The sequence below is a fragment of the Elephas maximus genome, chromosome 23 (genome assembly GCF_024166365.1).
Source record: "Elephas maximus indicus isolate mEleMax1 chromosome 23, mEleMax1 primary haplotype, whole genome shotgun sequence".
Classification (NCBI taxonomy): Eukaryota; Metazoa; Chordata; class Mammalia; order Proboscidea; family Elephantidae; genus Elephas; species Elephas maximus.
In genome coordinates this window covers 9,467,685-9,539,773 of record NC_064841.1, presented here as the reverse complement: position 1 = coordinate 9,539,773, position 72,089 = coordinate 9,467,685, and the positions used below count along the sequence as shown (strand labels likewise).

The 72,089-nt window shown below is 39.5% G+C and overlaps 1 protein-coding gene across 1 annotated transcript; it reads left to right on the top strand.

The window, feature by feature from the left end:
• The first annotated feature begins 11,894 nt into the window (after positions 1–11,894).
• TSC22D2 (TSC22 domain family member 2) lies at positions 11,895–53,833 on the top strand. Its single transcript, XM_049867096.1, has 4 exons — positions 11,895–13,434; positions 26,096–26,167; positions 50,988–51,039; positions 52,126–53,833. The coding sequence occupies exons 1-4, from the start codon at positions 11,984–11,986 to the stop codon at positions 52,384–52,386; spliced, it is 1,836 nt and encodes a 611-aa protein (XP_049723053.1). The 5' UTR covers positions 11,895–11,983; the 3' UTR covers positions 52,387–53,833.
• The last annotated feature ends 18,256 nt before the right edge of the window (positions 53,834–72,089 follow it).

The following is a 72,089-nucleotide window of genomic DNA, read 5'->3' as shown; positions in this document are numbered from 1 at the left end:
CGGCATATGGCAAGAGTGTGATAACTGCATAGGGCTACACATGTGGAAGGTATGGCCACAGATGTGAACAGATGTGTGATGATTTCTTACCATTATTGGCTGCTGTTTTTAATACTTTTTTCCTGGACTTTCTGGCCATAATGAAAACCATAGCTGCCACCAACAACTTTCATAGAGACACAGTGAGGAATAATGGGAAGTTAGGGGAAGCACACAGAACTTCTTAGAAATGCGATGCCACCTTATTTTATATTAATAGTGACTCTAGTTTTGAAAGAGCCTGTAAGACTCTTTTATTTATTTATTTTCTGAAGAACAAACCAGTGAAGTTTGGGATTCTGACCAAATTCTAACTTGGGGATTGACTTTTAATACTTCTGAGCCGCTCTTGCTACATCTACTCAATTTCCTACTTGGCTAGAGAATTACCGAGAAATCTTGCAGTAGTGCGTTTTACCTACTTGCTCCACGATGCTCTCTACAGAGCCCCAGATGATCAGCCAAACTTAAGTATTTTACTCCTTGACCCTCAGAACTCTTTCAGGGTATAATGAGCTGCTTCAAAGGGTCTGAGGGCTTCCAAGGAAAGGTGTTTAGAACGTGCCAAATCCCATGGTTGCTATGAAAATTATCAACCAACTAGAAACATTAGCTATTTTATGCCAAATAGACAGTGTTTTACCAATGATTCATTTTTTGGTCATTAGCTTATTATTCTGCGTTCTCAGCGTCCTGAAACTACACTGGCACCAAGGAAAAATATGTTTTCTAATTTGGCTTCTTTTATGTGATGGCTCCACCCCTCATGTAAAAAAAAAAAAAAAAAACATGTACCAACCATAAATTCTTTGCCTCTGGAACTGCAAATGCTTCAGGATGTAATGGAAAGTTAGTATCACATGGCAAGACATTTGTTCCCATTGCTGAGTGAGGCCAGCTCTGAAATTCAAACCCTAATGAGAACAAGTATGTAAATGAGAGCAGCCAAATCAAACAGATGAATAAACAAAGCACAAGGAGTCTATAAAAGACATTTTTTTAAACCTAGCTATTCATTAATCCAGAGCGTTTAGACTCTGTGTATTCAACATAGAGCCTTTTCCCCAATAGTTTGTTACTATAGTAACGTATCTATAGACATATATTTAAAAAACTAAATGATAAGACTTTTTCCCCTAGAGTGGCTCTGGTTATTAAAATTTCCTATGTAAAAGCAATGTTATTTAAACTACGCTCTTACAGCAAATATTTAAAATAGCTCAATGTGCCTTGTATGAGGTATGATGAAGAATGGCTAAAGTAATGTGTATTCTTGATCAAAATTTCAATCTCTGCTTTCTACAGAGGGCTAAAGGTGTCGTATTCTCCAGAACTTCTGCATACGATCCAAAATACAGCTTTCAAATCGTCGGAAATTTTTTTCTTTTGCAAAGAGTGGAATTGCTTCAATAAAAAAGGTAAAGAAATCACTTCTGTGTAATATTTAAAACGATCTTTCTTTTTCTTTTAAAGACACTTGTTGACAAAAGTACCTCTCTTCATGGGGAATTTCCCCCTGTACCAATGTTTCAAGATTTTGAGCATGCTTCTTGCTTTAATTTTGTAACATTGAATGAAAATCTTGTAGGATGTTGTAAAAATGAAAAATTCATTTATTTACGCAATATTTATTGAGAACCTACTATATGCCAGGCTCCACTGTAAACCTGGAAGATAAAACAGTGAACAAAACAGATGAAACCTCTTTCTCTGCTACAGCAATACATTTTAGTGTGGGAAAATAGACAGCAAACAAGAAAGTCAATGATATAGTATACTAGAAGGTGGTAAGTGTTGCAGAGAAAAAAATCAGGGAAGGGGAATAAGAAGGGTGGGAGACTTGCAGTTTTAAATAGTGGAGTCAGGGTAGGCCTCACGGAAAATGTGACATATAAGCAAAGACTTGAAGGAGGTGAGGGATCAGCTATGCGAATATCTCAGGGAATAAGCAGAAGGTATAGCAAGTGCAAAGGAGCCCTGGTGGCATAGTGGTTAAGAGCTATAGCTGCTAACTAAAAGGTCAGCAATTGGAATCTACCATCTGCTCTTCGGAAACCCTATGGGGGCAGTTCTGCTCTATGATGTAGGGTCACTATGAGTCAGAATCGACTCAACAGCAATGGGTATAGCAAGTGAAAAGGTCCTGAGGCAGGCAGGTACCTTGATGTGCTGGAAAAATAGCAAGGAAGCCATTGTGGCTGGCGCGGAGTGAGTATAGCACGGATCGTGTAGCTTTTCATCAGGACTTCAGCTCTTATGCTGAGGGAGATGGAAAACCCTGAATTTGAGCAAAGTTGTGAAAAGCAGAAAAAAAAATTAAATCTTTTGCATGTATTCATTCCACCCTGGCAGGAAGCTGAAGGTACCATTCGAAGGGGATTTTGAGGGCAAACTATTGAAAGGAATAATTACAGAAACGTGGGGAGAGTTTCTTAGCCAGACCCAACAAGGAATGTTGAGGCATTCAAGGGCTGGTACTCTGGGAAGCTGTTACCACACTTGGATCCAAAGGAGCCCAAGGAGTGTTGGAGCCTTGAAAGAGGTGCCAATAGGAGCTACAGTAGAAGGATGCTGTCAGTACCAGAATCTCAGGACAGCGATGATGGGGGATGGGGAAGAAATACTCCAACCTCTCTCTTGTCCTGTTATCCGATCTCCTGCCAGTGCCTCTCATTGGCTGAACCCAACTGGAAGCCAGAGGACAAAGGATCCCTGGTGATGAAGTCCATAGCACCTCATCCCTGGAACATGGAGGAGGGCAAAGAAGAGCAGAGAAAGGGTTGAGGGAAGTGGAGAAAGGGGTGGGCATAGAAGCAGGTCAATAACCACCACACTTCAGTGTTAGCAAAGCTGAATTGAAGCACAGACGTTTTGTGGACCCATCTCTATGCTGGCTGTCACACATTAAACCAAGAATCCAAGCTTGTCCTTTGGAAATCTAGAGTCACAAAACCTTAGCACTAAAATGTCATCCTAACAGTCAACCCTCGTATTTTACAGAAGAGGAAACTAAGACCCAGAGAGGTTATGACCTATTCAAGGACACACAGCCAGATAGTAGACTACAGAGCCTGTAACAGAATAAAGGCTTCCTGAAATCCCATTTTATTCCAACTTTTCTTCTCACATTTTAATTATATTTTTTGTCCTTTATGCCCTTCTAATTCCTTTTTAAACCCCTCCTTTATTTCATGAATTAACTCTTAAAAGTGTCTTTGCATTAATTTGATTCGAATGGAAAAGCTCTAATCCTTCCAAATACTATCTTTTGATGGCACTGAAATATGTACTATTCCTGAGGGGAAATTTATCTCTGAATAGCAACTATAAAGTGTCATCTATCACATCTCAATAACTAAAACTATAGTTTCCTCTGTTGTTATACATTTACTTTCGGTTTATGCTGGAGTTCACGGGTACATTTTTTTTCTATAAAAGTAACATGCAGATAAAAATTATACGTGATCATTGTAGAAAATACATACACACACACACACACACATATATATATATATATATATATATATATATATATATATATATATATATATATATATATATATAAAGCCCTGGTGGCACAGTGGTTAAGAGCTTGGCTCCTAACCAAAAGGTCAGCAGTTGAAATCTACCAGCCGCTCCTTGGGAACCCTATGGGACAGTTCTATTCTATCCTCTAGGGTTGCTATGAGTCTACTCTATCCTCTAGGGTTGCTATGAGTTAGAATTGAGTTGCCAACACTGGGTTTGGTTTTTAAAAAATTTTTGTCTCATTGGAAAAATGAGGCTCATCCCTAAGCTCTACTTGTTAAAAGGACAATATTTCTCTTTCTCGGGTGGTTCTATCATACTAATCTAATAATTACATGTAAACAAAATGATTTTTTTCCCACTGTTGCTCAGAATTAAAAAAAAAAAAAAAAGTGGGGCATTTTAAGGTTCTTATGAGTAAACAAAATCACCGTCATTACATTAGAGTTACCATTTCATTGAGGAAAAGATTTCTCTCTTACAGGTACGTAATTAGTTGTTTTTCTAAAACGTCGTTGAATTTTGTATAAAAAATAAGGCATATGGATTGTTAGCAGGGACGTATTATCCAATGAGCAAGGTAAGCATGGGCTCCTCGGCTTCCCATTATATTAAAAAAAAAAAATTTTCTTCTTTTGATCTGCAAGATCCATATAATATGGCCCCTGCTTCCCTCTCAAATGCCCCCACCTTACTTCCACACTGTGTATTGGTTTCCACCGCGGGTCCATTGTCCCTGCCTGCCTCACTTCCCAGAATGCTCCACCTCTGGCTCTAGACAAGCTTGGCCTTGATTCAAAGAGACCTCCTCAAACAGACCTGCTTCTTACTGACCTGGAGTGCCCCACTCCCTCCCACATTGTTGTTGTCTTTCTTAACACGCATTACTATTTAACATTGCCGTATTTATTTATCTGATGTCCGTTTTCCCCTTAGAACAGGAAACCTCCTTTTCTTGTCTTCCTTAAAATTGTTTTCCCTGAGTCTAGCAATAAGTCAGTACATAGTAAAAAAAAAAAAAAAAAAATTTTTTTTTTTTAAGCAGGCCTCTAAATGTCCATTAAATGGAGAAGTAGAGTCAGTATCATCATATGTGGAGATGTTTATGCAAAATATCAGCTTGATGCTACCAGAAGAATTGTTTCTTTCTTACACCAAAATAAAATAGTTTAAATAAAATGTCTATAAATAAAATTATTTTCAATTTTCAGCTAGCTTAAAGAAATTCAATGGTAAATTCTTGGAAAATGTGAATGAATCATCACCACACAATTTATCTTTTTTGAAAATAGGCATTTTTTGTGGCAGAGGTTGATATTTCTTTTTCCTTGGAGGGTTGAACAATTCCATCAATGGACTACCTATGAAACAAGTAATAATACAATATTTAGAAGCAAAGACTCTAGAATTAGGTCAGTCCTTGAGTAAGAAATCCGGAAAAAAAGTAGATGAAAAATGGATAAATCATTCTAAATTTTTCAGGATAAAAATATATTTGGATCTAGTCAATTTTAGTTTAAAAAATAGTTAAAGGCTATAGAATGTGTGTCCTACTCATGCTGTTATTACTGCCTTAGGGATTTGATGGTTAAATTTGGAATGACCCTGCGGTTAACATTTCACCTTGATTTTGCATTCCCTCCCCACCCCCCCATGTCTTTATTTCTTACTAGCTTCCTTCTCTTCCAAAGACCCCAGTACAGCAGTAGGAGGTGGGAGAAACTCATTACATGGCCATTTTAAGTAGTACCCAAGTCCTCCTGCAAACTTGGGTCTGTGTGGATCATTTAGTGAGTATGAATGCCTTCAGAGCAGGATTTCAAGTATCCTAAAGTTCAATGCTAAAAGCGTTTTGTTTCCAGTGACTAAAGAGCTAGTTATTTTGGAATTAAAACATCAGTGGGAATACAAGGTAGTCAAGATTCTATCTGTGCGTTTCAACCTTTGAGTCTTATGAATTAAAAGCAGTCTAATCGTTGTTAAGAGCTCAGCTGCTAACCCAAAGGTCAGCAGCTCGAATTCACCAGCCGTTCCTTGGAAACCCTATGGGGCAGTTCTACTCTATACAGAGTCGCTGTGAGTCGGAATCAACTGGATGGCAACGGGTTTTGTTTTGTTTTGCTTTGGTTTAATCAGCCAGGTTAGAATGACCTTCAGATCATCAGTCGAGAACATTTAGTCCATTTTCATGTCTAAATCCAGTTTATACAAGCTTATACACTCAAACACATTTTTTTAAAACTTTATAAGCTGGTAATAATAACACGCAGAGAAAACTATAACCCCAAAGTCCAGAAATTGGCAACGTCTTTCAATTCTCTTTGGGAGTATTAAAATTACAACTTAAAATTACAGGTACATTACTACATAAAACTACACATAATCATACTTGTGCACACACCAAATTCATACATACAAGAAAGACATAATAGATAGTAACAATTCCCCTTACCGAAGGATTTGCCATTGAATGCTCGTGAATAACTAGCTCCTGTTTGAGGTTAAAATAATTCTTCTTATAAATAGCTCATTTACTTGTGACTTTCCGGGAACATACCTGCTTCTTAAATTCAAGTAGATCTAAGGGCTGTTTTCCTTTTTATCAACAAATAGTATTAAAAATATTACTGCCATTAACATCACATTGAGTTGCTATCCTTTCTTCCAAAGATGCCAAAGCACTACCAACATGTTACGTTTCTCCAGGTACTCTTTCAGTGGGTTGTTGTGGTTGTTGTTAGTTGTACAAACACGGGTATTCATGTTGCCCTGCAAGTTGCATTATTTAAGCTAGGTTTTAGACCTATGGAAACCTTGGTGGCTTAGTGGTTAAGAGCTACGGCTGATAACCAAAAAGGCCAGCAATTCGAATCCACCAGGTGCTCCTTGGAAACACTATGGGGCAGTTCTACTCTGTCCTTTAGGGTCGCTATGAGTTGGAATTGACTTGACGGCAACAGGTTTTGTTTGTTTTTGGTTTTTAGACCTACAGAACTTATTTTTTAGATTCCAAATTAAATTTCATAATGAAGTAGAACAGGCCTTAATATGACATTGTACTTATTAGCTCAAAATGCACCCTTTTCTTCCACCGCATTGCTATGTTTTGTCTGAACTTCAAGTCTTTGGGACTCAAGGAAATCTTCACCATTAAAAATATGTCATTGTTTCATAGCATCTCAAACTCTAAAAGATTATCTGATAAAGTTTTCTTTGATGTGGGAATCTTAAACACCTTGTTCTCAAGTGTTTATGCATTCAAATCAGATTATGTTTGTCTTAATAAAAGTATTCATGGAATTTCATCAGCTTTAGCCCTCTTCGCACTGCAATTTGTCCCGCTTTTTGGATGGTAGCACACCGTGGTCTCCCTGCAAGGAGTTACTAATGTGATATTGTTCCAGAAACGTAATCTCAAGAAAATCATAATAATAAATCAAATACTACTTATTCAGACAATGGATATTTATTTCTAAAACCATTTCTGCATTTCGTATGTTTAAAACAATTTGGCGATAAAAACAGAAAATAAACATAAGCTACTTCGAAATCCCAGACAAACTTATTAGCTGGGGTTCAAGTTTCCTAATATACATGGGGACTGACTGATAGTGTTAATTCTGAAAGGTTCGTTCTCTTAGCTTAGGCAATTGCTTGATTTCTACAGAAAGTCTGATTCTCTTTGCTTGTATCCCAGAATGTTTAAATTAATGTATCTTTATTATTTTAAATATTAATATGCATTCCTGGGGGATGAGGGGGTGGATCCTGTTTTTTTTTTTTTGGCGGGGGGAGGCGGTTTCTGCAGTTCAACTTCCAGTATCTTGTGACTATGAAACTACCACCTGGTACTGCTGCCATTAAATAATAATAACCCAGTAGAATTTGGGGTAAATGCTTACAAATGATGAAAGGATCTTGCTACAGCAGCTTTTTCCATCAGTGAAAATAATCCTTAGTTGCTAAGTTTTTTTTTTTTTTTCTTTTTCTGCATTGTTCTACCTAAATGTACTTACCATACATTGCTACAATTTGAAATCTTTGAGGGAAATACCAAGCGTAGGACAAACAGTCAAACTGGGGCCCTGAGAGCAGTCATTGAGGGTTCCACAGTCCCTACCTTTGGTTTCTGGGTACAGGTATGGAGCCACGATAACTGCATTAAGACCCTTAGCTTTGAGACTTGGGTCTCCAGGGATCTCTCCCGTTCTAGGGAGTTGAGCTATTAACTCTAGGCTACCATTTTGCGTATCATCAACTCATCACACACTGAGCTTACGCATTTGCACATATATCCCGTCTTCAATCACTTTAGCTATTTGAAGGCTTTTAATCCTTTGTGAATCAACTATGAGTAAACACAGATTTTGTAGTTTGATGATAGTTATATTGTACTTGGAGCCCTGGTGGTGTAGTGGTTAAGGGCTATGGCTGCTAACCAAAAGGTTGGCAGTTTGGATCTACCAGCAGCGCCTTGGAAAACCTATGGGGCAGTTCTACTCTGTCCTAAGGGTTGCTATAGGTCAGAATCAACTCAACAGCCATGGGTTATGTCATATTTGTCCTCTGTACAATGATTTCAAATTTTTTTGCAACAACCAACATTCTAATCATCTTAGCAGTTTTATACAATAAATTCTCTATATTCTTTTAAGGGCAAATGTATAAAATGCAGCTAAGGCGTTTAAAACTGTTGGAGAACATTGTCAAGGCTAAGCACATATACACACAAATCTTTATAATCTAAATGAAACGCTTTAATTTTATGAATCTTATTTTTCCCCCCTAAGATGTTTTTAACACCTTTAACCCTGTCCTTACAAGGAATATAGCCTACTTCTTGATCTCTTCTAAATGATCTTTATCCACACTTTAATTTCATAATAAATCCTTTGTGTCTAAGGAGAAAGTCTTTTTTTTTTTTTTTTAATTTTTATTGTGCTTTAAGTGAAAGTTTACAAATCAAGGCAGTCTTTCACACAAAAATTTATATACTCCTTGCTATATACTCCTAATTGCTCTCACCCGAATGAAATAGCCCGCTCCTTCCCTCCACTCTCTTTTTGTGTCCATTCCACCAGCTTCTAACCCCCTCTGCCCTCTCATCTCCCCTCCAGATAGGAGATGACAACATAGTCTCATGTGTCTACTTGATCCAAGAAGCTCATTCTTCACCAACGTCTTTTTCTATCCCGTTGTTTAGTCCAATCCCTGTCTGAAGAGTTGGCTTTGGGAATGGTTCCTGTCCTGGGCTAACAGAAGGTCTGGGGGACATTACCACCAGGGTCCTTCTAGTCTCAGTCAGACTATTAAGTCTGGTCTTTTTACTAGAATTTGGGGTCTGCATCCCACTGGTCTCCTGCTCCCTCAGGGGTTCTCCGTTGTGTACCCTGTCAGGGCAGTCATCGGTTGTGGCCCAGCACCATTTAGTTCTTCTGAGGAGAAACAGTCTTATAGATTATTTGAAGATTTTCCCTTAAATGTGTGATTGCAGATTAACATCACAAGTATTCAAGAAGTTATGTAACAAGTTCATGTCATGAGACAAGCAGACTTAAGATATTTTTCCAAAAGCCCTAGGCTCAATACCACCCATTGATAACTATTTTTCATAATCTAATAAATCGATCCAAAGTTAAATTAAGCTTTTATAAGTTCATATTAGATTTAACCAGTTGAACTAACTTATTGATGGAGAACTGTCTCTTACAATGACTGAAATGACGGATTTAGAAACGAAACATTCCATGAGCTATCTCTGCCACAAGAGCAGCATAATGTTACACTTGGTTCCTTTACTCCCTCCCACCCCCTTAAGAAACAGGGATGTTATTATGTGGTCTTATTTTACATCTTGACCTCAGTCACTAGGATTTGGAGGACATGGTTTCTACTAAGGCTAAAAGATGTGGTCTTGGCAAAGAATATTGAATATACCATGGACAGCCAAAAGAACGAACAAATCTGTCTTAGAAGAAGTACAACTGGAATGCTCCTTAGAAGCAAGGATGGCGAGACTGCATCTTACATACTTTGGACATGTGGTCAGGAGGGATCAGTCCCTGGAGAAAGACATCATGCTTGGCAGAGTACAGGGTCAGCAGAAAGGAGGAAGGCCCTCAATGAGGTGGATTAACACAGTGGCTGCAACAATGAGCTCAAGCGTAACAAGGATTGTAAGGATGGCGCAGGACCGGGCAGTGTTTTGTTCCGTTGCCCGTAGGGTCGCTATGAGTTGGAATCGACTCGACGGCACCTAACAACAACAACAGCAAAGCTAAAAGACATATCTCTAGAACTTATTTACAACCAAGGACCTAAAAAAAAAAAATCTTTATAAATTTTAATTCTCAAAACATCCTGTGGGAGAAAGAGTATTTCTATTCTTCAAAGATTAGAGAACTGCATGTAACAATTTTATGAATTTTTTAGCTGTTGATGTAAATCATGATGGGACTGCTGAAGATGTAACAAATATAAAATCTTGATTTCTTGCAAGACTTCTTATATTTTATCTAAATGATGGCTGCATTAGTAGGTCAAAGTTCAAGACCTCTGCTTCCCTCAGCCCTCATTTTTTAACTGTGCAAAATAATGGCCTTACCATTTTCTTCCTTTACCAGAAAGTAGCTAAAAGAAGATAAAAATCGCCAGTAATTTCATAGCTGTTCTCCCTACTGGGATAGGAAAGAGTGCTCTCTGACTCGTTGTGGCTGTTCATAGCCCAATCCAAATCATACAACACTCTGTATCCAGCTAAGGGTTTTAGAATAAACAAAAGGAAGAACTCTTAACTATTTAACGCAGTAGGTTCTGCATTTATGGAGCCCATAAGCTGATTTCGTGCTGCAAGTAAAAACAGTCTCAAGAGTTTAAGTGTGGTCTCCAATGTTGAAATCACAGGAAATTCAGGAATATTGGGAATATGTTGGTAACCCCTAGCCTTTTTTTAAACTGACCTCACCCTGGGCAAGTTAACTATTCCCTGATGCCATTGTTGGAGACAGAACTTTTGGCTGAAAGACGATTTTTCTGACTCAGTTTGGCTTGCAATTTTTAGCTAATCCTCCCCACGTCTCTCGACATATCACTTCTGACTATAGTGTCCACATTTATCTTCAGCACAGATTTAAGTGACTCGATTCCTCCAGCCGTCCTCCTCTTTATCTCCACTAAATCCCAACCCCCGTCCCTATCGCCCTCCTTTCAGGGAGATTTTGCTAAGTATTATAGACACAGCCCATGACCTCGCATCTTCCAGTGTCTCGGCACGAACCGATACAAAGACGTTCCATTAACGGAACTGTAAGCTTCTCTAAGGCCTGCTATTTCTAGGAGCGCCCACTCTTCAACTCTTAAAGGACCTCCAGCCCCAAATTTAAATTTTAAAAATTTAAAATAAGGAAACCGCTCCCCCTTTTCACCCTTAGCCCCGCCCCCCCCGCCCGGCCTCCACGCGAAACTCCGCAGGAAACCGGAGGGGGCGGGGCGGTGACGTCACGACGTCGGTGCGTCAGGGAACGGCGGCGGCTGCGGAGCCGGCGGTGGCTGCGGCAGCCGCGGCATTTTAGTCGGCGGCAGCAGCGGCGGCGGCGGCGGTGGCGGCGGGGCTGCTGCTGCTCCTCCCAGCATCCTCGGCGCGGCCATCTCAGCCCCATCTTGGCCGAGGAGAGGGAGCTGCAGCCGCCGCTTGAGCAGTTTTGAATCTGAGTTTCTCCAGAGTCCGCGCACCGAGAGCGCACCGAGGGGAGGCCGGAGAAGACGCCGCCGCTCCCTCCCACGGCCCGAGCGCCTCCGCTCGCCGGCCAGCGCTCCCGCCGCCGCCGCCCCTCTCTCCAGAGCCGCGAGGGGAGGCCGAGACCGCCGCCCGCCCGCCTGCCCGCCCGCGGGGCGGCTCCCCCCTAAGGGGAGGACCGAGCCGGCTCTCCCCTCCCCCGGAGCGGGCTTCCGCCAGGGACGGTCGACATGTCCCCGCGGCCGAGCTCCGGCTAGAGCCGGGGAGGGAGGGCCGCCGGCCGGGCGGAGCCAGCCACCCGGCCCGGCCCCGCGCCCCTCCGCCTGCGCCCCTCAGCGTCCGAGAGCGGAGCCGGCGCCGCCCCTCACGCCGCCCCTCCTCGCCTCGCGCGCCCGCCGGCCGAGGCCTGCTGACCGCGGGGCCGGGGCCGGGAGGAAGCCGCCGGCCCGCCCCTGCGCGCGCCCTCGCCGCCGCTGAGGGCGCCGAATCGAGGCGCCGCGGCTGCGGGCGGCGCAGAGGAAGGAGGAGCCGCGCGAGGCCCAGGCAGCGACTGCGGAGGAAGCGCGCGGAGGATGCGGCCCCGAGCGGCCGGGGGCAGAGCCTGAGCGGCGGCGCGGCGGCCCCAGAGCCCGGCCCTTCCCGGTTCCCGGCGGCTCCGTCGCGGGCCGCAGCCGCCTCACCATGTCCAAGATGCCGGCCAAGAAGAAGAGCTGCTTCCAGATCACCAGTGTCACCACGGCCCAGGTGGCCACGAGCATCACCGAGGACACCGAGAGCCTGGACGACCCGGACGAGTCCCGCACCGAAGACGTCTCCTCCGAGATCTTCGACGTCTCCCGGGCCACGGACTACGGCCCCGAGGAGGTCTGCGAGCGCAGCTCCTCGGAGGAGACGCTCAACAACGTCGGCGACGCCGAGACGCCCGGGACCGTCTCCCCGAACCTCCTGCTGGACGGGCAGCTGGCGGCCGCCGCGGTGGCGCCCGCCAACGGAGGGGCGGCCCGGAGCGCGCTCGGGGCGCCGGCCACCCCCGCGCCTCCCGCCCCGGCCGCCGCAGCGCCGCCGCCGCCGCCGCCTGGCGCCGCCGCGTGCAGCTCGCGCTTCCGCGTGATCAAGCTGGACCACGGCAGCGGCGAGCCCTACCGGCGCGGCCGATGGACGTGCGTGGAGTACTACGAGCGCGACTCGGACAGCAGCGTGCTCACGCGCTCCGGGGACTGCATCCGCCACAGCAGCACCTTGGAGCCCACGGCCGAGCGCGACAGCGGCCTGGGCGCCACCGCGGGGTCGGTGGTGGTGGTGGTGGCCTCCGTGCAGGGGGCGCCCGGGCCCGAGGCGGCCGCTGACAGCTCGGTGCCCGCGGTCACCCAGCCGCCGCCGCCGCCCGAGAAGCCCAGCCAGCCGGGCCCGCCGCCGCCGCCTCTGCCCGGCCCGACCCCGGGGCCCGGCCCGACCCCGGGGCCCGGGGCGCCCGGCCTGGCGCCGCCGTTCGCCTACGCCGCGCCGCCGCCAACGGCGCACCTGCTGCCCGGCCTGCCCGCCGGCCCCGGCGACTACCTGCCGCCGCCCGGCCCCGCCGCGCCGGCCCCCGGGCCGCCCGCCGCCCAGGCCGCAGACGCCCCGGGCCCGCCGGCCGCCGCCGCCCAGGCCGCCGCGGGAGGCGTGGTGCCGCCGGGCCTGGGCCTGCCCGCGCCCCCGCCGCAGATGGGGGGCCCCGGGCCGGCGGCGGTCGTGCCTGCCGGGCCCCACGCCCTGGTGCCCGGGGTGCCCGCCGTGCCCGCGGCCGCGCCCGCCCCCAGCGTGCCTAGTGCGCCCAGCACTTCTGCTCCTATGCCAAATGTCCCCGCGCACGGCGCGCTGCCCCTCGTGCCCGGCGCCCCCGGCAGCCTGCCGCAGGCCGACCTCAGCCAGTTCCAGGCGCAGGGCCCGCCGGCCGCCGGGCCGGTGGACGAGGCCAGAAGGAAGTCGGAACCCCTACCTCAAGCGCCGCTCGCTCTCCTCGCTGAAAACAAGCCTGTCGGCAAGCCCCCCGGGCCCGAGGCCCCGGCGCACGCCCTCCAGTTGACACCCATGAACAGCCTGGCCACCTCTGTCTTCAGCATAGCGATTCCTGTGGACGGCGACGAGGACAGGTATGGAGCAGTCCCTTCTGCGTGTTTGCTAGACTGCTTGCCGAGCACTGCCGCTTAGCACCCCGCTTGGGCGGGTGTCTGTTTCCAGTGGGAACCCCGGGCTTTTTGGTTTATTTATTCGTTTATTTATTTTTGATACCAAGTGGTTTGTGTTTAGCAAAGTCGCCTCACCAGTCCCCGGGAGGAGATTGGGTTTAGGTGGCCCACGTAAAGCTGCGTCATGGCGCATTGGCCGGCCGAGTCGTTCCGAGCACTGAAACGGGCAGAGCGCAGCATTGCTGATTCAGTGTAGGGGAGTAGCCGGCTACGCTCTCTAGGGTTGTCCCTTTCTCAGGCGTCAGTCGCACTGGAACACGGGTGGCATGTTTGTCAGTGTGAGCTGCAGACTGAGGGATGAAGTTATTTGGAAAAGTTTCCCGTTCTGGAACGCCAGCAGCAGCTCTAGCAGCAAAGATCCGCATAAGGAGCCTTGTCCAGGGTCTGCAGAGGCCGGAGAGAGAGCGATGAAACGGCCAGGCCAGCTCTGAAGAGCCTGCTTCCTTTTCAGCCCTGTATTAAAAGGGAGGAGGCGGCCAGGCGGCCTCCCAGGGACCTCTCCAGGCTGCCATGGTCTGTTGGTCTGGTTCGTTAGGCGAAAGACGGACAGGAGGATGTTCTGAGCTGCCATTATTCTCCGCTCTCCGAGGGAGGTGTGGCCTTAGTCTCAACACCAGTAAGAGCTGTCCTTTTTTGAAATTGGAGTGATTTTAGAGTAAAAGTGTAAATGCCAGCAGTTGTCTGTGGTTAAGTGAAAATCGCTGTATTGTCACATGGGTTCCACAGCAGCTGATGTTTGGTTACGGTTTAATGAGGATTTTTAGCGGCTTTGAGGAAATGTCTCATGAAAATTTGGCAGACTGTGTATAACAAATTTTTAAAACGGAGTTGTCACCAAGCTTTGAAATGCTAAAAATTACAGAGAAAGTTTCAGATATTTGACGTTTATTTGCCGGGGTTTTAGTTTTGAGAGAGAGGTTAATTTTAAATGTGTTCAAGGGTCGAAACTGTTTTATGGATCTCTGGAATCAGTGGTGTGCAGAGGAGGATGGTGAAATCTGTTCAGACTTTCTCTTCTGAGTTCCTTCACATGCTTTTCTTTCTGTTCTAATTAGCTTTGGATTTGTTACATGGTTCTGTTGGTTTGAAAAATGCTCACCGAAATTCCTCATCTCTGCTTTTTGTAATCAAGAGCTCATCTTTTTTTGTAGGTGCCTTGGTTGTGGGGAGTCTTCTTCCATTTTAGAACTCTTAGAGATACCACAAGTCCAGGAGTGAGCTCAGCTAGCTAGTCACTGCTACCAAGTAAAAGAAAAAAAAAGCTACTCAGAAAAAAAAAAAATCCCTCAGTTCTTTTATAGCTGCTTCCATATTTCACTCTTCACACACAGGGGCATGCCCAGAATGTAGATTTAGGTTATTTTATCACCTTTGGTGGTAGCAGGCAACTTCCCTTTTCTAGCTGCCGGAAGCCAATTTTTTTTTCATGGTTTAGTAAATAACCATTTGCTTACCTTTCTGCTCCTGTACACTGCCCTCATCTCTCATCAAGAAAGGATGGCTGGTTTCCCAACCTCTTCCTCCCCCACCCCCACACACATAACTGTGACTGTCCCTCCTCTTCACCACATCTCTGAATTTACAGCATAAGTAAATTACACTCCCCAGAACTTTAATGTGATGACATGGCCTGAAGCAGATCTGTTGGCAAATGGAAACTCCTGGCCGTGTTCTGTAGGGGCCTCAAAAATGTATTTATTTATTTTTTCATTAAAAAGAGTTAAGAATCTCATTTCCAAACATGTGAATGTTTGAACTACATATACTACTGTATCAGTGTTCATACCCGTTGCAGCCGTTATTTCAGGGCAGGGGTTCTGATGGGTGTACAGTTCCTTGACCCTCCTCCTCCAGCCTTTTAAAATCTGCATCTCATATCAAGTATTCCTTCCTAATTTTTATTGTCTTTGATAGTTTTTAACTTAACATGCCAGTTTCTAAAATGTAATCTTACACATTTGACTGTTTTGTCATTAGACCAACACGCCTGGTGAAGGAATAAATCCATTAAGTAGAAATAGTGTTTTTTGTTTTTAATAGAAAGCCTTTGTAAAAGAAAAGGGCGTTTTGAAGTTTGATGTTTATAATTCAGTGACAGTTTTTAGAGGCATGTTTAATTACAGAGTTGAGAACTTTTGAGGAGACAGTACTATCTGACTAAAAATCTTAATATGGTGATTTTGGGTTGCCTTCTCAAATTAAAATCTGCAGTTTTAATTGCAGTCATTCAAATATAAAACAAGTTGAGGTGACCTTAAGCCTTTCTCTTCAGAATGGCTAGAATGATACTAGGTAAACGATATGGTCGTTTATGAGAATTATTATGGCATAAACTTTGTAAATAGGTTGACAGATTTCAGATCCTAAGGAAGTATTTGTAAATAATCTTTGTTTAAAAAAAAATTTTTTTTTAAAGATGTTAGTGAAAATATTTGAGAAGGAAGAGGGAAAATGGGAGATTAACAAAAAGATATTGAGGTTCTTGAAGTTGATATGGGAAACTTGTTTTGTGGTTTTGTTTCCATTACCTAATGCAAGGCTATACATGCTGGCTCAATTTTGAAACCATCTGTGTTAAAGAACCAGGCCTTGTATTTATGGATCTTAATAATAATGTCATACCTTTAAGAGGACAGGTGGTTGGTTATATGATACAAAAGTAAAAAAAAGTCTGAAAGTTCTTCTCAGTTTGCTTTGCTATTGACCCTATCTCGTTAGTGACCATATCGCTTTGTGGTAATCATTCTAGTCTTTCTGAGTAGAATGGCTTATGGTCAGTCATTGAGACTCTTCAAATTGATTTTCTGTAAACTGGGTTATATAATGGTGGTTGAAAATGTGGCTCCTAGAAAAATGTGTAGTCTCATGGTGAACATTATAAAATGTTGTTTAAACTACCTACACGTTAATATACTCCTTTTCTGTAAATGGGAGAGGTGCAAAATATTTCTGGCCTTTTTGGAAAAGGAACAGAGTACCGATGGTTTTCCACAGATAGGTGACCAGTGTGAACTCTGTAGGCTGCATTCCAGGAACTCTCACGAAGGGCTGCAATTTGTGAACTGTCAACTGCAGCCAAAAAAGACTGCTGAGAACCTTACTGTAAGGATCCCTTAGAGGCACATATGTGTAAGGATCCCTTAGAGGGACATATGTGTATATCTTGTTAATGTTTTATTTGTGTAGTTTGATAATGCCTCCTGGTAAAGTATTACAGATTGTGAATGTTAATTGGTACGTCCTGGTTTGTGTTACAAATTTTGCTTATACCAGTTTGTGTATACATAAATATGTATATACCAAAAAGCCCATTTCCGTCTAGCCAGTTTCGACTCATAGTGACCCTATAGGACAGAGTAGAACTGCCCCATAGTTTCCAAGGAGCACCTGGTAGATTCGAACTGCCAGCCTTTTGACTAGCAGCCCAACTCTTAACCACTATGCCACCAGGGTTTCTGCATAAATGTGTACATATATATATGTATGTATAAACCAAAACCCATTGCCCTCGAGTCGATTTGGTCGATTCTGACTCATGACGGCCCTGTTGGACAAAGCCCCATAGGGTTTCCAGGGAGTGGCTGGTGGATTCACACTGCCCACCTTTTGGTTAGCAGCCAAGCTCTTAACGGCTATGCCATGAGGACTCCATATGTATATGTATATGTGTGTGTGTGTATATATGAGATTCTGTTTATTTATTGTTATTATTTTTTGAAGTTTAAATGAAAGGATTATGCAAATGTATGCCAGGAGACAGAAAGGAACATTTAATGCAGTCACTCTAAATTTTGCTGTTGTTAAACTTAAAAAGAACTTAGAGCTCTGCTGAAAGTCACAGTGCATTTAGTCCTTAGAAATAAAAGTTCCCTTTTTTTAAAATCTGTTTAACTGCGAAGGTAATTTTGCCCTCCCAGCTTTATAATGAACCAAAATCACACAGTACCCACCACCCTGTCCGTATCTAAGGCTTTGAGAGTGTGCTGTTACTGAGGGGAATTCTTGTAGCGCTAATTTGGAAATAGTAAAACACATTACTGGGTGTATGGACCTGGTGTTTAGTCGTTTGGAGTTCAGTCTTTTCTCTGCACCAGAAGAGATTGAAAGCAGTCTCTAGTGTCCTCCAGTAACAAAGAGAAGCCCCACCCATTAGATGGCAAAGAAACCAAAGTTAATCTCTTTCCTAGCAGAGGAATGGTTAGTAGGGGAGTATAAAAGGATCTTGACTTTCCTAAAACTGCAGGAGTTGGAGGAAGGGGGAAAGGGTGGCAGATAAGCCAAACAGGAGAAAACACAGTGAAACATCATGAAACGTGGCCTTGGAAGGAATAGGAATACTTGCTAATAGAACGGTGGTCTAATTCCTTCTCTTGTTTTAGACTGGTATATTTCCTTTCTGGAACAGATACTGTGTACTACTTAATTGTATTACTCTTTAAATATGTTACCGTGAGGAGGAAGAGAAGCTTTAGAAAAGCAGACCTGTCTGGTTAAATGCAGCCGCCTTAGAGGAGAAAGCAGATTTTTAGGAAGAAATCTTAATACTTGACAGTATTTAAGGGGCATAATAACAAAACACCTGAATTAGAATAACTTCTTTAAGCGTATGGTCTTTCTTTATCTCAACCTGGTAGACTTGTGATTCGAGGCTATTTTAGTATAATACTCATTACTGCATCCACGAAGAATATGTATACCTGAATCATTGGTATAATTTACACCTTTCCCGTAGCAATTCTTGAACATACCAAGTTACTCAGTATTTATTTTCTTAATCTGTCATTGCTTAGGGCGAATTTGTATCATTCCGATATATCATTCTATACGTTTTCATAATATGTTTTAATGTCTTTACATCAGATTTGGTAGTGTTGAAGTTACACAGATTGGCTACTTTATCTCTAATAAATGTATGCATAATTTCTAGTTTTAAATTGGTGACTCAGATCTGAGCAGTGCTGCTCTGGATGCTTTGCCTACCTTTCCAATTTAAAGCCACAAATCAGATTTAAATACTTAGTTTTATTTCTTTGCACCCAAGCTAATAGATGTTTTAAAAAAAAAAAAAAACTCATCATTTAAGTTGTGTATGATGGTTAAGTGAAAATTCTTCAGATCATTGAGCTAAATATTTTATTAGTGTTTACCTAGAACATAGGCTATTAGTAAAAGTCTTGCTAATTTGTACTAACCAGAGTAGGCAGGCCAGATTAGTGAAGTCTGAATATTCAAATTGCTTTATTTAAAGCCTCCTTTCCCATAAGCTTTCACTAAATTTTGACTAAAGAATATTGCCAGAATATTACGGAAGAAAGACTTTATAATTATCAATTGTAAATAATGCTAGTGTATTCTAAAATGCTATCTTCTAATATTTTAGGCTATGTCTCTTCATTATTTACACAAGTAGTTTAATGTGGGAACAAATGATTCTCAAAGCAAAGTCAAAGCCCACTAGTTCTAAGGTAGAATTAGAATCCAGTTTTTACCAACTTTTGTATTTTAAACCGAAACAAAAACAGGGAGGGGGACTCTCTATAAAATCAATTGTGTGTTTAAATTTGTGTTAGTGTAGCGTAAGAGTGACAGATAGTGGGGTTGAACATGCCTGGCTGAAATCCAGTTGTGCTACATACAGCTTGAGGCATTGGACCTTGAGCTAGTTGCTTAGCCCTTTAAGCCTTCTGCTTCCCCATATGCAAAATGGGGGTAATGCCTCTCTTGGAGAGTTTGAGAGGATTAAATGAAGTATGCAAGTAATTTGTGAATAATCACACACCAAACCCCACTGCCACTGAGTCGATTGCAACTCATAGCAGTCCTGTAAGACAGTAGAATAACCCTGTAAGGTTTTCCAAGGCTGTAAATCTTTACGGAAGCAGACTGCCACATCTTTCTCCTGTGGACCAACTCGTGGGTTCAGACGGTGGGTTCGAACTGCTGACCTTCCGGTTTGCAGCTGATTGCTTTAGCACTGCGCCACCATAGCTCCTCATACATCACAGAAATGTCAGTATTTCAGTGTCCAAACTATTATTCCAGATCACCTTGAAATGGCACAAATAATAACAATTTTGATCCGAGAGGAATACTTCATATGATGAGTATAAATTGTCTGATATAGATGTGTAATTAGAGAAAAGGAGACATTGTTTTAGGCCAGAAAAGTCATGATATAGTAAGAAGTGCAACAAACCGTGTTCTAGTCCTGGGTGTTCTACCACTTAGCTTCCTTTGGTTGAGTCCTTTCACATCTCCCATTTTTCCTCATTGGTAAAATAAAAATTTGAGACTTGGTCAGATTATAGGTTTCTTCTATCTCTGTGTATGAGTTCATACCTTTAGACATGCTTCATGAGAGAGGGCTAGCTTAAACCTTCCTCTTGTCAAGCCCTCTTCCTGTCACCAGAGTATTGTGTGATAAGAAATGAAGTTTTCAGATATTGTTTAAGTAAGTTGAATGCTCAAGAAAACAATTATCATGTGTATCCTGTTCAGTGGATTTGCAATGGAGTAAATGTAAGGTGTCGACAGGAGTATTTAAGACATCAGTTCAGATTGTGATGGGGGTAGCAGGTAAACTGACTTCTTCTGTCTAAAAATTAATTCTTTTGCATAGGTAATACATTTCTACAGTTCAGAATACACAGAAGAGGAGATGAGAAGTGTCCCTGTCACCTCTGTCCCCCAGTCACCAATTTCTGTCTTCAGAAACAACCCATTGTTACTTGTGCATTCTTCTGAGGCTAACTAATTCTTGAACTGAGTCCTAATAGGGTCATTAGTAGGTCAGTGATAAGTGAAGGGGGTGATTTTCCACAGAGGGAGAACCCAGCTTATGTGACTATGGAAGAGTGAGAATGTCAGATTTGGGAAATGGTGTAATTAATTTGACAGAACCCAGAGTGGAAGGACTTCTAAAGGTGATGGTAAGGAATTTAGATTTTACTGTTAGGATTGCTGTGAAAGATGTTTCTTGAAGCTTTTATTGTTAAATTAAATGTGTCTTAGAACCATGTCTTTACCCTTTTAGTGATTATTGCATTTCTAACTAAATCTTGTGATAAAGTTGTATATAGGAATACCTGAAGGGAGCACCAAGCCCCAAAAGTCAGGATTCTCGTCTAGTGGAACGAACTACTAAATAGTTTGGTATACGTAGCCCTGAGTTTAAGTTCATTAAGTATTGTGTTTGCCTCAATATTACCTTAATGATGGTGCAATATCTAGTGCATGTTAAGATACTCAGCCAAAAATTGATTTTCATATGGCATAATTTGGAAACTATAATCCTGTATTAAATATACAAACCAGACTGAATTTTGTCAGTCCCTCTGTGTGTATAATCTCATTCATCTTTTCAACAATGTATAAGGAAAGGGTTTTCCTCCCTTTTTCTATGGATTAAGGAAACTAAAGCTCTGAGAATTTGAGTCACACAGCTATTAAGTGGCAATGTAGAGATTCAAACTCAGGCAGGCCTTCATATCCAAAGCCAGCACTCTTGGATATTCCCAGAGTTAGAAGTTTTTATTTTATTGCTTGGCAGATTATAGAATGGGAGGAGGGAAAAGCTGCTGTAGCCACTGATCTGTTGTACTGTAACCTTTTACCTTAAAGGGTATTTTAAGTAATTTTAAGTCCCCAGATGATGATGTTGAAGATGGGTAGCCCTTGCCCATCCTCTGCTTATTGTATTCTCTGGTTTCCACGTAGAGATCTGTGAAGGTGAGTGTTAATGTAGATGAGAGAGGAGGGTGTCCACTGAGTTCAGGGCCATGTGCTTCATCCGTTAAGCTTCTTTAATTTTTGTAGCTTAATTGCGTGTGTATGTTTTCCTTCCTCTTGTATTTAATTACCCTACAAAGATAGATATCTTCCAGGTAGATAAATGTCACATCCTTTCGAGTCACTTTCTGATGCACTACTTTCAGGTACTTTGAAATTTACAGGATAGACTATCTAGTATATAAAGTCAGAGAGAGAAGAATATATTTGGTTTTGATAAAGATCTACCAATAGGAAAATCACGTTTTCCTTTAGGGAGCCAAAATGAGTCCTGAATAAACCACGCCTCAGTCTTCCTAAGAATTGCTTTGTTGGCTCTGTAGTTAGGTTGGTATAGTTTATATTGACATCAAATATGTTGTTAGAAAATTGGTTTCAGATTTTACCTCTTGGGCAGAAGATAATTTATGGCCAAAGCTGCATAAAATTCAATATCTCCAAGTTTATAAGATAGTTGCAACACAATACAGGAGAGGTCAGCACAACTGGACTAAACCAAAAGCAAAGAAGTTTCCTGAATAAACTGCTTCGAAGGCCAGCGTAGTAGGGCCAGTGGTTTGGGGACCATGGTTTCAGGGGACATCTAAGTCAATTGTCATAATAAAATCTATTAACAAAACGTTCTGCATTCCGCTTTGAAGAGTGGCATCTGGGGCCTTAAACGCTAGCAGGCGACCATCTAAGATGCATCAATTGGTCTCAGCCCAGCTGGAGCATAGGAGAATGAAGAACACCAAAGACAAGGTAGTTATGAGGCCAAGAGACAGAAAGAGCCACATAAACCAGCGACTACATCATCCAGAGACCAGATGAACTAGATTGTTCCGGGCTATAACCAATGACTGCCCTGACAAGGAGCACAACAGAGAACCCCTGAGGGAGCAGGAGAGCAGTGGGATGCAGACCCCAAATTCTCGTAAAAAGACCAGACTTAATGGTCTGACTGAGTCTAGAAGGACTCCGGAGGTCATGGTCCCCAGGCCTTCTGTTAGCCCCAGAGAGGAACCATTGCCAAAGCCAGCTCTTCAGACAGGGATTGGACTGGACTATAGGACAGAAAATGATACTGGTGAGGAGTGGGCTTCTTGGATCAAGTAGATGCTTGAGACTATGTTGGCATCTCCCATCTGGCGGGGAGAGGAGAGGGCAGAGGGGGCCAGAAGCTGGCTGAATGGACTCGAAAACAGAGAGTGGAGGGAAGGAGTGTGCTGTTTCATTAGGGGGAAAGCGACTAGGAGTATACAGCAAGGTGTATATAAATTTTTGTGTGAGAGGCTGACTTGATTTGTAAACTCTCACTTAAAGCACAAAAATAAAGTTGTAGGTTGGTGTCTTCAGGTTTCATGTACTGTAACCCTGACATGATCCCCATTAGCAAGGACTTTCCTGCAACTCTTAATTTTTTCCAATTTTATGCCATTTCAAAAAAGAAGCCTTTCATGAAAATGGCTTTCCACCTCTGCCCCTCAAAGTTCAGTTAGGTTTCACAGCCTTTTACTCCTGTAATCTTTTGCTGTAAATCAATGTTTTGGGACTAATTATTGTTGCTATTTGCTGAAAATCCCTCAGTTTATAGATAACATCTCAGCTGAAGTATTTCCAAAAACCAAAACCCACTGCCGTCAAGCCGATTCCGACTCATAGCGACCCTATAAGACAGAGTAGAACTGCCCTGTAGAGTTTCCAAGGAGTGCCTGGCAGATTCGAACTGCCGACCTTTTGATTAGCAGCCGTAGCACTTAATGACTACGCCACCAGGGTTTCCAGAACCCCAAAATTGCTTAATTTTCCCCATAAAACCCACTGCCGTCAAATTGATTCCAACTCATAGCGACCTTATAAGACAGAGTAGAGCTGCCCCATAGGGTTTTCAGGGAGCACCTTGTGGATTCAAACTGTCGACCTTTTTGTTAGCAGCCAAGCTCTTAACCACTGAGCCAGCAGGGCCCCCTTTTTACTCTAAGACTACCTAAATTTTTATACTTAAAATCTAGACTATTTAAAATTTTATATGGTACACAGATTGTATAACTCTATATGGCTTTTTCATTTTGCATGTATGTAAAAAATGATTTATTATTAACTGCCAGCTTTTGCAACTTAAGTATTTGTTCTTAAATTTTGTAAAGACTTTAGGTTCCTTTACAGTATTTTACCTCACAGGTTCTTTTCACACCCCAAAATTTACTACTATAACTGCAGTTATGTTCTTTTTCACTTCCATATTTGTCTTATGATAAACATTTTACTATTAGATTCTATGCCAAAAATATGCTGGACTTTCATAACTTAAGTCATACGACTTGATTTCAAATCTATTTTGAGCATGCATTTGATTCAGATTAAATCACATGATTTTGTTTTATTTTTTCGAAGTCCGGGAATCTGACATTCTTTCAAAGAATGTCATCCTTATACATGCATTGTTGATACTGTGACTTTAATGAATTTCTAATTCCAAACTTGCAGAATAACCTCCAGGTTTACTCTTTGTTATTCTTTTGTATTTACTACCTTCCTCTTTGAGTCAGTTCGGTTTATTTTCAACCAGAGGTCTCCAGATAGACCTCTGTGGGTAGCTAACTGGTTCCCATGTGGCCCTCAGCAGGCCTGGTTTCAGGGGGGGAAAAAAAGCCAAATAGAGTTTTCAGTTGACTCAGTTGGTTTTAAGATTTTCATTTGATTTGGCACACTAATTTCTAAGTATAGTGAAAAAAGTGGCCTAACGAATATATCCTGAAAGGATGCACTGTTGTTAAATCAACAGTGAACAGTAGTTAGCAGTCCTGTAAGCCTTTCCTGCTATTTATTAGCAAGCCTAATCAGTGCCTTGAATTGCCTTAGACCTGGTCAAGAGAAAAATAGAGAAAGGGCCGAAGGAACAGGAAGGAGATGAAGTAGGGCAAGCAGAGAGAAGTACACGTATTAAAGATGCCTAATTAATCAAACAGTTGCCTCAGGGACACTTTGGCACCTGATGTCTATCTACCCTTCCTGATTTTGGATCTTTTAAAAGACACACTGCTGGTTAAAATTAAAAAAGCTTCCTAAAAAATAATTTTTAAAAATTCAGTAGATAACACAATTTAATGAAGCTTAATCTAAGTTTTCAAATCATTACATTGAGGATTTGCTTTGCTTACTGATGGTTGGTACTTGATTGCTGTTCAAGTAGGCCTTGGAAAATGTGTTCTTATTGTACTAGTGATAGTACAGAAACTCTCTTAAGACACTTACCGGGCCTTAGAATTTCAGCGCTATATCTGAACCTTATATTGATGATAAAATAATAGCTGTCATTTAATGAGCATTGTGTGCCAGCAGCTTTCCGTATATTCTCTGTTCTTCAGCCATTCTGCAAGGATCAATGGTAATACCACTATTTCACAGATAAAGAGGCAGACTTAGGTTAAGATTTAACCCTGCTGTGTGTTTAAGCAGAAACCCTGGTGGAGTAGTGGGTAAGGGCTAAAGCTGCTAAACAAGAGGTCGGCAGTTCACATCCACCAGGCGCTCCTTGGAAACTCTATGGGGCAGTTCTGCTCCGTCCTGTGGGGTCGCTATGAGTTGGAATCAGCTTGACAGCAACAGGTTATATGTTTAAGCATAGTGGGTTAAGAGCATAAACTCTTAATAGCCCTGTGGCATCAGGCAAGTTACTTCTCTCTGATTCTGATCTGTGAGACAAGGATAATAAAATCACCTAACTCTTAAAAGAGGCTGTTGTGAGGATTGAGTTAATAAATATAAGGCACTTAAACTAGTGTCTGGTACAGAATGAGTCCTTACATCCTTAACCTGCTGCCGTTATTCTGCTACAACACAGGTTAAGGATTTTAGAAGTGATAGTGACAAGTTTTTGTGAGTTCCCTAACTAATGACAGGTTGGGGTAGGGGGTACTGTGGAAATACGCTGAGGTGAGGGGGACTGTTAGACAGCAGGTTTGTCAAAAGTTTAGGCCCCTGAGAAACCACTCCTAGAGATATGACGTGAATCATACATACTGGGAGCTTACATAGATGAGCCCATCAGTTGAGATTCTATGATGATAGCCTTAGGGAATGCTGATAGCCCTATGGAGTGTGTCCCTTGTTCTCCGAGGTAGAAATGGATGATGATTATGGTAAATAGGCTTTTACCCCTTACAGGGGCACTGTACTAATACAGCTGGTTAGAAAGCCATAACAATTGCAGCGCCATTTTTTGCCCAAATCTTGAGAAACTATGCGTAAAAAAAAAAAAAAAGATCCTGGTGTCAAGTGGTAGAAACTGGTGTCACGTCCAACCCAGGAGAGGATTCTTTATTGCTTGTTAGAAAACCCTTCTCTCTTGTAACAGGTCTAAGAAGAATTTTTACATTGTGAAGTTACAACTTTTTGTACATGAATATTGTACCTGGGAACAGCTTTGTTGAATGGCTAAACATGGAGGGATTTATAAAGGCATCTGATAAGGTGCAGTGTTAATTAGGATATGAACTAGTCACATTCATGTGTGTATTACATATTCACAAATATGTACACAATTGAATGCCGGTTAGTTTTCCTTTAGAACTGTGATCCCGAACTGTTGTCATGATCTGCTGGATTTTCTCCCGTTTTTAATTTCTTTCAGTGTTTAAGCAAGCTTATGCATTTGTTGTTTGTTTATTTGTTCGTTAAAGCAGCTATACTGTATTAGAAATCTAAAGTCTTCCATCTTTTTTTTTTTTTTTTTGAAAAGTGATTTTACTGTACATTCTCAACCTCATTTCCATTTGATTCTTGGATCTCACAGGAATCCTTCAACTGCTTTCTACCAAGCGTTCCATTTGAACACCTTTCAGGAATCAAAGAGCCTCTGGGATAGGTATGAATACTTATGTATGGAATGCATACATGCAAAAGTGTATGCATGAACTGCTTTGCACTGTGCTGGTTTCTCAACATTAAGACTGAGCTGTATTTGTTATTTTAAGGGAGGGGAATCACACGGTATCTAGCATGGGACAAAGCTGCAGGATAAACCAAAAATACCATCTATGTTTTATACAGCATATAAACGTGCTTTTCTTTTTACCATGTTTTGTGTGCTTTAAGTATATTTCTTAAGGATTTACATATTCCATTGAATCTTATGAAATACCCATTTATCTGTGTTTATTTTAATGTAGAAATTTATTCTGCAAAATGAACTAGTTATTTTAATTTCTGTGCGTTTTATGCAGTTCCTCTGTAAAAGCCTTAGTGACTCAAAGCAAAATGTTATTTCACATTAAGAAATTGGAGGAGAGGGAATAGACCAAGGAAGGTATCAGAATAGTTGTCATTTTTTCATTTTTGGTGAAAAATTTGAACGTTAAGTTTGTTTGCTAGAGATCTGTATTACTGATTTGTAAACCACTGAAACGGTTGGCTTTCTACAGAAATGCTACGTAGATACTATTTTTAATATTTTAAAATATAGACTGACGTCTTGGAGTTTATTTATGGCAAGAGATACTTTGGTTTATTTTTTTGCTAAACATTTTAGGTAGTGTATGCTCTGCTCGGTTATTTTGCTGAATATTGTTAGCACTCCATCATTATGTATTTAATTACTAGAAAAGTTGATCACAAAAAGTCTTCTTAAAATTCACACAAAACTTAGATTCTCTTCCCTCTGCCTGGCAGTGCATTTGTGTCCCCTGGCATAGTTTTGGGCAACATTCATGGACTTAGTCTCTTTCATCAGAGACTAAGTGCTCATATATGAAGACATGGTCCACATTGCCTAGAAGTCGTTAACAGTCTTAGGCTTGATTTGCTTGTTTGTGTCACTGTGAAGAAATTTTCTAACAAAATATCTTTTTGGTGATGTGTTCCTTAAACTCCCCCCCGTCCAAAAAAAAAAGTTGATTCCGACTCATAGCGACCCTATAGGTCAGAGTAGAAGTGCCCCGTAGGGTTTCTGAGGCTGTAAATTATGGAAGCAGACTGCCACATCCTTTTCCCTGTGGTGCCCTGGTGGGTTCAAACCGCTGATGTTTTGGTTAGCAGCTAAGCACTTAATACTTAGTGTAGAACAGGAAGCGTTAATGCTTGTAGTACCATGTTTATAAAATCAAATTTAAATAGCTCCTCTATAGCAGTATAAATTAAGACAAACCAGCATGAAGGTTTAATCATTGAACTCCTTTACCAAATATAGCTGGAGTGTGAGTACTTTGGGATATACTTTATATATTTCCCTTAGAAAAGAGAAATTAACGCTCTTTAGAAGTGTAATGGTAGTGGTTTATAAATGTATGATAATTTTTTTTTTTTTAAAGAGTTGAAGCTTTGGGAAAGGCCGAGGCTGCTAGGGAGGCAGAGCAGAGTAAAAGGATCCAGCCAGGGCCTTGGACAACACCACGTGCATTTAGGGAATAAGAGAAAGTCTATAGGGAATGAGCGGGAGTAGTCGTAGAGGTTAGAGGATTCAGAGAATGGTGCCACCTAACCAAAAAGAAGAGGAAGTGTTTTGACTATTTTTGAAGTAATTGCAAACCTACAGGTAATTTGACAGTGTTTGGGGGAGGGGAAAAATACTAAATGGAATCATTTTAATTTTTTTTTGTTTGTTTCATTAAGATTTGAGGTAGTAGTTAGATGGGGAGAGAAATGACTGACTCTTCATGTTCTAGCTGGCATCCTCGATTTGTGTGTACGTATGTGTATGCATGTGCCCTCTAAAATTCCAAATCACTCAAACTAGGAAATATGTTAGATTTTTATTATCAGTGTAGAGCTTTTAAATACCTTAGTCTTGCAAAAATTAGCTTCTGTGTTTTAGGGTTCAGTTGGCTACTCCTAAATGTTTTTTTTATTTGACAGAAATATATTTAAACAGGTAGTAGTAATTAAGCCAGTGAAAACCATTATGGTTGACAACTATCTGATCTACAACCAGTCATGGGGGTGGTGAGGACTGGGCAGGATTGTGTTCCATTGCCTGTGGGGTCGCCATGAGCCGGCGTCAACGCCACAGCAGCAATTTGTAATGTGCGTCCGTTGGTGAATATCCTCAAGATGTAACATTTTAATACCAATTTATTTCTGTTTTCAAAGTTTAGAGGATCCTTAGTTATAAATACTCAAAGATTTAGAAAGCCTTCATTGTATTTGTTTTCGGTTTTTAATTCTGTGATATTTGGCCCAGAAATAATGGCATCCTCAGTAAGTTAAAGTATGTTTTCAGGCAGCATGACCGGCACTGTCCGCAAAATTACATAAGAATGAGTTTTTTTTTTTTTTAACTTCTTCAGTGTTGGTGCTAATGGTGGTATCCACAGCAGTTAGCTATTTCCTGCTAGCAGCATGGTGTTCATAATCTATGCAACCTTTATCCTGGAAGCCAAAAACATACCTTTCTGCATATCTGCTTGGTAATATCAAGATAAAGAAAGTATGCTCTTCCCAGTCTTCCCTACTACTGAAAGGGAAACAAGGAGAGAGAGGAGCTGTGGTGTTGACTGGACCCACCTCTTCTCTTCACAGTGACTGTTAGCCGTTCAGCTTCAGAAAACTGTGTTTATTTGCAGCAGCTGTTTTTATCTTAGATATTGCTAATTTTTATTGCTAATTTAGGCCAGAAAGCGTTGCCAAATGTATTTCGAGGATGGTCGTAACATATTTTGTTTCAAGAAATGAGATAATCAACTCAAAAGCATGATATGTAATGATGTCTTAAATTTTTGAAGCATTTATACTTCTTTATATTGACTATTGTTATGTTCAAAGTTAAATATGCTGCTTTCTGTTAACAGACGTGCAGCTCCTTAATGGCATATTTTTGAGTAGTGTATAACTGACCTCCCCTTACTTTATTTTCCATTTTTGTCTTCCTCTGCCACCACCCCCAATTTCAACTTTCTCCCCCTTTGTATACTGTATGAGCTATTTCCACACCTTTTGAAAAGATAAGGGAATAGAAATCGTTTGTGGATAAACATCTTTTAAAAATACCAGTAACCTAGCTTGTTGGTTGTTTCTCAGAGCTGTGTTACATTCTTTAACTACAGAATTAGCTTATCATCTGCCAATAGGTGCATTTGATATAATGTTTTAAAAAAAAAAAAAAAAAACCTTTTATATTTAGTGTTTTTCTTAGTTATCTAGTGTTGCTATAACCAAAATACCATAAGTGGATGGCTTTAGCAAAGGGAAATTTATTTTCTCGCAGTCTGGGAGGCTAGAAGCCCCAGCTCCAGGGGAAGACTTTCCCCCTCTGTCGGCTGGCGGGGGGGAGGGTCCTTGTCAACAGTCTTCCCCTAGTCTAGGAGCTTCTCAGCACAGGGACCTTGAGTCCAAAGGACACACTCCCCTCCTTGTTCTTCATTCTTGGTGGCATGGGGTCCCTCTGTCTCTCTGCTTGCTTCTCTCTTTTATATCTCAGAAGAGATTGACTCAAGACACAACCTAATCCTGTAGATTGAGTCCTGCCTCATTAACATAACTGCCTCTGATCCTGCCTCATTAACATTGCAGAGGTGGGATTTACAGCACATAGGGAAGTCTCATCAGATGACAGACAGAATGGTTGGACAGTCACACAACACTGGGAATCATGGCCTAACCAAGTTGATACACATTTTGGGGGGACAGAGTTCAATCCATAACAGTGTTCAATGTAGCCAATCCCTGTGTCTTAAAAAATATAGACAAATGAGGTGTCCTGTAATCTTGTGTCGCTACGTGTGAATTTCTCAGAGCATACTATCTTACCAGTGTCCTTACTCTGCTTGGTACATGTGGACTAATTTTTTCCTGAGTCTGTCTCGAGCCTCATTTCCACAATACGTAATCTGTGGAAAGACTACGTGTAGTTTATTGGGGGCATACAAGGTTGCCCCATTTTCCCTATTTTGCCATTAAAGGACAAGCATTTCTGACAAAAGCACTGACTTGTTGTGACTAAGATTTCCCAAAAGAGTATAGTGAACTTGTTTGAAAAACAGTGAAAATATGGCTAAATTAGTAAATAGTCTTACAGAATTTTTAGAATACTTAAGAAATGTGGTTTCTACTTGAGTAAAATTTTGTGTTGAGCTCAACTAAATACACTAAAATAGCCGGTTCCTTAACCCGTCTCTTGGTAGGGTTTTTTGATGAGGTTTATCTGATCTAGCATATCTGTTTAATTACTCAAAAATTGTACATCATCTGCCTTTTTTGCTAAATAAAGGTGAACTTAAGCCTAGTTCTTACTGGACTATCCTGTAAGAACTTGTAATAACACATTCTCAGTTAAATGATATTTTTCCTTCTCACGAATAGAAAAAAGAATGAAATGATAAAACAAATAGCTATAGGAAGTGTCCAGGATGGTGATCTTGAATAGATTCAAGATTATAATTGATATATTAGTACAAGCTTCTAAGTGAATTCTCATTTTGAGTAAGAATTCTAATTTTAAATTAAATTTTAAAAGATTGCTGATTAATCTTAACTCTTTTCATCCGTAAGCTCTCCAGTTACCTAATTTTATGTTTAGGAAAATTTTGATGTAAAAGTATTATGTTTTTTAAAACGTGTACAATTCCTAAACCCTAAATTTACCATGCATTTGGATGAGGTACATGCCCTTTTAAGCTTCATAGTAAAATAACTAAACTTTTTTATATGGCCGGTGTACTTTTATCTTCCAAATGCTTTCCAGGTATTTACCTTTAAAAGTGTTTATCTGTTGACAGGCCCTTTAACGAATGGTCAGTCTGCCCTTTAAATGACCAGTTCATCAAAGCCTTGCAGACAAGCAAATTACCAGCAATATAGAGATAATATTTCGGGAATTGTTTAGCTTTCTAAGTGTATAACTGGGTATTGATCTTCTCGTGGTACTGGTCCCACAAATGAGTAAATCGTCAAAATAAAGTTTTAAAAATTATGGCAGTATTTTGACTTATAGACAGTTACATAAAAACTTTCTAAAAACCTTTGGTAATGTGTTGTTGAAGTGACCACAGCTTTTTTTACTTATCCTCATAAATATGGATTTTTGCCTTCACCAGGTGATGACATTGTCATAGTAAAGTTGAATGGTTTTAATGAAGTCAAATGTGTTGTAAGATTACATTTGGAAAGATTATATTTGTAAATTGGAAAAATCCTAGTAGTTCTTGAGATTGTGTGGGAGACTTTTAAATGACCACAGGTAATAGAAAAGTTACACTGAAAGTTAAAATCTATACAGCATAAGACCCCCCTACATTCAGGCCAGACGTCTCCTAACTGCAGCTTCCTTTACGGTGCTGTCAGGGTTTTCTGTAGTGTTACACATACACACTTAATTTTCCTCAATAATGGCCTTCTTCTTTACTCCCTCCCCCTTGCCTCATTATGCCATTTTATTTTGGGGGTTAATTTAGGCAAAAATACACCCCACAAATATATGGGTTGCCTTTTTAATGAACCACTGGCGACTAAAGATACGTGATTCTTACTAGACAGAAAATATTCTTAATGATATTACCTTCAGAGATTACAATAAATGTGCAATTGAAAATCTTCTTATAAAAAATTTAGTAAATTTAAGATGATATTCTTAATGAAAAAATTTTGCCATCATTAAGTCTTCCTACCCCCCATTTTCTTCTGTGTCTGTACATAGATGAACACTAGGACCACTGCTGAATAGAATGCATTGTTATATCTGTTACATAAAGCACATAATAAAATTTTATTCTTGCCGTCATGGCTTCTGCTTTTCAAATTGGGAGTGGTGGGGACAGTCAGACTTAAGATTTAGTTATAAAAATTGAATGCTACCTTGAGCATTGAAGTGATCAGTGTAGATTGCTACTGATCCAGCCACCTGTGCTGTAAGTCCAGAAACTCATATATGGATGTGGACCAAACTGTAGAACCCAAATGCAATTCTACAGGACTGCAAAGCCGTCTACAGCAGGTTACGGTGCTAAGTCATCATTTCTGGATCGTGATCGTAAACCTTGAATTGGTTTCATTTCTACTTGGGTCTTTAGTGACAGATATTCCTAATGGCTAGAAGTCCATGTTGAAATTTAAAGTGTCCAGATCAAATATGAAATTATTCTACATTAAAAAAAAAAAACTTAAGTACAAAATATCAGTTGTGTAATCATTGTAAAACGTAAAAGTTTGCTATAAAAGATTTTTAAAGGCTATTTGATTAAAACACTTATTTACTTAAACTCTTTGCTAGAATTTTTTTTAGAATTCAGCATCGGAGGAGGAATGTGACATAATTATGATCGAAAGCCGAAAGTTTAAATGAGAGAGTTGTGATGCCCTCACATGGTTGGAGGGTTATTCTAGCTTCTAAGGACTGAATGTTGTCCACAAGAGTGTCTCATCAGGTCATAAATTGGTAAGACTTAATGGATTAGATTTTATGTATTATACCTGATGTTATTGTATTGAGATGAATATTTATGAACAAAATGAGCACATTGTGTAAGAGTCTAACAGTAAATGTAAGTTAACACTTGGAAAGTAAGTTTTAATACTTGAAGCGTGTAAATCTTTGAAAGTCTTATGAGGCTAAAGCCATATCTTTGCAGTGGTATTTAATAAATATGTCAGTATATTAAAAAGAGTGATCCTATATTGCAGTAAGATTATTCACATATTACTATGATATCTGCTTACAGTATAGTAAAAGGCTCCTTATGCTTTCTAGCTACTACTCCAAGAGCTGTTTCAGAAACAATGTCTCAGTCTTCTGAGTTTAACTTAAAAAAAAAAACAAAACTGACGTCCATTTTCTTCATAAAGCTAGTACAAGTTAATTTTATTGTTCCAGAGATTATATTTGTTTAATACAAGGCATTTTTCTTCTAGATGCCTCTAAAATAAAGCTAAGAACATTTTCTCAGTTCTTAACATTGAGAACACCTAAAACGCTAATGCCAAATGAAAAGGCTGTATTAGGATTCAGTGTACATTTTTTGTATGCCCTGAAAATTAAAACATTTCCTTTCAGGATTGTTCACTGCTTAGAAAAAAAAAAAATTTTAACTTGTTTTGTATACCTTCTAGTTTTGCATTGTTTGACACAGCTGTATTTTGTAAGAGGGACTTTTAGAATCAAAATATAGATCAGGATGAAATCTTAAAATCTTCAGTCCGAAGATCACCGTATTTTGCAGATTGGAGCCTGGGTTAAGTTAGGTGTCAAGGTCATACAGTGGCAGGATTAAACTGTGATTCTATCAAAGATTATTTGAAATTACTTGTTTTCCCCCTCAAAAAGTCAAAAAGGTATGGCTCAATAGCATCTAAGCAGGCCACCATATCTATCTCCGACTTTGTCCTTAACTAGAATTATGTTATTGTCTCCCCTACATACATACACACTCACCCAATTTGTTTTTTAAATACTGTTCTAAATTGTTTCTGGTATGGTATTCCATGACTTCATGTTGATCATATTCTATGAACTTCAGTTTTTTAAACCAGTAATTGCAATCAGTAGTAGTCTGGAAAAAATACAACCAACTGTTAACCATTGGACCTTATTCTGTATACTTTGTTTTCTTCATTTTCTACAATAAATATACATAACTTTAGTAATCAGGAAAATAATTTCTAATTTCTCTAGTGTAGGATATCTATAGTAGTCAGTGGACAGACTCTTGCGGATCATAAACCATGTGGAATTTTGGGTAGAATTTTATGTATGTTCAGTTTTTGGTGAAGAGTTTAAAGCTTCTATCAGATTATCAGAAATAGTTCAGTAAAACACTGTAAGTTTTGTGTCTACTGAGCAAGCCTTGGTAGACACCCAAGTATGAGACTAATGAAAGCAAATTTTTAATGAGTTCACTGAGATATTTGTCCAAGGCCTAGTATATTATAAGAGACCGTTAGGTGGGGCAAATCAGAGCCTAGCCATTTCTGGTTTAGGAATTTTATACTGTCAGTCTCTGTGCTCAGATGTTCCTTGGATTTCTTAACAAAATAGTTGTGTTTTGCTCTTGAGGGGTTACCACATGTCAGGCACTACACCAGTATTTTTTGCACATTATTTCTTTTAATTTTCACAACAGACGTATTATATAGATACAGTCAGTATCCTCAGTTTACAGAGAAGGAAATTGAAAACTTAGAGGGGTTAAGTAACTTGCTCAGGCTGCATACCTATTAAGTAGTGGAGCTAGGATTTGAATCCAGGTTTCTTACAGGAGCCTGGGTTCTCACTTGATTTGCTGGTATGCACATAACTCCAGAAAAATGAAGAATAAGATAAGGCAGACTTTAATATTGAATTAACATGTGGATACATAAATTTGACTTATTTTGAACTTAAGTGAGTCATCCCCTTTTACAAAACTACCTTTTAAAGCACTTGACAAGAAATAGGTTTTATATGTTGCTTAACATATAAAATTATTTATTGCAGTAGAATATAACTTCTGTTTACATTTAATGCTTATGAATATAAACGTATGTGTGTATTATATTTATGTATATTTTAGAAGAGTACTTATTGTAGTAGTATTTTACTACATGTAACCTTTTAAGGAGCTCACCCTTTAATATTTAGTGTTTATAGATAGCACCACTGCACACATTTTTTTAAAAAAGCTACTTGCCACTGCAAATGTTTCTTGGGGTCAAGGGGTGAGTCACATGTACACCTCACTACTAAAAACTACATCAGAGTCTACCATTTTCACTAGTTCTGAATACTATTAAGAAATCTTTCATACCTATTTTTAAAACATTTATCCACCAAAATTTTGAATAAGTGGACTTTTTTTTATTTTTAAATGAAGCAGGCACTTTGTACAAATCCCTTGGTTTAATTTTTCTCTCAGGTGGTCTCCAAACCTTACAACCTTTTCCCTGTTTTTAAGTGGTTTATAATAAAATTCCTGAGCGTCTAAATATGGCTAAAAGTTAAATCTGTAACAGTAAAAAAAAAAAAAAAAAGTAGTACTGCTTAAAACAAAAACAGGGAGGCCATAAGAGTTTGTTTACTCTTCAGTTAAATTGAAATAATCTGTAGATCAAATACAAAATTTATTTAGTGCCATCATTAAAAATGTACAAGGGACTTAATAGGTCAGTGGAATATACGAATCCTGTTCTGAAAGCCTTTTAGATTATACATTTGTACCCCAGCTTCTTTACTGGTAATATATTTGCCTTTTCAAAACTAAAATTTTGGGAAGTAGAATAAGAACAGTCATACCTAGTCTCAGGTTTTTAACTCGGCTTTTCCAGTGTTTGCATGTTCCCTTTCAGATTTTGAGTACATATGCGTGTGTATTAATAGTTGAAATCGTGGTGGATAAGTAGCTCTTAGTTTTTAGTGTTCCGAATGTCTAGTCATTTGCACAGGGTTAACACCCGTATGTGATAGGTTTTGAATTTTGACATCTGAGATACCTCCTGTTTTTCTTCCTGCCTCTCTAGTTTTCCTTCTCAGTTCCCTTGGCAGGCTCTCCTTTCTGTCTGTCCTTTTCGGTATTACTGGTGTCTTCAGGATGCTGTCCAAACCTGCTTCTCATATTCTTTATCGTGCCAAGAGCGTATAGATAGCTTTGAGCGTCATCTTTAAGCTCTAGGAAGCTACCTGTATACTCTAACCTTCAAACCTGTTACTTCCAGCCTAGATATTTCTCAGTAGACTCAAGACTTCCCTGACCCCTCATAGCCAGTTAATCACAAAGTATTGCCAAGTCTTCCTCCTAAGTGTTTCTTCAGCCTGTCCATCTCCCATCCCATTAAGGACACTAGCTTTTCACTTCTTCCATTTAGATTCAGTTCTTAATTGCCTATGGTCAGTTGAGAGAGCTCACAGATAGACATTTATGAGTTATGATTACACAATGAAGCCTTTCACTTGGTTTACAGAATGATTCCTTTCTAAGTCCATGCCTTTAAGGTTTAATTCGAGAGAGAACCATATGATAAAGATAACAAAAACAAAATTATTTACGAAAGAGCCCTGGGGCAAGAAAGGAAGAGGGTTAAAGAGAATATGGGTGAAGCATGCCATTTCAGATGATAAATCTGATCTGTAGAATCTAAATTGATTTTAACAAATTTCAGATCATGATAAAAGTCTAGAGTTAGCTTAAAATTTTTTACACAAACGTGTACAGACTGTTGCAATTTTCTGTCATTTACTGTGCGTAAATTAATAGAATTTTCATTGCTTAGAAAAATTCAGGGACATGAGTTTAGATTGTGAAATAAGTTGTTAGGTATAAAAGGTTTTTTGTCACTGAAAGTGTACCTGCTTGAGTGACAAAGCCTGAAAACTTTTATTCTGTAGTGGGCTGCTTTATACTTTTTCTTATTGACCTATACCAGAATTCCCCTTAAGTAGGTAATTCTAAAGCCGTTATTCTCAACCAGGGTAATATGTGGCATAGAAGCAAAGCAACGCTTTGTCCCACAGTTTTGATTTGTTTTAGTAATGCTTATTTTTAAAACTTCGTATTACACTAAATGAAGGCAAGAGACCCTGTTTAAAACTTTTCGTAAAGTTTTATGTTGAAATAATATATTGATATTTCAGTGGTCTTTGGAAAAGATTCCCTCCCACAATGAGTCAAGATTATTTTTATTACAAACAGTAAACACTGAGATCCTAAGGAGGAACAAAAAGAAATTTATTCTTTGGGTTAGAACATATATATAAAGTCCGTTCTTAATACTAATCATAATTGGTTTTCATTTGTACTTTACTGCCTCAGGACCTTAAGTCTTAATATGTAATTTAAGGTGCACTGGGCTAGTAGACCTTATAAAGTACTAAAGTCTCAATTGATCCATACACTAGAGAAGGGACTATTTGTTCTTTTTAAAGTGTTTACTGTTTTATAAGTAGTCTTGCATAACCTTCACAGTAACCCTTTAAGATAGGTTACAGCCATGACCCCATTTTACAGATGAGGAAACTGTGGCTTCAGTATGTTAACTTGCTAGGGTCACAGACTAGTAAAAGGTGGAGTCAGAATTTGAAACGAGCTTGTCTGATTCAAAGCCTGTGCTCTTAAACCACTTCATTATTATTATTTGAGAATTCAGCTTTTTTGCTTAGGCAAGTACTAAGAGGTAAACTGTCTGCCCCCAGGATGAAGTAGAGAGCAAAAAAAGGTTGAACTAAGTGGTAGTAAACTGATAACATAGACAACTTAAACTCCTCAAGGAACGTTTCACAGTGCTTTCTCCATATTTGTTGAAGATGAAAAATCGAATTCTTTCCTCAAACCCAAGCTAAGACATATTTTTAAAACATTCCAAATGCAAAATTTTCATTGGTTTATTAAAAAATAAAGGAAGGCCAGATTTTTTTTCCACCTGTACTGATATTCTGTTCAGATCATTAAGGGATGATGACAGTGCATAGTTCTGCTTTTAGTCTTGTGCTTTTAGACTAAATTAGAATGAAACACCTATCTGTTTAAAAAGCTCATAATACTCTTATTCTTCTGGGTTTAGCCCTATTTTGAAACAGACCCTTTACAGTCTTCATTTCTATTTATTTCTATCCCTGACTTTGGGGACAGATTAGAAAGGGACATAAGGTAACAAATAAGGGTTAATTAATAACCTCTGAACCGAAGATGAGTGTTTTGGTCAGGTAATTGTAATGGCTAAGCTAATAGAATTTTACTTTGTCAAGTATGTTATCCATAGAATTATGTTTTCTCTATAAAGCTCTTTTAAATAACATCTCTGTACCTTTAAGAAATGGGCATAAATGAAAAGATTAGCTATAAGATGAGCAAAAATTATACCAGAGCTCTTCTCTGGAATTTGGTTTTTGGTATACAAGTGTATAGAAGCCTCATTTCCACTTTGCTCAGGCTATCATCCCCACAGCAGCGCTTTACCACTGTGCCACCAGCGCTCCTTAAGGTAGGTACAACCTAGGAAATGGGATTGAGAGGATTTCGTTTAAAGAATGGCTGCTTAGTTGAAAGAAATCATTCATAGAATGCTTCAGAAAGAGGAGGCAAGCTTGAGGCCATTCCATGAGAGGTTTCCCGAGATGGATAGTTTATTCCTGAGCGCGTCTTCTGCCATGACTCTTCCATGTGGGTGTTTCCCGGGGCTTTTGGCCCACTTGTCTTCTCCCTGTTTAAGTGATCTCATCTTGCCCCCCAGTTTGAGCCACCTACATTTTCTGACAACTCTCAAATGTAGACTTTTAGGCAGAGATTACTGTAGAGTTCTAGATACCTGTTTCCAACAGCTGCCAGGATTTATCTGCATCCCAAGTATCTCAAAATTCAGCTATCCCAAGTGAAACTAAAGTTTCTCGGTTTTTCATCTTTGTTTCCAGGTTTCTCTACCACTCACTCCCCCCTCCCGCCCCCCTGCAAAAAAAAAGTCTTCAGCATTCTTCCTATGGACACACTAAATATCTCCCCATTCCCAGTTGTCCCAAGCTAAAAACCCCTGTCATCCTTCACATTTTCTTCATCATGGTTGGGTCCCTTTCTCATCCCTCTAACCTCTCACAGTTTCTCCATGCTATAGTTGTACAAACTATTTTGTTTTACCTCAATACACTGCTTTTTCTTACCTGTGACCAAGCACTGGGCACTGGGTGTGACCAAGCATTTAACAGTGTTCTGCTATTCCTCCTTCCCCCTTGCCAACCTAGGTAACTTTTTTTCAAGATCTCTCTTGAATATTACTGTCTTCTCTTTTTACCACTGTTTCCATCCTCTTCCAACAGCATTTGGGTGTTTTGAATCAGTTCCGTTAAAAGTCTTTAAAAGTAATTGATTTAATAATTCTGATCAAGCCGTAGGAAGCATCTCTAAGAATTGACTAGAATATTCAAGCCGAGAGGGTATTGTTACCGGCTTTAGGCTAGATGACCTTTTTTTTTTCCTTTAAGGTAAAGGAAGAAAGCCCTAACTTGCTTCAGGTTACAGCGAATTTGAGATAAGGTCAGACTGCAACATGTATTCACAAATTCCCTATCTAGTGGTCTTCCCACAGGCAGACACCACCCAACTTCATGTCCTTCCAGTGGTCATTGTGTGCTGGGCATTGTGCAGAGGAGACAGTGAAATTAGTCATTTTGTACAGAAGTTTCATCTACAAAGATTAATATTACTGAGATTTGGCTATCTAGGAAGTAAGAGGAGAAGTTTGTTCAGGATTTATAACCTTTTGCCCCAAAAGAATTGATGCAAGAATTAGATACCGGGCAGCAAGGAAAAAAAAAAAAAAAACCAGGAAGTTTAGCTTCAGGCTGAAAATGAGGGATGAGATTAAAGGATATTTCCCGAGTTATCTGTTTTGAGTTTAGTTAAAATTGATAGTATTACCCGTGGCCATTAGGTACCAAGGGCGCTGTGGAGAAAGTCAGTTTTGCCAGGAAGTACAGGAAGTGACTTTGGTGGTGATCTAGTAACAGCTACTTCGTGTTGTAGTTAGAGAAAGACATCCCAGAGTCAAAATAACAAGTAACATATTTAGGACTCAAATTCCAAATATCGAATCTGTGAGTCCAGGCTCCTACAACATATGAATTTAGTCAATGGCTATCAGTCTCATGGTAGATTTTGTATAGCACATAGGAGTTTTCTCTGGTAGGAGATAAGGTCAGCTGTTAGTGGTTACTGTCATGAGGGGAGTTTGAGGCATGGCTTATTACTATATAATAACGCAGTTAGAGAGAAGCCTTTCCAGAAAGCATTGGAGCTGACCTATGAAAATGGTAGGATCTCCCCAGAAGTGTTCAGAGAAGCACTATAAGCAAGGAGTGGAGTTAAACCGTGGAGGGGTCTCCCGGATATCCAATTTAAAAGTTGAAGGGACATTTGGAATAGACCAAACAAAGTAGAGTTAGGGTTAGAAATAAATATAACAGCCTTTCACTAATAAGCTAGTTACTGATTTTAATTTTTTGGCCTGTGTCTATGTCTTTGCTTTAAAAGTAATTCTGAATTACTTTTAAATATATTGGGTGGATTTAGCATGTGAATAAAGTTGTCTTTATAGTAGGCTACTGCTGAGGGAAAATTTATTCAAGGCTTGTTGTTTTCTGAAATTGAATGCAAATCTTTCAAAGTTTTACATGTATTTCCCTTGACATTCTTTACTGTCATGCTCTTTCTCCAGTTTTGTTCATTTTCATATAATTACACCATGGAAATTTCCTATGCACCTTAAATGGTTAAAGTGCTGTTATTTCCACATAGTCAAAGGGAAAAAATGTTTCATTAATATATTAAAAGAGAATTGATCTCTGTTACAAAATGGATGTTAAATATAGTTATTTCCCTGGAAGCCTTTTTCTTGATTTCTTTTTCTAGCCCAGCTGAAGAACTTTGAACTCTCACATGGTTTTAATGCCTTCATATTAAGAATTTTTATTGAACTTATCTCTGCTTTTTTATTTAGATTTTGTACTTTCTAGGAAAGATACTCCTTTAAAATCAGTATGGAAAACATAAATCTTTTGTGTGTGTGTGTATAAATTTTTTTTCTTATTTCTGTTGTGCTTTAAGTGAAAGTTTACAAATCAAGTCAGTTTCTTACACAAAAACTTACATATACACCTTGCTACATACTGCAATTGCTGTCGCCCTCCACTCTCTCTTTTCGTGTCCGTTTCACCAGCTTCTAACCCACCCCCTCTACCCTCTCATTTCCTCTCCAGGGAGGAGATGCCAACATAGTCTCAAGTGTCCACCTGATCCAAGAATCTCACGCCTCACCAGCACCCCTCTCCAACCCATTGTCCAGTCCAATCCCTGTCTGAAGAGCTGGCTTTGGGAATGGTTCCTGTCCTGGGCCAACAGAAGGTCTGGGGACCATGGCCACCAGGGTCCTTCTAGTCTCAGTCAGACCATTGAGTCTGGTCTTTTCATGAGAATTTGGGGTCTGCATCCCACTGCTGACCTGCTTCCTCAGGGGTTCTCCGTTGTGTTCCCTTGTCAGGGCAGTCATCAGTTGTAGCCGGGCTCTATCTAGTTCTTCTGGTCTCAGGCTGATATAGTCTCTGGTTTATGTGGCCCTTTCTGTCTCTTGGGCTCGTAATTACCTTGTGTCCTTGATGTTCTTCATTCTCCTTTGATCCAGGTGGGTTGAGACTCTGATGCATCTTAGATGGCCGCTTGCTAGCGTTTAAGACCCCAGACGCCACTCTTCAAAGTGAAAACATAAATCTTTTTACTAGGTTAAAGTGTACTTTAATCACTAAGGAGCCCTGGTGGCGCAGCGGTTAAAGCACTCAGCTGGCAACCAAAGGCCAGCAGTTTGAATCCACCAGCAGCTCCTTGGAAACGCTATGGGGCAGTTCTGCTCTGTCCTGCAGGGTTGCTATGTGTCGGAATCGACTCGGCGGTAACAGCTTTGATGTGTTTTGTTTAATCACTAAATTCATTTTTTTTTTATTTTAGAAGCTGGTTAACCATCAGCTTCTATTCTGTCAGACTAAAAAAAATGGTTTTAGAATGTTTAAAATGAATACATGAAACTACTTCCTTCCTTTTTAGTATGTTATTTAAGTTTTTGTCAGGTGTTCTGAGCTAGAAGTCAATTGACGAAATTTGAAATCCTTTCTAACCGTTCCTTTTTTTGGTCTGAGGTACTATTATACATGTCAGTCTAGGTAATTGTCAGGCATATGCTGTTTTCCCAGTCTCAAGGAAGAAATTTTAAGTAGCCAGCACTATAGTGTCAGATTTTTAATTTGGGCTTAAAACCCCTGGGTATGTATCCTTCAGTTCCCAGTCATGAATTTTCCTAGCATCAGATTACCTGCTTGCTGGTGTGAACAGCAGAATGAGATCTTTCAAGAGAGCTGGCTTTAAAAGTGAGCACCCCAGCACTGGGGGAGCTGCCACCACCTCCTCCCCTTTCTCACACCCTTTCTTGTTTCAGTCTGACTCAGAGGAAGGAAATAATCTTCTCATCCTGTCAAACTCTGCCTGATGTTAGTCTAATAAGAAATAACTAAGCTAGTGTATAAACTCACTTTTCTTAAGTAGATATGATTGTGTGTCTTGTAGCATTAAAGTATGTAACTTGAAATAATAGAAAATTAAACTTTCTTAGTTTATTTAGAATATTTGAACTGTAATGTTAAAATTGCTCTGCAAATTTCACTTTATCAGTCTGCAATATTTTCAGATTAAATTTTTATATCTTGTATCTTGGATGTTTTAATAGAATTTTAGTTCATCTAATTTTTAAATTAAGTGTACTTAGAGTGGCTATGCAAGGAAAAGCCGTATTTATGTCAGGATTTAACTACCACATATTATAATGATCTCCCAAAATAGGATAACTTGCAAATGTAAAGAGATCTGGAAGAAGAAGGTAACGTTAATACTCATCTACACAGTCTTTGGAATATATTTTTAGTTTAACTTTATTTTATGTAACATGTTGTATCATTAAAAAACCCGTTGCCATCTAGTTGATTCCGACTCAGGTGCGCTCCTGGGAAATCTGTGAGGCAGTTCTGCCCCGTCCCTTAGGATCGCTGTGAGTCAGAATCGGCTCAGAGCGGCAGGTTTGGCTACTGGTTTATTTCTACCACAAATTTCCACTGTAGTAAAACCTGCAGAAGCTGGAACCTGTGTAAGGTGGAAACTTGTCAGAAAAGGAAAACTCAGTTTTTTTCACTAAGAGAGAGCAATAGAAAAGTGTTAAGACTGTACCCTGTCGAAAGCAGAAAACTTGTGAGATCTGGAAAACCAAGACAGTCCTATTGATTTTCAGCTCTCGCAGGTTTCAATGTATTTACTTAGCAGAATCGCTTTGAATGAACAGAAATAACTGTACTGGGAGTTATAAACATTACTTACACCATATTCTTAGGTGGTTACAATTCAGCCAAAACCAAGGATATAAACTTCACGAATCTCAAATATTTAAAGCTGGAAATACACTCTTTAATAAGAGTCGATGTTGTCACATATGTTGAACAGTACCTTATCCACCAGAATGAAATAGTTCCCTAGAGAAAGAGGAGGAGTTAATGCCTCCTCTTCCCTTCCTTCTCTCTTTTTGTTTCCTGTTGTTACTTTTCCTGTCATTTGTTCATGTCTTGAGGTCATACTGTACAGGGTATTAAATCCTACATGGGTCATTTTTATTTTGGAATGTGTTTTTCTGTATTCTCCAAAGTGTAATGAACGTAGTCTTGCTTTCACCCCATCCCCCCATCTGCCTGCCTTCCCAGATAACCACTTTCTCTGTGCGTGTGAGTGTCTCCTTCCACAGTTTCTTTATGCATATACAAGCAAATACAATATACATTATACCCAGGCATCCACTTTTGACACAAAAGGTAATATATAATACAAGCTTCTGCACCTTTAAAGATGTCCAGGAATTGTTAGTTGTTCCCACCTCAGTACGCAGAAAAACATCTTTTTTTTTTATGTTGTTAGTTGCAGTTGAGTTTGCTCCAATTCATGGTGACCTTATGTATAACGGAACAAAGTTCCCTGGTCCGGTGCTGTTTTTATGATTGTTGGTAGGTTTCAGTCCATTGTCGTAGTTATTGTGTCAATCCATCCCATTGAGGGTTTTCCTCGTTTTTGCTAATCCTCTACTTTAGTGAACATGATATCCTAGCAATTGGTCTTTCCTTATGACTTGTCCAAAAATAAGCCAAAGTCTCACCATCCTTCTTGTAAGACGCATTATGGTTGTATTTTTCCTAAGATTTATTTGTTCTTTCTTCTGGAAGTCCATGGCATATTCAATACTCTGCACGAGCAACACAGTTGGAATGCATCAGTTCTTCTGTCTTCTTTTATCATTGTCTAGCTTATGCCTACATATGAGGCAGTTGAAAAGAACATGGCTTGGGTCAGGTGTACCCTAGTCCTCGAAGTGACATTGTTGCTTTTTAAAATTTTAAAGAAGTCTTGCAGTAGATTGGCCCAGTGCAGTATGTTATTTGGTTTCTTGACTGCTGTTTCCGTAGATGTTGATTGTTGATCCAAATGGAATGAAATCATTGACAGCTTCAAGTTCTGCTTCATTTATCATAATGTCGTTTATCAGTCCAGTGAGGATTTTCATTTTCTTTGCGTTCAGGTAATCCATACTGAAAGCTGTATTTTAACCATCAGTAAATGCTTCAAGTCACCTTTGTTTTCAGCAGGCATGGCTGTGTCATCTGCATAGCGCAGATGAGCCTTCTCCAATCCTGATGCAGTGTTCTTCTTCCTATAGACGAGCTTCTGAGATTTTTTGTTAAGCTTACAGATTGAATAAGTAAGGAGAGAGGATACAACCCCGACGCTCACCTTTCTTTTCCAGTTTTGAACTATGCAGCATTCCTTTGTTGTGTTCGAACAACTGCCTCTTGATCCGTGTACAGATCAAGAATTGTGGGAAGATACCAAGTATATCATGCATAAAGAGTGAAAGGTCATGAAAAAGAAGGAAAGAAGGAAAAGATCAAAATGGATATCAGAAGAGGCTCTTAAACTTGCTCTTGACCTCAGGATAGCTAAAGTGAATGGAAGAAATGATGGCATGAAAGAGCGGAACAGATTTCAAAGGATGGCTTGAGAAGACAAGGTAAAGTATTTTGATAGGTGCGAAGACCTGGAGTTAGAAAACCAAAAGATAAGAATGCAGTTGGCATTTGAAAGAACTGAAGAGAAAATTCAAGCCTTGAGTTGCAATACTGAAGAGTTCCGTGGGCAAAAAATTGAATGACACAGGAAACATCAAAAGAAAATGGTAGGAATACACAGTCACTGTACCAAAGAGGATTGGTTGAGGTTTGACCATTTCAGGAAGTAGCATATGATCAAGAACCACTGGTACTGAAGGAACTTGTTCAAGCTACACTGAAGACATTGGTGAAGAACAAGGTTCCAGGAATTGACTACATACCAGTTGAGAAGCTTCAATAAATTAGTTGCAACACTGGAAGCACTGTGAAGAAACTTGAAAGACCTGGTCGGTAGATTAGAAGAGACCCTTATGTATGCCCCTTCCAAAGAAAGGTGATGAAATGCTATGAGTTGGAATTGACTCCATGGCAACGGCTTTGGTTTGGTTTTGGTTTATCATTAATATCACATGCTAGCAGATTTTTGCTGAAGATAATTCAAGCACAGTTGTACCCTTACATTACTAGGAGGCTGCCAGAAGTTCAAGCTGGATTCATAAGAGGACTGGAAGGAGGGATAGCATTGCTATTGTCAGGTGGATCTTGGTGGAAAGCAGAGAATACCAGAAAGAAGTTTACTTGTGTTTTATTGACTAAGCAAAGGTATTTGTGTGGATCGTAACAAATTATGGAGGACATTAAGAAGAATGGGAATTCCAGAACACTTAATGGCTTTCTATAGATACATAGCTGTCAGTGGAATGGATGCGTGTGCCATGGTTTATTTAACAAGCCCCCTACTGGTAGATGCTTTGCTGTTACAGACAGTGCTGTAATGAGTAACCTTACAAACACATTATTTCCTGTGTATAAAGAATATCTATAGGATCAGTTACCAGTTAGTTGTAGGATTGCTGGTGTGTAAAGAGCAAATAAATGTGTGTGTGTAAGATTGTGTTAGATCTAACCAAATTGCTCTAAGGCTTTAATCATTATACCACCTACACCAGCACCGTACGAGGACAGTTTTCCCACAGACAGTGAATCACTAACAGTCCATTAAATTTTAATGTGTTTAACAGTCTATTTTGGAAAACGGGATTACATTGTAGTTCTAATATGTATTTTGAGTGAGGTGTTGAGTATTTTTTCATGTGTTGTGAACTGTCAATGTGAATCCTACCCATATTAATTTTGGGGTCTTACACTAGAGATTTCTAAAAGTACTTTATATTTTAAGGAGATTATTGGAAAAGTTTTTAATTTTTATATATTTTTAGGCATAAAATACTCCAGAGTATTAAAGACTCTTCCAAAAGTAGCCTTTTTTAAGGCCCTTAATACAAACAATGTGATTCTCTCTGGACAAAGGGAGTCTGAGGTAGGAGAGAGACTTTGTATTCATTTCATACCTTTTTGTGTATATTGTGAATTTAACTTTTACTTTGAAATAATTACAGATTCAAATAAGTTGCAAAAAGAGCATAGGAAAGTCCTTATGTGCCCTTCCCCCAGTTTCCCTCACTGGTAACATCTTGTATGACTATAGTACAACCAGGAAGTTAACATTAACACAACCAACAGTGTGTATCTTTTTTTTCCTCTTTTTAAACATTCTTTTCTACCCAGAAATTTAACATAAAATTAACTAGATTAATATAAAATATGTTGGGATCATTGACGAGAAAGCTATTTATAGAAGATGCTAATGATATATAAAATTGTATAAATACTAAAAGCTTTTTTTCACACCATTGTAAGACTAGTTACTTCAGAGAATTAATAAAACTTTTTAAGTAGCCATTTTATTTGCTTGCTCATAATGAATAATAGTTTAAAAATCAACATGGGGCATTTTGTGAATTTTTTTTTTTCATGAAATTAAACATTAATTGGTAGACTTTATGGTCAATAATTAGAATACATTAAATTCTAAGTTCTTAGCTTAATTTATTATTCATCTGAAGGTTTTATTCATAACCATAGAGGTTTGTATTTGGTCAGAAGATTTTGGTTGAAAAATGGTGACTGAATAGAAAAGTTTAGGTTGGTATTTAGAGTGAATGTAGAAATTAAATCATTGGGGCTTATTGTATTATGTACAGCTTTGTTTTCCTAATCATAAAACAGTTGTTTTTAACGCTGTTAGTACATGGGACTTATATTATGCATGGAAACCTGTGAGAGCCGGAACTCAGTGGGACTGCCTTGTTTTTCCTGGTCTCTCTAGTGTTCCACCTTTGACAGGGTGTAATCTTAGCACTTTCCTGTCACACTCTGTTAGTGGAAAAGGCATTTTCCTTCTCTAACAGTTTTCCGCCTTATACAGGTTCCAGCTTTTGAAGGTTCTGCTGTAGTTCTGCATTGTTAAATGTAATGTTATTTAAGTGTACATGAATTTTATCTGTGTAGGCTCTTTTGGAGGGAGAATTGTTATTTGTTCTCAAAAATAAGTGTTAAGCTATAACTATTTTTTAATATCCTCTTACAAAAGAGTGATGGATTTTTTTTTTAATTTGACTTTCACAGGCTTGCTGAGCTATAGATTTGTTAGACTTACTCTTTTGCAGTCAGTAACTTATATTTTCCTAATTTTCTTTGTAACAAGCAAACAAACAAAGCATACTTTTTGTGAGAGGCAAAATATTGACCAGGTTAGAATTAATGCATCTTAGTAGTAATGATGTTATTATAGAACTTAAAACTTAATTTCAGGGATGGGGATGAAGGTGGTAGGTGATTTACTGAGAACAGTCCATGATTCCTAAGGACTGACCTCGTAGAAAGGTGGAGGCATCTACTTGTGAGTTCAGGAAGAATCATTTTTATCACATTTGGGCAAGGGGGCGTGAGCATAACTATATAGGATTTACTTCCAACTCAATCGAAGGAATAGTTCTTACCACAAAAGATTTGATTCTGTAATTTAGGGAATTGGTGGATTTAAAATTGTGATTGACCTTCAACACAAAGTTAGAGATGTCTTTGAGTAATGCAAGGTAATTTTTTTTTACAGTAATTTGCTTATAGGTACATATAATTTTAAGATATCATCAGCTTTCTAACAAACCAAAATAGTGTTTTAGTTCTGAGTGAAGAGGTGAACTATACTGGCTGTCTAAAGATCGTGAGCAACTGTCTTTTCTAAGAAGTTACCTCCCTTGTTCTAAGACCTGAACTTCTAGGAATGTGCTAAATAAGATAAATGGCATATTATGAAAATGGCTTAATCTTTGGATCCATGCTTATGGTTTTATAATTAACACTGGCACTCAGTTAAAGCACTCTTCATAAGAATATACACAACATTGGGTTTATTTGAGGTCATTATAGATAGTCTCTTACTGTCATGGTAGAAAAAGCATTTTAACCTTACATGTAGGTTTGAATCTATCACTAGCTTTGTCTTTGAGCAAGTTATGTGGCCTTAATTTCCTCAGTTGTAGGATGATAATATCACTCAGGCTTGTTTTAAGGACTCACTAAAATAATTGAGCGTTCTTTCCTCTACCTAGTGCTTTGTGAATATTTATTTTAAGTAAGTAGCCATTATGTCTCTGTCCACATTACTTCAGATAAAGAAAAAGGTCAGTTTTTCACAAAGTTTTTAAAAATGCGAGGTTAAATTATCCTGACTTTGCCTTCACTAGTTTTAATTTTTAAAGAGAAAAGACTGGTGATGATTGGTACAAACTTGCTGGGCTGAAAGCATGGATGAAACTGCCTGGTAAGAAGGATGACGGTGTAGAGAACTTGTGAAATTGGAAGCTGAGTCCCTACTTCTCTTCCTAGTGATCTCTTGTAATAAGAGTAAGGAGGCGTGGAAAGAGACACCGAGGCAGGGAGCCAGTTGGGATTAATTGAAAGATGGCTGAACTGCCTGGAAAGCCAGGCTATTTTACTGTAGTGCAACACTGATAAGTTAAATGGGTTTTACTTTTCCAGTGAATTCCATTGTATTTGGCTTTATTTAAACACTAAATTCAAGCTCATTCTGTTCTTTTGGGGGGCCTCAATGCCAGTAGATCAATTCATCATGTAGAAAGTAATGTAGTCATTCTTATCTTTCATTTTGCAGTTCTACATTTCTGTCTATTCCCTCTGTGCCCATGATTCATTTAACAAATGCTAATCAAGATTAGATTTTATCCTAAAAAAGTGACCCATAGTAAACAGATTCTTTTTAAAAATTATTCCTTGCCTTTACCATGATAGTTAAAAAAGAGAGATTCTAAGCTTTCATTTTCTTCATTTTATGATGACTCTATGGCAGTAATTACAACACTTGCTATCTCTGTGAGTCTTTTGTTTTGCCAAATTGTGGCCAATATTTGATAGATATCCACATGCTGTCATTGAACTTGACACTGAAGACTTAGGGTTTATATAGCTTTTCTGTAGTTGGTAGTGACATACATAACTCTGCACAGGCTCTACAAGCTTTTAAAGGCTAACATGTATGGCTTTGTTAGTCCTTCACAGTTGTCAGATGTATCAGTAGCAAGAAGGGAAGTAGTGTACAGCAGTTAAGGTGGTTGATGCCTAGACAAACAAGTCAGTGTTTTCATGTATCGATTCAGACTTTGGAGGCTGAGAAACGGAAAGTCCATTGGGTATTTACACCAAGTTTGTCATCTCACAGATGATGAAACCGAGGTCCAGGGAAATGAAGTAGGTTATTTGCTGATGACCACACAGGTAGTGAGTAGCAGAACCAGGATGATAACCAGGTGTACTTGGATTACAGTATATAAAATGCACCACTACGTCGGACAGGATAACCCTGAGCCTCAATCTGGTAACCGTATTGAGGGTCCACACCATCTAAAATAAAAGTGTTCTCCTATTCTAGTGCTACTTTATAATGAGTATTTAGTAGCTTTGAATAAAAAATTGTTTTAAAGACCTCTTTTAGTACTGTATAGATTTATTTTTTCTTTAGAAGAGTAATAAAAACCCTAAACCAAAAAAACCTGGTGCTGTCGAGTCAATTCCAACTCAGAGCGACCCTATAGTGCAGAGTAGAACTATCCCATAGGATTTCCAAGGAGTGGCTGGCAGATTTGCACTGCTGACCCTTTGGTTAGTAGCCATAGCTCTTAACCACTGTGCCACCAAACCAAAAAAAAAAAAAAAAAAAAAAAAGACCAAGCTGGTTACCAGTTGATTCCGACTCACAGTGACCCTAAAGGGACAGAGTAGAACTGCCCCATAGGGTTTCCAAGGAGCGCCTGGTGGATTCAAACTGCTGTTTGGTTAGCAGCCATAGCTCTTAACCACTGCGCCACTGGGGCTCCAAAAACAACCCTAGTTTGTTTTTCAAAATGTACAGAAACATCAAGAAGAGGATGTAGATTCTTGCTGCTCTTAACTAAAGTTAATTCATGTGAGAAATAATCTACCAGAGAAGACAATTATTCACCTTTTGGTGTTTGTTTATTATCATACAGAAGCTAAGGTGATAATTTGAATTGAGGAGGTACTTACCAGCTAGACTACTTCGAAGTTTTTCTAGGAAAAACTGCCCTAAACCGCATACTAGGTGACTTTTGACACCGAGTAACCTACAACAACCAAAGCCTGTAGGATGGTCAGAATGTTGAGTTCCTTATTAACCAACGTGCAAGTACTGCTCAGAAGCCCCCTGAATCATTTTTAGAAGCCAGATCTAAAAATTTTAAAGCTAGATTAAAGTATACTAACTTGAGGAGTAAAAACCGTCACCTGAATTTGAATGCAATTAGTAAAGTCTGGGATTAGAATATATAGTTGGATAATGAAGTTTAACAGTTGTGGAGACAGTACTGTTGGTTCTGTGTGTTCTTTTTAAGACTGCTGGATTGAGAACCTCAGTAGATTTGAGAATTACTTCAAAGTAGCATATGTCAGGCAAATAGAAGTGTTGGAACTACAGAGGATTTTTAGAAGCCATCTATTTACTGAGGTTCTCATTTTAAAAATGAGAGACCTGAGTATTAAAACTGTGAGAATAGACTTATTAAGCTGTTTTAAATTACTCTATTTGTTATTAAGTAAAACAAATGTTTTTATATTATTTTGAGACTTGGAAGGAAGGTTAATTTTTTTAGAATAATTCGTGAAATATTCTAATTTTTTCCAGTGCATCTGGGGGAGGTGTTGTAGCCATTGACAACAAAATAGAACAAGCAATGGTAAGTAAAAGTTTACAGTCCTCTCATTTCATAGATGGTTGGTTGATGAAGCATTTGGGTTTTATCGTTAAAAACGAACGCTTAATTTCTCTAAACCAAAGATGACCAAGTTATATTTTTCTATAATGAGATTTAGTTGAGGATGCTAAAATACTCGTGAGAACTTACAGTCTAGAAATACAGTTAAGTAAATATTTACCTCATTTGAATATCTCACATGCCATGCATTATCACTGATAAGAGCCATTTTTGGACATTAAAAAAAAAAAAACATTGCCATCGAGTCGATTTTGACTCAAAGCGACCCTACTGGACAGAGTAGAACTGCCCCGTGGAGTTTCCAAGGAGCACCTGGGGGATTTGAACTGCTGACCCTTTGATTAGCAACTGTAGAGCTTAACCACTACACCACCAGGGTTTCCTTTTTGGACATAGGTAATTAAAATGCATTATTTTCCAAAAATATTTCAGCATCAAAAATGGTTTAATGACATAAGAGTGTATTGAAGTGGAAACTTCATCTGGGAATCTTTGTCATCCTTTGGTCATTTACAGGCACTGTTTTATTCAGGTTTAATAAATATTTTTATTCAAGTTTTCATAAACTTGAATAAAAACTGTATAGATAGGCTATAAATAAGTACTGTTAGTTTCAAGCTGTTAAAACGTGAATCCTGCAATTTTAAAGTGGTAAGTCACTTTATCTAGAATGCAGTAGTAGGACTGGGGTGATACCAGACAACCTCCACTGGAGTGCTGCTCCTTTGTTTCTTAGTCTTAACACCTAACCCTGTGATTTTAGACTTCTTTGAATTCTAAGCTTACAGTTGACAATTTAGAGAGCTAGGATTTTTAGAAATCGCAGCAGATCGCTCCAGATGACGTTCAGGCTTTGGGCTTGCTGCTCTAGTTGGGACCTGGGTTTTCTCCACCCCATCTCTGATAGGGCCAGTCAGGATAGACTGAAAACGTTAAGATCAAGAGCAGGAAGATGGATGTGAAAGTGCCTTGTGTCCATAAGGCACCGCGTAGGCTGGAACCTCTCCCTTAGAATTTTTTTTACAGTCTTGATTTTGTTTTTCACAGGATCTGGTGAAAAGCCATTTGATGTATGCAGTAAGAGAAGAAGTGGAAGTTCTAAAGGAACAAATAAAAGAATTAGTTGAAAGAAACTCTTTACTTGAACGAGAAAATGCACTGTTAAAATCTCTTTCAAACAGTGATCAGTTATCCCAGCTCCCAGCCCAGCAGGCCCATGCCGGTAGCACTTCTCAGCAGCAAGCAGCGATCGCACAGCCACCGCAGCCATCGCAACCTCCGCAGCAGCCGAATGTCTCCTCAGCGTAGTGCTTTCTGCCTCATTAAGAAAAAAACCCGAGAGCAGTCTGTCCTCGTGTGCCACTGCTGTTCTTTCCACTTTATACGAAAGCAAGTAGCCATGCTTGGGTTGTGTGTTTGGCCTTTTCAGTATTAGACAATCATTCTACAAGAGCTTTTCCTCTCTCTGAGGTGTCATGCAGCGCTGTTGATGTCCAGTTCTGTGTCATCAGTACAAAAGGAGAGTAACGGATGGGTTCTCTTAACGGGAGCAAAGTCTGCGTCTTACCTGGTGCGCGTGGGGGCGGTCTGTAGGAGCTGTCTGTGGTGGCTCTCCCGGTGGCCAGTTGCCCGTGGATTTCCCCGAGCCTTCCTGTCATGTGATAAGTAACAGTTCATCTAAAGAGCCACTTTTCTTTCAATATCAGTAACATTGCCTACATAAGTTTTCATTTATTTGTGTTTTATTTATTACAGGGCTGCTATTTTCATAATGTACATGAACAATGTCACAGAACTTTTTTAATTTTTTTAAATATAAGTATCAGTAAAGGAATTGAAAGACAGGATTGCATTTAATAGATAAAACGTTTAGGCAATAATTGAACAAAAGAATCCTGCCATATTTCTAACACTAATGGCAATTTACCTTCGGTATTTATTTTCAGTAGTAAAGACCCAGCTTGAATGTAAATTTTGTATAGTGTAAGTATGAAGACCATAGTGCAACTGTACAGATAGTCACCGGTTATTGTGATATAATAAATAATTGGGCTATTTTGATGAAGAAAACTTTGTTCATTTCTTTCTACTTTCTAATAGAGAAATTGCCACGATTCCTCTGCTTTTTGACATTTCGTATGACTTTTTTTTTTTCGGGTGGGAATAAAAAGCTGTGAAATTGTTCAACCTACTTTGTAACCAAAGAAGCAAAGCTGTGTAATGGAGTTTTTTGTTTTTGTTTTTTTATAATGCACATTCTTTATGTATTTTTATTTTAGTGTTTTCTCGGTCACAATTTTCTTTGCTGTCTAGCATGATCTGCATGACCTATAATCTTTGAACCACTTTGGTACCTCATGTTTTTATCCAGCACTCTTATTGTAATATGTACTAGTCTGTGAACAATGTCAAATAAAAAAGAACGAACAGGTGGTATGGCGGAGCTGAGCTAGTGTTCTATGCACTAGTTGTAAAAAAAAAAAAAAAAAAATGAAGTGAGCCATCTTTTGTTCATTTAAAAATGGTGTTTTGAATTTCGTATGCAGAAAACGTTTTGTTACATTGCAGATTTTAATGTATTTAATAAATGCAACATGCAGATTAAGTGCAGTGTATACTGAGTATTTAAATTAAAATGTACATTTCATAAATACAGTTTCAAGAGAAAGCATCATTTTGTGTATACTAACACATTAAGTATGTCAGAAATTGATGTATAAATATATATTTTAACACATTTTCTGAAATTAAACTGCAGTTTTGTTGAAATATTTGGCTTTATATGTGTTCAAAACTTAATTTGATTAGATTTGTATTTTCACATTTCAAAATACTTTAACCTTAAATGAAAATGTTATTAATGACTTAATGATAGTTTTTAAATTTTCAAAGCAAATAATTTAAAGGAATGAAAGAAGTGAGCAATATTTGTACTCGATATTCATATCATGTTAATGATACTTAAGTAGGAAATCCTTGTCTACCAAAACTTTTACTTGAATTCAGAGAGGTGCGTGTGGAAATTGACATGCTTTGTATTTATAGCCAACTAGCTCAGCAGGAGTTAATGAGAACTGAGAGTTTGTTCTCCGTGTTAAAGGAAGATAGTTTTCTTTATCTATTTGAAATACTCAGTTTAGCCACTCCAAATAAATAAATAAATAAAACATAAAATTGGGGTATAAATGGTAGAATTACCAAATATTTTATATTCTAGTTGTGTTGTGGGATATACTGGTCAGTAAACAGAATTTGTATTAATGAATGTTGGAAATAACTAAAGGAACTAAGTGAATAGGCTTGACTAAGCAGCTCTGAGAATGTAGAGTGAGATTTTAAGTAAAGCCAGCACAGGTGAGCTAGAGCGTGAAACTTCACTACCAGACGGTGTGCTGGGTGTGCCCCTCGGGTGCCACCCACGTGATACTCAATCCAGGTGGAGAACAACTAGCATTAGGAAATGCTGGAGGTTTTTTTGTAAACATAAATTCTGGTTGTGGAGATTTTATAAACACAAAAGTAATAGCAGTCACAAATGAAATGATTAGTATCTTAAAGTTTAAAATGATAATAGGCAATTATTACCACTTTTAATTAAAAAAAAAAAACCAAAACACTAATGCCACAATAGAAAAGGGAGAAAACATGGATAGTTCATAAGAGAAATAAGTTTTATACAGCAGGACTTAATGCTAGAAAGGTAGGCTTTCCTCTACTTGCAGAAAGTAACTTGGCAATATGTATGAAAAGCCTTAAATATTAGTGTTTGACTTAGTAATATTTCTAGGAGTCTATTCTAATTATTTAGAAGTGCAATTAAGGATATTTGAAAAGTTAGGTGTCAAAAATAAAGACTTAAATGGCAGTCCATCCATAAAATGGAATATTAAACAGCTATTTAAGAAGAAGCTTTTCAGTTCAGTGACATGAGATGGTGCTCATGGTGCAATATTTTAAACAAATGCAAAATTACAGTGCCTGTCCTCTGCTCTCCCATCATCCCCACCCTTTGTTGGAAGCCACCTCACCCTGGGGTGTTGGGGAGGAGCTGTGGAAGGAAGCCCTTACATCTAAACCTGTTCCTGTGAGGCTTGCCCCCACTCCAGTCAGGGACAAATGTCGTAAGGGTGGGAACCACTGTTGTGTTCATCACTATCAGATCTGTTGTCTCTGGGAACAACTTCAAGCATTTCCCAATTGACTAGCTCACCTAGGGTCTTAAGTAACTTTCAGTATTGCCTTGGAAATTTAGGATCTCATGCGCTATGTAACTGGAATTAACTGACTGAGATCCCAGTTTGGGGGCACAGGAAAATAGCTGTCTTTTTCTCATCGCAATGCCCATAGACGAGGGTGCCACAGAAGCTTTCCATTGGTTTATTTAACCAACCAGAAATCATAGAAAATTTTGTTTGTGATAGTGCATTGTGTCTGCAACACAAACCTCATTTTCCTCAAAGAGAATTTATTTTTGGTAGTTCCAATGTGATCTTACAGCTTGCCATACCAAAAAAAGGGGGGCGGGGAGGGGTCGGGGGACATTTGCAGTTATTGAGATCATAATGGTTTGTCCAAAATAGCTGGAGGTTTCAAATTTTATTTCCAATATTGTGAGCTAATTAGAAGTAGTGAGTCAAGAATGCTTTACAATTAAGCCCCCAGTGATTGTTCGACACACCTGCCATTATTTACAAAGAATTGTAAACAGATCAGAGATTGTGGTGTTTATCCAAGTTTCAAACTAATCAGTAATGAATCTTTAAAAAAAAAAAAAGCATTCTTAGGACAGTGGAATTAGAACAACCAGAATACTGCTCCACTTCATAGGTTATACTTTTGTGGAACCAGAAATAGAACAATTTCCTGGGAACAGTTAAAGATGATTTAAAATCAAGTACCTCTTAAAGGAAGCCCAGTGGTGGTAGGTGTTTGTGACATGGCTCATGTCTCTTCAAGATCTTGTTAAACGAACAAAGCCCAACCCTCAAGATTCAGAGTCCAGTTGAGGATGTAGACAAGCCAACAGATAAACACAGTGCAACAACAAATTGCCTATACACAGACGAGGAGCCCTGGTGGCGTAGTGATTAAAGCACTTGGCTGCTGACCAAGAGGTTGGTGGTTCAAACCCACCATCTGCTCAGCAAGAGAAAGATGTGGCAGTCTGCTTCCATAAAGATTTACAGAATTGGAAAGAAACCCTATGGGGCACTTCTACTCTTACAGGGTCACTAAGAGTTGGAGTCGACTCAAAGGCAATGGGTTTGGTTTGGCATGGGTTATATATAGGCAAGAATGGCTTTGTCAGGGAATGTTGCCTCAAGGTGATGACACCTGAATCTTGAAGGTCACACGAGAGTTAGCCAAGGGGAAGGGCATTCATCCCAAGTACAAAAAAAAAAAAAACCTGAGTGAGACCAAGCCCCTTTAGGGCAGCCACAGAGGTGTTTCACGGAGGCAGAAAGATGATGACGTTAGTAGTTTTGCATCTGTGTGTTGAGAAAGCAAGAACGATTTACTGAATGATAAGCAGGGTCTTTTCATGTTCAGATTTAGATTTTGGAAAAATTAGCCATTCCAGTGGCAGATGGGGGAGGTGTGTTAGAGGGGGCTGAAACTGGAAGCTGAGAAATACCTTAGGAGGGACAATAATAATCCAGAAGAGAAGTGATGACTAAGCCAGGTCACATGGGAGACTTGTGATGTTCTTGAAGTGTGTCTTGGATCTTAGGGTTTTTCCCTTCATGATGGACATTGCATTCCCAACATCAGGTCTCCTGTTCTTCCTTGCTCTCTGCCAAGAACAGATCAGAGACCCCAATGCAAGTGTGAAAATTTGGGTCAGTTTTTTCCGTCCAACAGCTATATATCTCAGAGAAACAAAAGTCCTTGTTTCCTGCTAAAGGAATTTCAAGAATTTAACCAAAGGGTGGAGGTAATAGAGGGTTCTTGGCGGTCACATTAAGCCTCTGTAAATTCAGCCCTAAAGGTAAACCAGATTTAGTCTTTTTATGGTGACCAGGATTAGAAAGTCCAAAGCCTACCCCTCTGAACTATTCCTTGCTCTCTGGAAAGCATACCCCGAGGTCTTGCCCTATTGCACATGCTGACAGCCTCAGAATAGTTTTGCTTAGGCGTCAGCCTTTCATTATCTGAGACAGGTCAGCCCGACAGTCTTCTTTCTTCCCTATAAGTTCCCTGTCTGAACAGAACTGGCCCGTTGCCCCCACCTCCTGTCTCAAGTCTCCCGATGATCCTTGTTTCAATCTGTAGCAATACTAAGAATTTATTATTTCGCGATACGTATTTGCACCCTCTTTGGCTATGTGTCGGAATTGACTCGATAGCAGTGAGTTTGGTTTGGTTTTCTCCTTCTTGATAGTCCAGAATGCACCCCCCCCCCGTCTGATAAATTTCTACCCCAGGTCACAAGCCATCTGTAGCAAGATCAACTCTGCATTGTATTCCATTTGTCAGTGGACAGTTTACTGTAAAAGCGCTATTGTAATTATTGCCTTAGTGGCAAACAACTGGTATGACATGCTGTGATCACAGACAAAAAATGCTAAGTGGGGCACTATACAAAGCAAGTAGAAGTTCACAGACAGCTTTGCTTTTTTTTAATGGAGTTGTCATCAATAAAAATAAGACAGCCTTTCACGACTGCTGACGGTAAAGTAAGAAGCTGGTGTTTTGCACTGGCACGATCCACTCCGTTCCTGAATTTGTTCAACATACCTGGACGGTGAGTTAGCTTTATTTATGTTCCTCACCAGGGAGACCGGCCGATTAGGTAGTTTGGGGACTTTTCCCATGGTGTGATGTCATAGACCCAGCTAGAAAACAGTACCGAAGTTTACAGACATTTGATTGCCCAGAGAAGCCATAGTTACCCCTTTGAAGTGGGGAGGAAAAAGGTCTGCTAAATTAGGCTATAAAAATAACTGAGTTTTATAAGAAGTCCAATGCCACACTCCCACAAATTCCCCATAAAAAAGCTTTCCCTTTTCATTGCATTCTTTTGCATGCCTGAAATATTTCTATATTAACAACTGTAAGGTATTCTTGCCTGCTGCATCCCGAGAAGTTTTCCAGAGATCACAGTCCTTGCCATCGTTTCACAGACAAGCCACACATCTATAGATAGATCATACCTGAGGAATTCCACAGACAGCAAGGCAACGTTTTCCCCCACACTTGGGAAAAAAAAAAAAACGAGCATAAAATAATTCCAGGTCAGTGTCTACTTCTAGTATTCTTATTAAAAATAATATGTATTTGATCAGGTGAGAGCCTTGAATGGACAGAAAAAAATAAGTACATGAATAAATATGTCTAACTTTGTAAAGCTCCTAAAGCAAAGCTTTTAGTAAAGTTTGGGTTTTATTTTTTTTTATTTTATAAAAAACGTTGAAATGCAATTCAGTGCTACTTCAGGGACTACACCCTGTACTAGGCGTTTGGGAATAGGTGAATAGGACATGCTCCGTGCCCTCCAGGAGCTCATAGTCCAGTATGGAAATAAAAGCCGAAGTGCCATATTGTTTTTCCAGACTACCTGTCATAGTTTTTGAGCCTCACATCATTAATTGAATAAAATAAGGTTCATGTAAGCCAACAGTAATATTGCCATGCCATGTGGAACGCTTTGGCATTGCCAGGAAACAACTTAAAATCACCAAAAAGCTTTACCATCAAATAATACTTTTAGAGAGAAACTGATGAAAAGCCTCTCACTTAGGCCAAGGTGGGGTTCCTACTTTCTTAGGGGACATCTCACAGGGTCAATGTAGAGGTGTGGTGTACCTCCTGGCCTCCAGAGCTTAGGTCCATGCCACCTCTCCACTGAGCCTGTGAGGTGTCCCCTAAAAAAGAAGAGCTGTCTTATATGAGAGAGAAGTTTACACATTTCTTAATATTCTAAGTTTGTAGATAATGAAACTGATTTATGTCAAACAACTAGAATAGGATTTGTGCGTCATGAGTTACACCGTCTATTGTCACATAAGCAACACACTCATTATCTTGGTTGACAAAATCAGCCACCATTCAATGAACCAAGTCAAGAAGAACTCAGGTGCCTGGTGCCGGAAAATAAATCTCAAATAGGGCTGAGAATCCAGAAACACACAGGTTCTCAAAATGGCATTTCAAATCCATAAAGGAAGACTAAGTTAGTCAACAAATAGGATTGGGGCAGTATAATCATTTGAGAAAAAATAAACTTAGATCTCTAACTCACAAAAAAATTATTTCCAGCTAAAGTAGCAGTGAGTCCTAGACTCTTGGAGTCACATAACCGTTGGAGAAACTGAAAGCTCGGATACCCTCTCCTTGCAAAATTGCACATGAGAAAAAGTTTTACAAATAGGATATGAAGAGATGCTCAACCTCGGCAGCATGAGGTGCACATGAACACACAAGAGATTAGGTCAGATTGGCAAGTATTTTAAAACGGCATCAAATACAGTGCTGGCAAGAGGGTGGGAAACCAGGAATCCTGCATTGCTGGTGAGCTTATAAATTGGCAAGCCCTCTTTTAAAGACCATTGAGTAAATAGTTACTGAAATTTAAAATTCACAAACTCTGTAACCAAGAGATTTCAATTGTTAATATATATCTCTAGAAACACACGCATGTTGACAAGGCGGCTTGTACAATGACGTCAATTGCATGTTTGAGATAGTATAAAATTGGAAAAACCAAAATATCCATCAAAAGGAGGGAGTGTGGTATATATTATAAAATATTAAGCATCCTTGGAAAAGAATGAGAGCGTTCTATGTGGCCTAACATGGAAAGATTGCTAAGATCAACCTTAAGTTTTTTCTTTTTTTTTTATTTGAAAAAAAAGTCGAAGGTCTATGCCTGTACTACATATGGTATCATTGATGTTAAAACACACACCACACACACTGACATATACACTCACAAGTAATATATAGCGTACTCCTGTAAGTACATACCTGTGTATTATATAAGTATGTAGAAAGGTCTGGACGGATACTAACCAAACTTAACCGTAGTTTGGCGGAGCGCATTAGCTTTCACTGTAACGTCTGATGTTTTTTGAGTATGCATTCATGTATTGTTTGTGTAATGACAAATTAATAAATTAGAAATAAAATAAAATAGGAGGTGTTTCCTTCTTGTCTGCTGCTAATGTCTCCACTGGTGCTCTGGGTCCCATCGTGTTCAGCCTTCTTCTTCCCACGCACTGGTCGTTCCCTCTCTCGCATTTCTTCTACTTCCCTTCTCCTCTGGCTTCCTCATGTCTGTGTTTATACAGGCTCCATAAATAAATGATAAATGAATAAGCAACCAGCCTCCCTAACTGAGAATGCTTTCCCTGCACTTGCTTGTTCCTCTACCTTCTTTCTTCCCTTCTGCTTCCTCCTCTTCCACTTGCTGCTCTTCTCAATGCAATCTGGCTTCACCTCCCACTCGTTGTTAGGTGCTGGATCCAGATCCAACTCACAGCGACCCTGCGTACAACAGAAGGAAACTGCCGCGTTCTGTGCCATCCTCCTCACAATCATTGCCCATTGTCGCAGCCACTGTGCCAGTCCATCTCGTTGAGGGTCTTCCTCTTTTTCACTGAATCTCTACTTTACCAAGCATGACGTCCTTCTCCAGGGATTGTTCCCTCTTGATAACATGTCCAAAGTAAGCGAGAAGAAGTACATTCTGGCCGTACTTCTTCCAAGACAGATTCGCCTCCCACTACGCCATTGAAATTGCCGCGGAAATTTTTCTTGGCAAGGTTGTCCATGATCACTTTTTTGCTAATTCCATCTGACATTTTTCAGTTCCTATCTTATCGAACGGTTTGCCTTATTTCTGTTTATTGTCATTTGTTTAGTAGATATTTTTCTGTCTCTTCATTTTCCCTCCTTTTTGTTTTGGGGGTATTCCTTGTAAAGATTTTATTTCTGAATTTTTAATGTTTTAACCCAGTCGATCTTTTAATAGGGGAATTTTAATCCATTACATTTGTTATCATTACTGGCATACCTGGGTGTATTTCTGCCATCTTATTTTGTGTTCTTTACTTAAGTGCTTTTTAGGGGTTTTTTTTCCCCCCCCCTTTCCTGCATTTTACTCAACTGATTAAGCTTTCTTATTAAGTTTTTTAACCCCTCTGACAGTTTGGAAGTTATAAATTTCATGCCTGTTCTTCCAGTGGTTACAGTTTTTTTTTTTAAAATAGTTTTGTTGTAGAAATTTCCAATCATACACAAAAGTAAATAAACAGGGTAATCAACTCTCATGTGCCCGTCACCCCCAGCTTATATGATTATCAGCTCACGGACAGTCCTGTAGTACCTGCGCTCCCACCCACTTCCCCACATTTCTCTGCATTATTCGAAGAAAACTTAAGATACCATTTCACTACATCCATATATGTTATATTCAACATGTATCTGTAAGATAAGGGTTTTTTTTTTTTTAACACATAACCATATACCGTTATTCCTCTCGAAATTAACAATTCCTTAATATCATTAAAAACGAGTCAATGTCCTGAGACTAGAATGACCCCAGAAGTCATGGTCCCCAGACCTTCTGTTAGCTCAAGACAGGAGCCATACCCAAAGCCAACTCTTCAGACAGGGATTGGACTGGACTATGGGACAGACGATGATACTGGTGAGGAGTAAGCGTCTTGGATCAAGTAGACACATGAGACTATGTTGTCATCTCCTGTCTGAAGGGGAAATGAGAGGGCACAGGGGGTCAGAAGTTGGCCGAATGGACACGAAAAGAGAGAGTGGAGGGAAGGAGTGTGCTGTTCCATTAGGGGGAGAGCAATTAGGAGTATATAGCAAGGCGTATATAAATTTTTGTATGAGAGTCAGACTTGATTTGTAAACTTTCACTTAAAACACAATAAAAAATAAACAAGTCAATGTCCACATGTCCCTGATTGTCTTAAAGTTTTTTATAGTGTATTTGTTTGAATCCAGATCAAAAGAAGGTCCATGTATAGCAATAGGTTATAACCTATAGGTTTTTCCCTTCCCTTTCTCTCACTTTTTTCCCCTTGAAATTATTGAAGAATCAGGATTGATGTCCTGTAGCTTTTCCGCAAAGTCTGGATTTTATTGATTGCATTTCTGTAGAAACCTCTCTCCCCTATTCCCTGTAAATTAGTTCATGAAATCTAGCAGCTTAATCAGATTCAGGTTCATCTTTTGCCAAGATTAATCCAGAAGTGGAGGTGTATATTTCAGAGTCCTTGGGTGGCACCAATGATTAAGCATTCAGCTACTACCCGAAAGGTTGATGGTTCCAACCCACCCAAAGGTGCCATGGAAGAAGGGCCTGGCAATCTGCTTCCAAAAGGTCACAGCCATGAAAACCCTGTGGAGCGCAGTTCTACTCTAAAACACATGGAGTTGCCATGAGTCAGAATGGGCAACTGGAGGGAGGGGTGTATATTTCCATCACTTAATATCTGGTTGTCTCTGTTTTTGTGATGTTAGCAGCACTGACCATCACTGACTAAACCCATTAGCCTATTAATTTTATCATTCCTTCTCACTCATTAGTGCAATAATTCTCTAAAGAGAAACTTGCCCTTATCAACTGCTCCGTCACCCTGGGGTACAGTTCCTATAGGAAAGGCAGGAACTGAATTCTTTCCTTTTATTGCCCAATTTTCAAAGTGAGTTTAGCACTTAAAAAGGAATAAAAAATCAACAAGTAAGGGATTGGGGAGGACTTACTTTGACATTTTATTTGGGGAAGAAGGGAGAGAGAATGAAGTCAGCCGATGTAGAGTGCTATATTTCAGATGTTGGTAGGTAGAAGCCAGGAAATCATAACCAAAAAAAAAAAAGTTGCTGACGGGAAATGGCGACCTGAAGACTTGTCTGTTTACTGCAGATACCGGGAGTGACTTCTGAGTCAAGAATACCTTGAGGGGTTGGGGGCAGGAAGCCCATATCTGGGCAGAGTGGGGGCAGGTTCAGAAGCGGCAGCTGCAGCCAGAAAAAGCAGGTCAGGGTGCCCTGAAGATGCAAAAAGTGAAGAGTTGCACAGATGAGCAGTGGACTTTTGTGTGCTTTCTTTCTGCCAAACTGAGGCTGAGGATCCTTTCCATGCAAGCCAAGGAAGAGCCAGGAAGTTTGCTAAGAAAGACATGTGGGAGGTATAAGCAGAACAAATAAAGATGAGCAGTCCTGGTACTGATATGTCCGATTGCCTTTGTTAACCAGGTCTTAACTCATGGTCTTTTCCTGGTCACAGAATAGGTTTCAGTGTAGTGGGAACGTTAACTTAAGAACCTAGGTGCTTGGCCTAAGTGCCCACGGTAGCTTTTGTTGATTGATCCCACTGAAGACTGTGAAATCCGTGTGGACCTCCAAGTGGCCACCTCTCAGCCACCTCTCTCCAGCCAGTATTCTCCTTTCTTCTCCAGTCTCCCCATCCTTTGTGCCCCCAGCTGACTCTCCGTAAGAAAGCACTCACAGAAAAAGGTTTAAAAAGAGTGCCCTCCCAGGCATATCGACCTCTTTTTAAGTGAGTCTCTTGAAGGGTGCCCTGCCCTGTTCTCTAGAGAGAGTGAACAAATGAAGACTTGGCATGGCGTGAAGAAACCCAGCCAGCCTCCGAGTCCCAAACCTGTGAGTCTAGCTTTTTCACTGATTTCAGCTTCCCAAACTGGTCCCAGTTCAGCATTAGGTAATGGCTCTGATGACAGCTGACTCATGGGAGAATGCAGGTTTCCTGGAGGCTTCCTCTGCTCAGATAATCACACCTTGTGAGGAAAACTTGGTCAACACCAAGCTTCTGTACCTGAATATTCCAGAATGCCAGCCAAGGGTGGAGAATGGGGTTCATTTCCCAGGGGCAGGGGAGAAGGGCATCAGGGTTCTGTGGCCTCTAGGTAGATGGAATTTAAAGTGAACAGCCTAGGAAACCTGGGACCAGAGGTTGCCAACACCTAGAGCCAGAAGCCAAATGGTGTAAAATTGAATGAGGATCTCCCATGTGCCCTTTGATATCTGGGAAACGTCAAACCCCTAGAAGATAAGGTACTTCTACTTGTTTTATTTATGGCTGTGTTCCTGGTGAGAACCTTGGTGGAGTAGTGGTTAAGTGCTATGGCTGCTAACCAAAAGGTCAGTTCAAATCCACCAGGCTCCCCTTGGAAACTGTATGAGGTGGCTCTATTCTGTCCTATAGGGTCGCTATGAGTTGGAATTGACTTGACGGCAATGGGTTTGGGTTTTTTTGTGTGTGTGTTCCTGGCATCTAGAAAAGATATTCTATATATGCTAACCCAGCCCACCACCCAGTGCCGTCGAGTCGATTCAAACTCAGAGCGACTATGTATATGCTACATACCCTGGTACTCCTATTAAATGGATGAAAGAACAAATGAACGAGGGTTTGTACTATGTCAGAAAAAAAAATTTTTTGTACTTTAGATGAAGATTTACAGAACACACTAGCTTCTTATTTAACAGTTAGTACACATATTGTTTTATGACATTGGTTAACAACTCCATGACATATCAACACTCTTTTCTCAACCTTGGGTTCCGTATTATAAGCTTTCCTGTCCCCACCCCGCCTTCTAGTCCTTGCCCCTGGGCTGGTGTCCCTTTAGTCTTTTTTTTTTTATGGGCCTGTCCAATCTTTGGCTGAAGGGTGAACCTCAGGGATGACTATTAGGAATTCTTTAATTTTGGCCTTTCTGATCTGTAAATGTAGCCCAAAGTAACCAAATCATAAGCTTGTTTTGAGAATTAACAAAAGATAAAATCTGTCACTCACTTTACTGGGACCTGACATATAGGAAGCATGCAATAAATGCTTGTTCTTACTTTACTTTTGACCTCTTTGTAGCCATCTGGTTAAGACCACACTCTTTCTTCACCACTTTTTGATCAGAAAAAAACAAACCCATTGTCGTAGTCAATTCCGACTCATGGTGACCCTATAGAACTGCCCCATAGGGTTTCCAAGGAGCAGCTGGTAGATTCAAACTGCTGACGTTTTTGGTTAGCAGCCAAGCTCTTAACCACTATGCCACCAGGCCTCCTTTTGATCAGAAACTGGGGGAAAGACTGAGTGCTTCTTTAGGCCCTGACAAGAGCTCCTATGATAATTACCTAGATGAGTTAAAAGGAGCCCTGTGGCACAATAGTTAAGCGCTCGGCTGCTAACTGAAAAGTTGAAAGTTTGAACCCATCCACCAGCTCTGCTGGAGAAAGACCTGGTGATCTGCTTCCATAAACCTTACAGCCAAGAAAACCCAATGGGGCAGTTCTACCCTGTCACATGGGGTCACTATGAGTCAAAGTCCACTAGACAGCACCTAACAACGACAAGATGAGTTAAACCACCTTCTCCGGATAATGATAATGCTATCAAGTTTTACATGCACTCCTGAAAAATTCATTGTTTTCCTTATCTCATTAGATCTTCACAACTAGCCTGGTAAGTCTTGGGAAAGCAAATATTTTAGTCACTTGATAGATTCAGAAACAGGTTCAGTGAATCCAGAGAGCTTGTGACCTGCCCAAGGTCTCACATCTGGTTAGTGGTAGAACTACTAGACTCCAGGCCATGTGACTCCACATCCCATAGTTTTCTACCCATTATGTTCAAACGGGTTTGTTGTTGTTAGGTGCCATTGAGTCGGTTCTGAACTCATAGGGACCCTGTATACAATGACAAAAAATGTTGCCTGGTCCTGCACCATCCTCACAATCATTGCTATGTTTGAGCCCATTGTTGCAGCCACTGTATCAATCCATCTCTATGAGGGTCTTCCTCTTTTTCCTGACTCTCTACTTTGCCAAACATGACGTCGTCCAAGGATTGGTTCCTCCTGATAACATGTCCAAAGTGAGATGAAGTCTTGCCACTGCCACTTCCAAGGATAATTTTGGCTGTACTTCTTTCAAGACAGATTTGTTCGTTCTTCTGGCAGTCCACCGTATATTCAATATTCTTCGCCAACACCATAATTCAAAGGTATCAATTCTTCTTCGCTCTTCCTTACTCGTTGTCAGCTTTTGCACACGTATGAGGCAATTAAAAATACCATAGCTTGGGTCAGGTGCACCTTAGTCCTCAAAGTGACATCTTTTTTTTTTTTTTTTAACACTTTTGAGAGGTCTTTTGTAGATTTGCCCGATGCAATGCATCGTTTGATTTTTTTGACTGCTTCTTCCGTGGGCATTGATTGTGGATCCAAGTAAAATGAAATCCTTGACAACTTCAAACACGTTAGAGGCCACAAAAAGAAAGAGACCCTTCTGTGGAACAAATTACATTGAAGCAATACTGAAATTATTTCTATTCATAGATTCATCTATTTGATTTCATTAAGGAGGCCCTATCGTTCAAGAGACAGCCACATGGAATGGACAAGATGAGAACAGTATGACAATATACCCTCCTTAGAATGAAGAAAGGTAAGTCGCCATCCATTGAACACCAAGCAAACTACGATCAGTTTACCATAGCTAATTTCAGCAGCCTCAGTGCAGGGAAGGGGTGCTGATTATTTTGCGTATTTGGCAAAATTGTGTATTTTCTTGGTAAACCAAGAAAACCAAACCTTTTGCTATCAAGTGGATTCCGACTTACAGTTACCCTATAGGACAGAATAGAACTGCCCCATAGGGTTTTCAAGAAGCAGCTGGTGGATTTGAACTGCCAACTTTTTGGGTAGCAGCCAAGCTCTTAACCACTGTGCTACCAGGGCTCCCAAGTAGCATATAGTCATTGAAATTTTTCAATAAAGAAGTTTATAAAAAAAAAAAAAAACCTAGCAAATATTTCTTCCCAGTTTGTGGCTTTCCTTTTCATTTTGAATAGAAGGTTTTAATTGGATGAAGTACAATTTACCAAATTTTTCCTTTATGGTTCGTGTTTTAGAGTCTTAACTGAGAAAAAATCTTGGCCTACCCCAAGGCCATGATGATTTTCTCCTTTGTTTCTTCTAAAATTTTTATAGATTTGGTATTTATATTTAGGTCTATGATCCATTCTGAGTTAATTTGTGTATACAAGTATGAAGAGCCTTAGTTTATCTTTTTGCATATGGATATCCAATTGGCCCAGTTTGTTGAAAAGATTATCCTTTCCCTTGGTACCCTGGTACCGTTGCAAAAATCAATTGACTGTAAATGTAATGGTTTATCTTTAACCTATCAATTCTGTTCCATTGATTTAAATGCCTATCCTTACGTCAGTACAACACAGTCTTGATTTCTAAAGTGCTATATATAGTAAGTTTAGAAATCAGATAATGTAAATCCTCAAATGTGTTCTTTTTTAAATTGTTTTGGCTATTCTCAGTTCTTTGCATTTCCAGGTAAATTTAGACTCATCTTTTCAATTTCTACAAATAAATAAAATAAAACCTGATGGGATTTTGATAGGGACTGAGTTTATAGAACAGTTGAGGAAAATTGCCTCTTACCCTGAATCTTCTATTCCATGAACATGAAATCTCTCTCCATTTACTTAGGTCTTCTTTCATTTCCCTTACCAGTGGTTTGTAACTTTCAGCAAGTAATTCTTGCATTTCTCTTGTAAAATTTATTCCTCATGATTTTAGAATTTATTTCTTTCTGATGAATTTATTGTTTACAAATTTGTTCTTTCAGATGCTTTTGTGAATGACCTGGCTTTAAGTCCATTTTCAGGTGTTCATTACTAGTATATAGAAATACAATAGACTTTTATTTTTGTATACTGATCTTATACCCTGGAACCCTGTTCAACTCATTTATTAAACTCATTTATTAGTACTAGCATTTTTTTTTTTTTTTTGGAGTCGGGGGAGAGGGGTTTTTAGAGTTTTCTACATAAAGGATCATGTCACCTTCAAATAAGACTTTTATTTCTTCCTTAACCAATCTGGATGACTGTAATTAATTAAATAACTTTTTTTTTTTTTTTTTTGCATTGTCATTGTCCAGAACCTCTTTCTATTAAAACACTGACTACAAGTGACAAGCAGAAATCCTTGTCTTGTGTCTGATCTTAGGGAGAAACTGTTCAGTCTTTCACCATTAAGGAGGCCTGGTGGTGCAGTGGTTAAGTGCTCGCCCGCTAACTGAAAGGTTGGCGGTTCAAACCCACTAGCCCATCCATAGAAGAAGGATGTGGCAGCTTGCTTCCATAAAGATTACAGCTTTGGAAACCCTCTGGGGCAATTCTACTCTGTCCTACAGGCTCGCTATGGGTTGGAATCGACTCAATGGCACCGGGCTTGGTTTTGGGGTTTTTTTTGTCTTTCGCCATTAAGTTTGTTGTTAGCTGTAGGGGTTTTTTTTGTTTTGTTTTTTGTTTTTTAAATCATATTGAGGAGATTCCCTTCTATTTCTAGTTTGCTGAGAGTCCTTGTCATGAATGGGTGCTGAATTGTATCAAATGCTTTTTCTGCATCTATTGAGATAATCACGTGGTTTTTGTCTTATATTCTATTGCTATGTATTAACACCAAATCCCCTTAGTCATGGTGTACCATCCTTTTTATGTGTCGCTGGATTCAGTTTGCTAGTATTTTGTTATGGATTTTTGTATCTATGTTCGTGAGGGATATTGGCCTGTAGTTTTCTTATTTTTGTGGCATCTTTGTCTGGCTTTGGTATCATTGAATGAGTTGGGAAGTTTCTCTCCTCTCCTATTTCCTAAAATGATTTATGAATGATTGACATTATTTCTTCTTAAGTATTTGATAGAATTTACCAGTCAAGCTGTTGTACACAAAACTCTAAAATGGTCCACGAGATTTCCCTAATCCCTGCAATGGTGAACATGACAGATATCACTCCCATGATTAGCTTATGTTATATGGCACAGCTGACTTTAAGAAAGGGAGATTATCCAGGTGATTAGCCACAAGAGTTCTTTAAAAGCAGAATTTTTTTCTGGCTGGTATCAGAAGAGGAAGCCAGAGATTCAAAGCATGAGACATTCAATGCACTGTTGCTGGCTTGAAGATGGATTGGACTGCATGGCAAGGAATGTGCGCAGCCTCTAAGAGCTGAGGGCAGCCCTCGGCCGACAGTCAGCAAGGAAACAGGAACCTCTGTCCTACAACAGCAAGTAAATGAATTATTCCAGTAACCTGAATTAACTTGGAAATGGATTCTTCCCTCAAGTCTCCAGATGAGAACCATGTCCAGCCGACACCTTGATTTCAGCCTTGAGATATCCTGCAGAGAGTATCCAGCTTCACACCTCTGACCTACAAAACTGTGAGTTAATGAATGGGTATTATATGAAGTTGCTAAATTCGTGGTAATTTGTTACACAGAATAGGAAACTAATACAGAGCCATCTGGGCCTAGGCTTTTCTTTACAGGAAGCTTTTAAATTACTAATTCAATGACTATATTTGTTATAAGTACACTCAGGTTTTATAATTCTTCTTCAGTCGTCTTTGATCTTTATAATTATTTTTCCCTTTCATCCAAGTTGTCTAATCTGTTGGCATAAAGTTGTTTCTAGTATTCTCTCATAATCTTTTTAATTTCTTTAGGGTTGGCAGTGATGAATCCCTCTTTCATTTGTGATTTTGGAAATATAGTTGATCCTCCTTATTCAGGGATTCCTGTTTGTGAATTGACCTATTCTCGTGGAGCTTTTCATCACAGACACTCACCTGTGCAGAGCAGCAAAAAATTCCCAGTTGAGGTCAAACAAGGCTGGTTCTTTATTCACTAATTCAGTGTTTGTGGGGACTTTACAGAACACAAATATTGCACCTGATGGGAATAGACTGTATGTGACTTCTCTCTTCTTGGTTAGTCTAGCCAAATGTTTGTCAATTTTGTTGATTTTTCAAAGAATCAACTTAAGGTTTTATTGATTTTTTTTTCTGTTGTTTATCTTTTTTCAATTTCATTGATTTCTACCCTTTATAGTTTCCTTCTTTCTGCTTCCTTTGGGTTTATTTTGTTCTTATTCAAAGTTCTTAAGGTTAGGAGCTGAGATTATGGATTTGAGACTTTCTTTTCTAATGTATGCATTTAGTGCTGTAAATGTCTCTCTCTACGCTGCTTTAGCTGCATACCACAAAGTTTCTCTCTCTCTCTCTTTTTTTAATTCCATCCAAAATATTTTCTATTTTCCCTCACAATTTCTTTTTTGACACGTGGGTTATGTAGAAGTATGTCGGTTAATTTCCAAATATCTGGGGACATTTCAAGTTCTTTCTGTGAAGATTTCTAATTAAATTCTGCTGTGGTCCGAGAGGAAACCCTGGTGGTGTAGTGGTTAAGTGCTACAGCTGTTAACCAAAGGGTTGGTAGTTCAAATCCGCCAGACGCTCCTTGGAAACTCTATGGGGCAGTTCTACTCTGTCCCATAGGGTCGCTGTGAGTCGGATTCGACTCGGTAGCACTGGGTTTGGGGTTTTTGTTGGCCAGAGAACATACTTTGTTTGATCTTGTGTGAAAGTTCCAAAATTGAGTTGCCTGGCTTGTATCAGAATGATTGGCCCAGGTCTGAATCCCAAGTACATCTTAGCTTTTGCTTATTTCCCCTGCAACTGTCAAACCCTTAGTCTGACTCAAGTACACAACAAAGAATTTTCCCTGCAACCATCAAATGTTAGTCAGATTTAAATACATAGCAAAAGATTCCCTCTGCAGCCGTCAAACCCTTAAACCAAAAACCAAACCCGTTGCCTTCCATTCTGACTCATAGCAACCCTATAGGACAGAGTAGAACTGCCCCACAGGGTTTCCAAGGAGCAGCTAGTGGATTCAAACTGCTGACCTTTTGGTTAGTAACCAAAGCTCTTAACCACTGCTCCACCAGGGCTCCACCAAACCCTTACAGGGACTTAAGTACGTAACAAAGGAAACATTTTTCTCTGCAGTTAAACTAAAGATATGGAAAGAATGTTCCCAGGCAGGGTCTTGACAACAAGACCCTTATCAGGAATCCCCTCAGCAGCCCTCAGGAAATGTTTTAAGATAAAACCCCCTTAGTCGTGTATTTAAATTAACCAATCCAAACAATCACTATAAAGCCTCTGCTTCGAATTGTCTCACCTCCTGCTTACCTAATCTTGCAACCGCCAATGAAAATGTTGTATTTTACTTCATAAATACGCCCCTGTAACTCCACCATTTTGGAGCATTTGGTTTCATTTTCTGAAATCAGACATGTCCCCAGTTTGAACTGTCTTGAACCTTCAATAAACCTCTTTACTTTCTTATTTTTAACAGAGTATGCATTCTTACTCACTGATATTTTCTAGTGTCAGGTAAGTAGGATTTGAAGGTGTATTTCTTCCAGTGGCCCCTGAGACATCAAGGACCTGGAGTTTCATTACCAGGTATGAGCCCTTTGAAGCTCATCTGTTTCTCCAAGGATTTCCTGAAGTTGTCCCAGGTAAAAGACCTGGGTGTTGAGTTCTCCAAGATTTACTGTTGGCTTTCTCTTCTGTTCTCATTTTCAGCTTGTTCTAAACATTTAGAAGGGTTTGTTGTCAAATCGTTTGGTGTGGCTGTTACCAAGAGACTCCTGAGTGTAATAAGCACAAAGTATGGGAGGATCAAAGTTTCAGCCCATTAAATTTGAACTCACCTATTTGTCTTTAGTGCACATTCAGATTTTCTAGCACGTGCAATTTGCTATTTTAGTAAGATGGGGAATGCAAGTTCTAAGGGGACTGGCTTTGGGCACACTGGCTGCTCATATCAGCGAACATTTCGGCCCCCATATCTGTAAGTTTCTGGTGCACTGACATGACTTTACAACAGATCGTTTAGAACATCAATACCCCATTTGGGGTTCCTTCGACCTAGACAAAACTAGGTTTTTTTCACAGTCAGCTAGAAAAGAAAGGCTCCCAAGTTCAGCCTATACAATAGGATGCTTATTTTGATTGGTATATAGAAGTCTGTAAAAGACTCCAAGAAAATAGTCTGGCTTCCATGCAAGATACTATTTCTAAATTGACTAAAAACAAAAGGAGTTATAATGCCAGGTGCCGATGCCCGTTCCCTCTGCTCTTTAGCCG

Coding starts and splice junctions, on each gene's coding strand:
- TSC22D2 (XM_049867096.1), top strand. CDS start 11,984: ATGTCCAAGATGCCGGCCAAGAAGAAGAGCTGCTTCCAGATCACCAGT. Junction 13,435..26,095: donor GTGGACGGCGACGAGGACAG/GTATGGAGCAGT, acceptor TGGATCTCACAG/GAATCCTTCAACTGCTTTCT. Junction 51,040..52,125: donor ACAAAATAGAACAAGCAATG/GTAAGTAAAAGT, acceptor TGTTTTTCACAG/GATCTGGTGAAAAGCCATTT.